At 47.7% G+C, this 71336-nt stretch overlaps 2 protein-coding genes across 2 annotated transcripts; both read left to right on the forward strand.

Annotated features, from left to right (window-relative positions):
• Positions 1 to 13314: 13314 nt before the first annotated feature.
• On the forward strand, positions 13315 to 38903 carry SCRT2 (scratch family transcriptional repressor 2). The gene is made up of 2 exons (XM_072996651.2): positions 13315 to 13579; positions 35600 to 38903. The coding sequence occupies exons 1-2, from the start codon at positions 13432 to 13434 to the stop codon at positions 36307 to 36309; spliced, it is 858 nt and encodes a 285-aa protein (XP_072852752.2). The 5' UTR covers positions 13315 to 13431; the 3' UTR covers positions 36310 to 38903.
• An 11467-nt stretch (positions 38904 to 50370) lies between these two features.
• On the forward strand, positions 50371 to 53497 carry SRXN1 (sulfiredoxin 1). The gene is made up of 2 exons (XM_020806720.3): positions 50371 to 50754; positions 52465 to 53497. Exons 1-2 carry the CDS (start codon positions 50506 to 50508, stop codon positions 52666 to 52668), a joined length of 453 nt encoding a protein of 150 aa, XP_020662379.3. The 5' UTR covers positions 50371 to 50505; the 3' UTR covers positions 52669 to 53497.
• The last annotated feature ends 17839 nt before the right edge of the window (positions 53498 to 71336 follow it).

The raw sequence follows: 71336 nt of genomic DNA on the forward strand, positions 1-71336 counted from the left end.
AAGCACCATGCAGCTTGTCCAAAGCCATACAGGTAGAAGGGCCCTTGACCCCATCAACTGCAGGTGTTCCAGGAGATCTTGGCTAGCCCTTCTCTCAGGGGACAGCCAAAGGATCCACATGTCCAGCCCCTGGTTGCACGGCCAGATGCTCCAACCCACTGAGTTCTAGCAGGTCTTATGAAACCTTTATTAGACTAGCCAAAATGGACACAGAGAGAGAAAGAGAGAGAAGGATGGAGAGAGAGAGAGAGAGAAATAAGGGCTAGTGGCTGAAAGGTGGAAATTGGTGGCTAAGGTCATCTAGGAAATGTCTACTCCAAGATAAAAAGGGAATAGCTTGGGAGATAGAACAGGAAGCCAGATTTTGCTTGAATGTCAGATTTTGCTTGAATATCAGGGGGGAAATTCCAAGTTTTAGAGCAGCATGACAAGGGAACCCATGACCTCAGGGGGATTTGGTGAGGGCTCCAACACTGGAGGCATGCAAGAAAAACTTACGACAACCACCCGGCAGATCTCCTTTGATTTGTATTTCTGCATCAGGTAGGGGGTTGGACTGGATGGCCTTTGAGGCCCCTTCTGACTTCACTCTTTTATGATTCTATGGACACAAGGAAGGAGAGAGGTCTAAATCTATCATGTAAAAAAAGATATTATGCCAATGTGCACATTTTGCATCATTTACACAGGGCAATCGGTCTTGCTTCCTGCAGCCCTGAATCTGGATAGCCGGAGCACAATTTCATTGGACTTGCAGCACAGGGTCCCATAAACACCACCTTGGCTCGGCTGGCCTTTTTCCTGCCGGGTCCAGTTGGCCCAGCTTGCACCCGAGAAGGAGGACACACCGGAGGACAGAAGGAGGCAGCTTTTTCGGCTGTTCTCCCAGCCGCTCTTGTGGTGATCACCACTTGCTCTCGGGAACAAAAACCTTCGCAGGAGAAGTCACAGCCAAGAACTTGATTGATCACAATAACAATCTAGTTAATTAAGATGGGAATCTGGGAAGGAGACCGAGGCTGTTGGAAAAATCTTTTGTGCATGGATGCATCCTCTTAGAAGCTCCGTTTCGGATTGCACTTGCCGACCATGGCCTGGGATTGGCTGTTCAAGTCTCCCCAGAGCATCTAAAAGTTACTTTTTCTGGATCACAACTCCCAGGTCCCCTGGTGAGGACGGCAGCAGAATTCTGGAAAGTGTAATCTATAGAGGTAACTTTTCCACATTCATTATCGTCTCGGCCCACAGTTCACCAAAGCCCTGTCCTGCCATAGGGGCAAAAAGGAAAATTTTAAAGCCCTTAAAATGGCATTGCTTTAAACACTGTTTGTGCTTTTGCATCTATTACAAGTATAGGCTTCCCATTCAGCAAAAGGCAGCTAACCACACTCCAGGAAAGGGAGATGGGAAAGCACCTTAAGAGCGTCAGAATAGCCCTGAAACTGGTTCAGAGCAGAGGGCTAACGAATCCAGCATTGTCACCAGAGTGGCCAGCTGGGTCCTCTCGGAAACTCCCATGAACGCTCTTGCTGGCATTTTACGGACTCCAGACTGTCACTTCTTTGATTGCATCAAGTCATCTCGTGTTCGCCACAAGCCCTCCTCTAATACAACACTTTGAATGAATCAGTTTGATTTTCATTGTCTCATTTTCATATGCACAAGTAGCAATTGGCAATATTATAGTCTGGACGATCTTCAAGTACATCCTTCTTGAGGGTCATTTCTAGTTGTTTTGTAGCTGCCTTTCTGAGTCCCAGAGTGCAACTACATTGATATGTGATGTAGGAAAGGCTACAGAATCAAAACACTTTGATTCACATGTTTCCATTGACCACATACAGTAATGTAAAAAACAATGCAAATCAACCCAGACTCTCCTCCTCTAATCCATAGATTTTCCTCTGTTTCTGGAGCTCCAACTTTTTTGACAGTGGAGCCATTCATAGTTGTGCTGGGGCACCCAGACACACACACACACACACACACACAGAGGGGGGGGAGGAAATTGCCATTCAGCCCTTGTTTACAGCTTATTAAGGCAGTTCTCCTGCAGCTGAGCATAGTAGAAGTACATTTACAAGCTACAAACAAGGCTGTTTGTCAATTTCCTCCTTTCCCCCTGTGTGACCAACTAATGTAAATTTATTCTGGGGCCACCAACTTCCCAGGTGTGAGTCCACAGTGAATCAAATCACATCACTGTGTAGCTGCACCTTCAGTCTTCATCTAATTTCTTGACTGCAGTCTCCATTTGGACTGATGATTGAACAGATGATTGAACACAGTCCTGAACCATTTCAGTTTCTTCATGGTCAACATTAAGGTTATACTGTATAAATCTTCGGCAGTCACGGTTTTTATTGAATCAGCGTTCAACTGTAATGCTGCGTTCGCACTTTCTTCTTTAACATTCCCTGGCAGTCATCTTAAGTCAGTGCTCTTCCCAATCAGCAACAGGGTGTTATCTGCATATTTTAATTTATTGATGTTTCTTCATGCATCTAAACCATCTGAATCTCATCTCCATGCTAATTTTACATGTGCCTAAAAATATCTATGCTTTGGGCTGGCAGAGTTGCTCCTTCACGCAGAAGCTGCCTGCAACTCTCACTTGGCAGGTTGGGGAAACAGAGTAGCACCTCTGTTTTGGTGCCGACAGTATCTTTGACCAACCTTTTTGAAGACAATTGGCTATGTAACCTCAGCGAAGCACTTCTTTTATGACCCCTTCTCTACGTCTCTTCTGCATTTTCTTTCCAGAACCTGAAAAAGGTCCGTTGGGCACTACAAATCCCATAACCTTCCAACCTAGCTGGAAGATTCTGGGGTTTTTAGTCCCCAAACGAGAACCTTTCCCAGCTCCGCTTACATCCTTCCAGGAATTGCTCTCTGTGTGGGAATCATATCATGCCTGGAGCAACTCTATATCTGCCCGGGCGCCAAGTGCCCCAGCTGCTTAATTGATACACAGATCGATGGCTTTGATCAGCCTCGGCCGGAGACCTTGCCCTGTGACCTTTCGGCACGGAGGGTCAAGCTGGGTGGGCTGCAGATCTTTCCAGCCCCCCTGCGGAAGAACAGAGATCACCAAACAGGGGTTGGCCTAATTGATAGGTACTCCAGAGGGCCTGAGTGGCGAGATGCAAGAGGGAAACCGGCAGGGCGCTGTTCCCCGAGCAGCGGGCCGCCAGAGGATTAGAGCATGATTAGAGAAAGAGAACTCAAACAGCCTCCATGTGGTTGGCAGCTGTGTACATGATCCCACCATGCCACGGAAATCCTCTAGGATGGATGTATTGCTCTTTCAATTCTTTGGTTGGTGTTTCAAAGAGACACACGGATCTGAGTGCATCCCATCATACAATCACAGGATTGTCGAGTTTGAAGACGCCCCCAGGGGCCATCTAGTCTGACCCCTGACAAGGCAGGAAATTCTTATCCAAAGCATCTCTTACAGAGGTCATCTAATCTCCATTTAAAAACCTTTAATGAAGCACAGACCACTACCAAGGTAATCTCGTGGACTACTCAATAATTCTTAACAGCAATGAGTTCTAGTTACCTCATTCCTTATCATTTTAATCCACTGAATCTGGGCCTACCCTCTGAAGCCTCCAAAAACAACGTTCCTTCATGTTCTACGTGAAAGCTGTTCAGGTATACCCATTTTACACACACCCAACCACAAATATTTAATGTTCCAGTACAACAGTACTGGTTCGTCCCACCCAGACTCAATACTCACACTCAAGACAGTCTGCAATAGGAACCTCTACCATTATAAGACATGTGTCGAAGGTTTGCTCACTTTCCATCATTCCCTTTCTTTCATTCACCACATTTCACTTACACTTCCATGCTGTATAGGTATTTTTATACACATGGCTGGAATCCACGTCATTGCCCAAGGTACATTTGTTGTTTTTCCATGCTGGCAAGTCACTTCTGAATCAGGGTGACCCTAATAAGGTTTTCAATGGATGTGATTGTCAAGAACCAGTTTTAACACTGTGCGAGTTTCTGTGGCCAAGTGGAGATTTGAACCCAGGTCTCCTGAGTCATCGTTGTACACCATGTCCACTACATTGCACTGACTGATACAATGTCCATTGGGGTGCAACTGAACAAGGAGGACGACCTGGTTTTCTCTGCAGCATTTTAAACCAGATCCTTGCTGGTTCCCCCCCCCCAATTGCTGTGGTCATCCACACCACGAAGACCAATTATCCCACTGCAGTAATTACACACCACACTTCCCAATCAGTTTGGAAAGACAGCCCCTTTCTATTCATAGTGCCCTCTCCCCCCCCCCACTTTTTTTCCTCAGTGACATAGCACTAATCTGATAGAGTTCTGAATTTGACAAGTGCAATAAAAAATATCAAAGTGCTTGGAAGAAGGGGGACAACAGGCATTCCATTGAAGGAATTATCCCACTGTAAAACTTTGCACCACTGAACATGCCACAGTCACCCCAGACATGCCCGCAAATGCCCCTTTCACGCACACCAGCAAATTGCAAAAGGAGATACCAGCTGAATTGACACAAAGGAAATCAACCCTGAGTGCTCACTGGAAGGACAGATCCTGAAGCGGAGGCTCCAATCCTTTGCCCATCTCATGAGAAGAGAAGACTCCCTGGAAAAGACCCTGATGTTGGGAAAGTTTGCGGACAAGAGTCGAAGGGGATGACAGAGGACGAGATGGTTGGACAGTGTCATCAAAGGGACCAACGTGACTTTGACCCAACTCCGGGAGGCAGTGGAAGACAGGAGGGCCTGGGGTGCACGAAGAGTCAGAGCTGACTTCACGACTAAACAACAACAAAAAACTTCCTCCTGCCAGCTGATCAAAAAGAAATGAAAGCCCTTGGAAAAAGTCTAGGTTTCCCTGTGCTTAGCTTTACATTGTGTAGTCAGTAGTAAATACTTCAGTGTTGTAGTTACAAGAAATCAAGTCAGGGGTGGAGTGGAGTTGAAGCCTTGGGATTTTTTGAATGACAGAGTTGATGGAATCACCTGCCCTCCCCCTCAGGCTCTACACAGTAGCTAAGGGGGAAAGGCAATTAAGAGCCATTACTATTGCAAAAGACCGGCGCCTTATTTGTTGCTATGAACCACTGCAGTTGCCCGTATTTCTGTCCCTCCTCCTTCCTTATCCTATCTCTCATTGTCTCTCTCCAAATTGCAGGGTGGTTTTTTAAAATGGCGTTTAACTAGTGTCACCCTAAGTCAGAAGCAACTGAACATCACATATCAACATCACCACCACAGAGTACAACATATGATACAATGACCGGTGTCACTGCAAGGTGCTTCTTGGCTATTCCATTCTATTCCTCTTCTTCTCTTGCTGTCCGCTACCCTTTGGCGCTGCCTCACTGACTCCATCTGTCTTTTGTCTCTCTCTGAAAGTAATCTAGTCTTTTTGGATTGGTTTGTTTTGATGAATGATTTGAAGCCACCTCTGCTGCGGTGATGCTCAGGATATGGCATAAATCTTCGTGGTTCCTGCTGGGTCACTTTTTAAACATTCAGAAAATCCAATTTGGGAGGATGCATCGTGTCTGGAAAGAGGAATTCCCAGTGGGAGGTTAACTCTGTGTTACTCTGTACAAGCGAAGAACAACAAGCTGCAACAAGAGACTCTCACCCAGCATTTGCTGAAAAGTGGTGCATCGGTGCCTGAAACAAGCAAACATTTTTGCCCGTTGTGTTTCTTCACTTCCCTTGTGCTTTCTCTTTTTGAGCAATGCATTCATGCTATTGTTGTGGTTGCTGCTACAAGAAATTTATCGATATGCCTTGTTTTAAAAGGGGTACAAGCACACTGGCCATAAAGTGGCCACAGCACCCAAAACCCTGACCCATCTGCAAAGTAAATAAATCAACAGCAATATCCACAGGTGCTGAAACAATAAGGATTGATGCAATGTGGGATTGGTACATCCAACCATGCAGGTGGGGGGAAAAACTGGTTTGCTGGCTAAATGAATCAATGTTACCTGTGTGTCGTATGAATGGGAATTTATAAAATGATCTAAATGACAGCAGAATTGATATAACCAGGGTTCTTTTGGCATGTGTGGTTGAGCCCATAGTCTCTGGCATCAAAAGCAACAGGTGCCGTGGCCCTTGAAACCTGAGAAGTTTCACTCACTTGCTGGAACACTTATATTGTGTGAAGCCCCCACAACACAACTACATCTATTGTCCACCCAACCCATAACAATTTTGTGCTCTCCAGTCCGAGAGAGCTGGTCAGTTCTTTCTCATGTGACCCCCCCTAGATATTTTTCTGCCTGATGTGGTGCAGAAAATGGTGCCATTGCTCCCTCCCTCGACAAATGGAGATGCATGGTTACTGATGATTTTATTATTTCTTCTCTTCCCCTCCCTTGTTTTTAATGACTTCATTGTTTCCTTGTTTTAATGACTTTAATTGCCATATTGTTATCTATCTTTCATGTGGGGGTCGTCGAGATGTGAACGTTTTAACTTGGAAACCACCTGGGGTAAGTGTGTGCACTAACAAAGTGGTCTATAAATCGAATAAATAAGTAAAAATAAAAAGCCAGCTGCACGATTGTGACCTGAGAAGCCAAGTATGTCCTCAGTTTCTCCCTGTCCTTCCTCTTGGTAAAAATGCAGTGGCAATTCATGGACCCCCTAACTCTTTCCTGATCTTTTCCCATTACTCCAAACTGCCCCCCCAAGCCGCCTTTTCCCACTCTGCCTTACAGGAGGGCCGGATCTCCTGACCCAGCCCATAAAAGCTTGGCTCTCTCTTCCCGGTGGAAACGGCCGGCTTGCTTCCTCCTTTCTCTCTCTTTTTCTCCCGACCGCCACCCTCTATTTAAAAAAAAAGCCCCACTCTGTGGGGGCGAGGGGATACAGCGGAGGGAGAATATTTCCATACAGCTGTCCAAAAAAGCCACCAATTTTAAGATCACCAGGGGTTGATGTGGGTCTCCCGCCCCCACCTGGCCCAGGGAGCCCCCCCAAAAAATAGCCTGCATTTTTCTCAATGCATCTCCCCTCTGTCTTTTCCTATGCACAAAGAGGGTGGGGTGGGGGTCTCTTTGTGTATATTGGGGAAGGAGGCTGCACAGAGGGGTTTAGCGGAGTCCGGAGTATTAAGCCCCACTGTAGCACTGATTGCCGGTTATTAGCATATATTATCTCACTCCCCTGCCTCTGAAAACAGACGAGAGCTTTATTCTCTCTCCCCCCCACCAATCTCCTTCAGTTCTCCCTCTCAACCCCCTGCCGCCCAGCCAGACACTCCAATCCTGGCCCCCACCTTGTCTTTTACACTTAATTACCCCACTTATTACACTCCAGCCCAGGAGAGAGAGAGAGAAAGAGAGAGAGAGAGAGAAATATCACAGGCCAGCGGGCAAGCGACGTTGGCACAACTAGGGCATGAGTGATCGCCAATTCGGTCGCTGTGAGCCTCCAAGGAAGTGGGGAGGGGGAGAAGAAACACACTCCATTTTAAATAAGGAAGGAGAGGAACAGGGAAGGAAATCACGCTTCTCTGATTCTCTCTCCAACCCACCTACCCACCTTCCCCAAAGACCTTGGGAAGCAAGAAAGGAGCTCTCCAAGCATCCAGCAAATGAGCAACAGAGCAAAGGGAAGGCTACTTCAGGCTTCTAACCAGGAGCATCTAAAGAAGAAGAAGAAGAAGCACAAAAAGGCAAAATCGTGGTGGCACCTTAAAGACTGACGTGTCTAATTTTAGCTTTTTTTAATGTAAGCTTTTGTGGACAAGTCCTGCCTTTTTTAAAAACCTTTTTCTTTCTCATTTCCTTCTACCTAGAACGCTTGCCCAGATTAACACGGCTACCCCTTCTACATCCAATGAAGAGGTGCCTTCTGTTGGACCTGGGATGTAAGGGGGGGCGGTCTCTGTTTGATCCAGCAGGAAGGGGGTAAACTTGAACTTGTGGGGGGGCGTGTGATGTCATGGCTCCTGGTTGGGGAGACAGATGGACTGTGTGACGTCAGAAAGCCCTTGGATTGTTCTCGCCAGCCATGTGCCGTAATGGGAGCCCCCGGAGGGGGTGGAGGTCACTGCTTGGAGACAGGATGCTCGGGAGAAGACGTCGGAGTGGACAAGAGGCCATATGGATCCAGGACTGGAAGGGTCCTTTGGGAGTGCAGCTTTGCAACCAGGAGGTCACTGTGGGAGCAAGAGGGGGGAAATGGGGAGAAAGGTTGCCCAAGCCACGAGGGCTACAAAGAAAGCACAATCTCTTCTCAAGGACGAAAGCATCGCCGTCCTTAGCCTGTGTTCACGCCATTGACCAATCTCACCCTTTGCAGGATAGGGATGGTGCGTCTGTGTCCAGGGCCTCCTTCGGACACAACAGTGAAATCAGTTGCAAGTTCTCTGTCTATTTTGTCCTGGTTGGAGAGAATTATTGTTTCACTTGAAAGAGGAAGATCCTTCTAATACAGGAACCAGCAGAATGTAAGGCCAGGTTATTCACCAGTGTAGGAGCATATAAACCATGGTAAAGGTAAAGCTTCCCCTTGACATTTAGTCCAGTCATGTCCAACTCTAGGGCACGGTGCTCATCCTCGTCTCCAAGCCATAGAGACTCCATTTGTCTGAAGGCCGTGTCTGTGGTCATGTGGCCAGCGCGACTAGACACAGAACACCATGACCTTCCCACCGAGGTGGTCCCTATTTATCTACTCGCATTGGCATGCTTTCGAACGGTTAGGTTGGCAGGAGCTGGGACAAGCAAAGAGAACTCAACCCGTCACATGGATTCGATCTTATGACTGCTAGTCTTCTGACCTTGCAGCACAGAGGCTTCTGCAGTTTAACCCGCAGTGCCACCCATGTCCCTGTATACAAACCATACAGCCTTTCTATTTCCTAGGAAGGGCAAATAATATTTACGGGGAAAGCCTCAAGAGAGTCCCAGCCAGCATAGCTATGTCTGGGAGCTATGATCCAGAAAAGTAAAATTCCTAAACTATGTATTGTATTGTATTTATATGCTACCTTTCTCTCCATAAGGGACCCAAGGTGGCTCAAAACAATTAAAATCATACAATAATAACAAAAATGCCATACAAAATTATATATAGTTTTGTATATAGTAATGTTGTGTCTGTGTTGCATTTCATCACAGTAGCCTACCTCTCACCCAGCATCTGTGGTTATCATTCCCAATATACGGCTGTAGGTTTTCCCTCGCATTCTGTAATCATTCACAGTGGTGCAAAAGCTTATAGAAACCACTTTGTGAGTACCATGAACTGCCTGGAAATCAAAGAAGGAGCTTCGAGTCAAATCAAGATTGTAGCTAGAAGCAGCAATGACTAAACTGAGGCTATTGTACTTTGGACATAATCATGAGAAGATAAGAACTCGCTGGGAAAGGCAGGAAAAGCCAGAAAAGTGGAAAGCAGCTGGGAAAGAGGAAGAGTAAATGTGAAAGGAAGATCTAACCTAGCTTATAAGACCAGAGCAAAGTGTTATTGACACATTTAGAGAGTTCAATCATTTGTAAGATTGCCGTAGGTGGGAAATGAGTTGCTGGCACATAACAAGTAAGATTCTTTTCAGTGTAAATGTTTTTGAGATGGAAACAGGTTCAAGGCTTTCTATAAGCAGGCTACTGCTTTGAATCTTCAGCTCCTGGAATGGGCTTGTCATCCTGGAGTTGACAGCATCACTCATTCTATTGTTTTGATAAAGAGCTCTTAGCAGTATGTATGGCTTTCTGTAACCTTTGAGCTGTTTGTTTCTAGACCACTTGAGCTCTGCCTTGCAAGACCTCTTCCTTCCTTCCTTCCTTCCTTCCTTCCTTCCTTCCTTCCTTCCTTCCTTCCTTCCTTCCTTCCTTCCTTTCATTATCAGTTCCTTCCTTCCTTCTTTCCTTCCTTCCTTCCTTCCTTCCTTTTCCTTCCTTCCTTCCTTCCTTCCTTCCTTCCTTCCTTCCTTCCTTTGTCCAATAAACCTCTTACCTATATTTGGGTTTTTTCCCCCCTTTTCCCCATCTCCAACCGTTTTTTCTCTTTTTCAGGACCTTACCAGAGGAACCAGGAACCTTACATTAATTTCTGTTTTTCTGTTTTACGATGCTATGACCCCTTGCTACCCCGGAGTTGACAGCCAAGTCATTTGAAATTTAAGAGCAGGACAGCTCATGAAGAAACCAAAGCTGTAACGCAATAGAAAGAAAACAGTGTTCACGTTTTGTTCTTTCTGGAAGTCATATAATTCATGCTTGGGTGATGTGTACGGCAGAATTCATTTTTATTGCCAGGCTGGCAAGCCTTTGCGGATTTGGGCCCAGGAAAACATGGAGAGCAGGCCAAAAGACTATGATACCCAGGCACGCCTTCCTTCAAATTCCAGGAGAACGTCTAGCACACTCTTTGTTCCATGATAGGGTGGGAAGACAGATCCTCATCACTGTGGGAAAGAGTTGGCATCAAGGAGAACAAGAGCAGAACCCTTATCAACCCCCACCCCCTTGTTGTCATTGTTTAGTCATTAAATCCTGTCCGACTCTTCGTGACCCCATGGATCAGAGCACACCAGGCCCTCCTGTCTTCCACTGCCTCCTGGAGTTGGGTCAAATTCGTGTTGGTTGCTTCGATGACCCTGTCCATCCATCTTGTCCTCCGTCATCCCCTTCTCCTCTTGCCTTCACACTTTCCCAACATCAGGGTCTTTTCCACGGAGTCTTCTCTTCTCATGAGGTGGCCAAAGGATTGGAGCCTCAGCTTCAGGATCTGTCCTTCCAGTGAGCACTCAGGGTTGATTCCCTTAGGGCTTTCCAAAAATGATAAGAGCTTCAAAGCCTGCCCACCTTCTTCTGGGGCAAAATAGACCCAAGTTAGCAGAAAGTCAAGGTCGACGTGACAGTCTGGCATAGTGAGTAGAGCTTTAGAGTAGGATTCAGTGGAGCTGGGTTCGGATTCCTGCTTGGAGATAGCAACGGTAAACCACATATTGAATATCTTGTGTATTTCGAAAACCCCATGAGGGTCATGTAAAGACCGATTTGCAAGAGAAAACTGGACAGATCTGCTTTGATTTGGATTCCAGCTTTGAGCAAGGGGTCAGACTGGATCGCCTTCCAGGCCCCTTCCTACTCCATGATTCTAGGGTTTGATGAGTCTATGACCACAAGCAAGGCTAAAACACATGACTGGTGGGAGGTGTTCTTAAGGGTGCGGGAGTAAGAGGCAGGAAGTGTGGCTCCCAACCCACTGCACAGTTCACCTGCATGTTAAAGCAAACGGGAACTATAACGTGGAACACTTGACTAATAAAGTACCTGTGGATTGTGTCCTTCACAAGGATGAATGTGTGGCAGTCTCTGAGCGTGGTGGTGATGTGATGGAGGAGACCCATTGGGAAAGTTCCCCTTGCAGGCAGTAAAATAACTTCAGCTTATCCTCTGTGTGTGTGTGTGTGTGTCTGTGTAATGAGAGGGTGTAGTGTTCACCCTGCTCTTGAATATTTATGTTGATATTTGCATGCACCAATAGGAGTTGGTGGGGGCGGAGTTAAGTGGGGGGAGAGAAAAGGAGGGGGAGAGAGAAAGTAGGGAGTGGAGAGGAGAAGAAAGAAGGTTTTGTTTAATTGAGAGTTCACGACATTGACTAGACTTTTATCACTTGTAACAATAAACAATTTTGACTTGGTTTTTAAATGATACCTCGCGGGGACCTCTGTCATTAATGGTGAACCAAGTTGATGTAATCAACTGGTGGCAGCTGAAGGACACGTAGCGTGTGCCTTTGCTTGGTGAAACAACCCAGGGCCACGTGGGAATCGTGACAGAGGGTCAGAAACCAAGCCTTGTTATATATATACCCTTGGCTGAACTCGGAGCTTTGCTCAACCAGAGAGGGGTCCCTTTCTGTACTTCAGCCAAACTCAACAACAACAACGACCAGAAGAACGAGTGATGAGTAATTATTGTTCTTCACAATACTGGGTCTTAAAACACCCTGGTTTCCACCAAGACAAAGAAATCTGGGCTAACGATGTGGCTGTATGTGTGTATATATGGGGAGCGGGGGAGGGGATCTTCCCCCCTCCCCATGCTCTCCCCCCCTCTCTTCTCTCGCAGACACGTGTCCCTATTGTTCTGCCTTCGGCTGGACACGAGGGAGCGGAGGTTGAAGGAAGAGTTAATCAACCCTCCGGCAGGGACAAGGGGGGGGGGACCGTCGGAGGAGCCGTTTTGCGCCGGGAGGGGGAGAGCGGGAGGGTAGCGATGGGAGGGGGAAAGGGAGGGACAGAGGAATTCCCTGCCCGGCCAGGAATTTCTTGACACCCCTCCCTCGGCGGCTGGGAATCGTGGGAAGAAAAGCAGGGACGAGAGGGAAGCCTAATGGTTAGATTAGCCAGGCTGTGAGCAATACGAGCAACGGGGTGGGGGTGGGGGGTCGCGGATGGATGGAAGAGAAGCCTTTCCCTTCTCTTGGCTTCCCGCAGCCTCCACTCCCTCCCCCCCTTTTTTTTCTTTCGGGGGTGCAAAAAGCGGGGAGGGATGGCGACAAAAGGGAGCCCTTTCTTGTTTCAGGCCAGACCGCCCACAAGGACCGCCGCTCTTTCCCCGGCGCTTGGGGAGGACAGGAGAGTCCCCCCGGGGGTGGGGGGGGGGAGACTGGCTGCCCCCCCGCCCAACACGCATGGGGGGCGCATACTGGGGCTAGGGGTGGGGTGAGGAGAAGGTGGGAGGGAGGGGGGCGCAGATCGCGGGCCCTCCTCCTGGGCTCCGGGCGTGCCTTGCAGCGCTAGCCAGATGGGCAATGGCGCGGCCGCCGTCCCCCCCTTTCTTCCTCTCCCCCCTCTCTTCTCCCCACCGCATCGGTTCCCCTTGTCTGCTTCCAGCCCCTCTCCGCCCTACAGCCCCCACCCACCCCTCCTCTCTTCCATCATCTCCCCCTACCACTCGCCCACCCCCCACCCCACCCCCTTCCAAGCCTAGGCACGTCCCCCGCCTTCACGCCTGCTCTTGGCTCACGTGCTGGCGCTCCTGGGGGACCTTTGATGGATTAAAGAGGCCGCACGGCTCCACCTGATCCCCCTCCCCTCCTCCCTCCCTCCCTCCTTCCCCCAAATCCACACCCTCCCACCAGCCTGCGTCCCATATAAGGGCGAGGAGGGGAGCGGGGAGGGGGGGCTGCTGAAGCGGGCTGCTGACCTCAGCGATTCCTCGGCATCCCCTCCTCCCCCCCCGCCCCCTCCCTCGCTCTGTCTCCGCCCCCTCCCTCCCCTCCCTCCCCTCTTCCCTCTCCCCCCCCCCAAACGGGAGCAGCGGCGGGCAGGGAGCTCTCCATAGTGCTGATCGCGCTCCGGAGGCGGCGGCCGCCTCCGCTCGGCTCCCCTTCCTCTCAGCCCGCGGCTCCTCCCGCTCCGCCCCCTCCGCGCCCGCGCACCATGCCGCGCTCCTTCCTGGTCAAGAAGATCAAGGCCGACGTGGGCCCCGCCGGGGGGGCCGAGACCCCCACTTACCACTCGCTGGAAACTTCCTACCAGCAACTGGCCGGACCGCTGGCAGCCGGCGAGGATGCCGGGGTGGAGAACGGTGAGCGGGGGTCCGGGAAGGAGCGGGGGGGGGGGCTCATCGGGAAGGATCCGTGGAGACGCCGGGAGTTGGGGGGGGGATCCTCGCAAGGTCTGGGGAGGGGTGACAGGCAGGGTGAAACCCATTTGCCCCCATCTCAGAAGTTTGACATTGGGGGGGGGGGTGCTGTTCCATCGTTTGTTAACCTGGGCTGGGCTGAGGTTAGGGCGAATGGAGCTTTCGCGTACCCTAGTCTTCCCCCCCCACACACACACACACACCATTCCCTTGAAGAACTGACTCTGGGTTCCCCATCGGTGAAGGCCAGCCCTTGCAATCTGGGCATCCTACGGAGGGAGAAAGGCAGGGGAGGAGAGGGGGTGTCTTTTCCACCGGGCGGTACCCAAGTCGTCCTTGGGGCGTGCAGGGGGCAAAGGCGTCCGGAGGGCGGCGCGGGATGACTCCCGAGGTCTAGTCGGCACACGTGTGAATCAGCTGAGAGGCGACACCCAGAAGCAGTCCGGCGGCGGGAGGGGTGGGAAGGCTTGGCTGGGTCGCCAGATTCTCCCCAGCGGACTGGGTCGTGAGGGCCGTGCCCTCGGCAGGCTCTTTCGCTTCATGGAAGGGCACCAGGCGGTGCGGGACCCGGGGAAGCGAGGGTCCAACTTCAAAACTTCCTGGCAGAAAAAGAAGGGAGTGGGTCCAACCGTGGAAGGAAGGAAGGAAGGAAGGAAGGAAGGAAGGAAGGAAGGAAGGAAGGAAGGAAGGAAGGAAGGAAGGAAGGAAGGAAGGAAGGAAGGAACTGATGGATGGATGGAGGGAAGAGAAAGAAAGAAAGAAAGAAAGAAAGAAAGAAAGAAAGAAAGAAAGAAAGAAAGAAAGAAAGAAAGAAAGAAAGAAAGAAAGAAAGAAAGAAAAACGGCAAGAACGGGGAAAGGGGTCGGATCCCTAACACAAGAGACTCCTATGAAAATGCCGAGGCAGTGCGATGCGCTCGATGGTCAGGGAAAGCGCCGCCGGCCCAGGGGGGGGGGGCTCGAGGTCCTCCGCGACCCTCCACCCCCAACTCGAGGGTCTTGCGCGCCAGAGAGCGCGGCGGGGACCCGCGGGAGTCAGCGGCCCGAGAAGGCGGCAAAGCCTCTTCTTCCGACCCCTTGCGGGCTAAGAAGTTTCAGGTGTTGTTGTTGTTTTTTTTTAAAAAAAAAAAACAACAACCGCGCAGCGTTAACGCACGGAGGGCTCCGCGGCCGGCTTCTGGGGCTCCCGCCGGCCCCTCCGTGCCTGCCCCACCGAAGGCGACGGACCCACATCGCCAGCCCCGGCCGGCCAGCAAGGAGATGCTTTTTTCCTCTCCCTTCCACCCCCTACATCGCCCCTACTCCCAAAAAACAAACAAACAAACCCTGGGGCTCAAAGCACCCCGTTGCTCCTCTCTTTCTGTCGGCTGCATACGTCTGAAAGCGCTGCCCAACGGGCGTTCCGTTGGCACGTGTTCTCTTCGCTCGCCGCTTTGTCCCGGGTGTTATGCTAGGAAAACGCTTGCAACACCGCTCTCGTTAAAGGGTTTTGTCATGAATTCCTATAAGGTAGGATGATGCGCCTGGGGAGGGGAGTCTTACACCCCCGGGTCTGCAGGAGCGTTTCATTCATTCGAGAGGGAAGGTGTGGTTGTCCGTAAAGGGGTCAGCCCTACCCCATAAAACCAGCTAGCCTGCTAGGGTTAGGTTACCTAAACCCGTTCATACGAAGGCCAGTTGCTGGATCAGAGCCTGAGGTCATCTCTGTCCATGTGGTTTCTCCCTGCAGTCCGCCTGGTACCTTTGGGGACTCACCACCAGCGCATTGGTATTCTGAGATACACTGCCACTGTGGATGGAGGTTCTGCTAAACCATGGCAGTTAAAAGCTGTCAGCAGGATCAGCCCGACCAGTTTGTCCTCCTTTATTGTCTCACTTTCTAAAGAAGTAGCTGGGTGACTTTCCCTACGGTCTTAAAGTGAAGAGAAGACAAAATATTGTAACTACACACACACACACACACACACACACACACACACACACACACACACACACACACACACACACACACACACACACACACACACACACACACACACACACACATGTCTAGTAAAATTTTATTGTTATTAACTCTGATGATTGTTATTTATTCTATTCTATTTGTTTTAATTCCTAAAGTTTTGTTTGTTTCTTTCCCTGCATAAGCTCAAGCCAAGGTACCTAATTGTTCTCTCCACTTCTGTTATTATTTTAAAAACCCTTTGAAGTAAGGTCAGGCCAGGAGCGTAACCAGCCCAATTGTGACCCCCTCGGGACTTCATGACAGGCTCATATTTGGAAGCCTGAGCACCACACTAGCATTTAACTGTTACACCCGGTTGAGGCTTGCATGCAGGTATTTGTATTTATGTATTTATTCATTAGCCCTTCCCAATGAGAAGGTGACTTATAATCCGGAGCAAAATATTTGAAATACTGTACTTAAAATATTAAATGCCAGATAACTCAGAAACAACTCGCAGCGAAGCCCATACAAAGCACAGACACATGGCTCCACATCATGCGCCATGCGCTAGAGATGTGCGCACAGACCTGCGTTTTCCAGCAATGACTACGGGACCAGTTGCTTTTTCTTCTTTAAAACTGAAAACCCAGCACCAAGGAAAGAAAATTCCTAGGATCAGAGGAATCACTTTTGAAAACTGAGCAAGTATCCCTCGTCGGCTTGATTTCTAAAAAATCTGTTGAGTCTAAAAGAGGTGGATTTGGGGGAAAGGGAGGTCTGGTGCTTTATTTGGGAAGGCCCACCAAGGAAGGGAAGAGGGAAGGATCTGAAAACTGGAGCTGCCAGATATTCATATATGCCCATAAACCAAGGAAACCTAAGAGGCTGAGAAGCTAAGGGAATTTTTCAAACCCCACCCCTACCCCCTCTGATTCCTGGAAATCTTGCTTGTTCTCCATCGGATAGATGAGATTTTGCACCACTGCTCATATCTGGCTGTGGAGCCAGAGGTTGGGAGTTCAATCCCCCACTGAGCCTCCTTGGCAGGTGCTGGGTTCAAGGATCCATAAGGTCCCTTCCAACTCTGCAATTCTAAGGTTATTGTACACCGATATTTTGTAACCCTCGAATAAGAAGAAAAGGAATCTGGATTCGAGATCCTAGTGACTTTGGACCAAGTGGCTATGGTTGAGTCAGCAGGGCAGATGAAGATGCTCATGGACCAAGCTGGGGAAGGAATCTCATTCTGATCTTCTTCTTCCACGGTTACTTGCTGTTTGTTTAGAGAAAGGAGAACTCCATCCTGACCACCAACAGACTTTGCACATGTGGATGCCAGCTGGAGAGACTTCCCTAAATAAATTAGAGATCTGAACAGCTCGCATATGTTGAAAACCATAATGGGGCAGCCATTATCCTCAAAAGACTTGATAACACACCATAGACTCGTAGAATAATGGAGTCAGAAGGGGTCTGTAAGGCCATCAGGTCAAACCTGCTCAAGGCAGGAATCCAAATCAAAGCAGATCTGACAGGTGGTGTATCCCTAGCAATAAAAGCAAAGCAAGCTGGCTGAAAAGGGGGGAAACCCAGGAGGAAAACCAGGAGTGGAGTTTTACGTGAGAGGTTTGCATGGAAACCCAGTTTGGGTATTTAAAACATCCCTTTTGAGATGCCCTTCTTTATCTCCAAGCCTGAAACTTGCTAAGAGGACTTCCTTTGAATAAACATTCGTGGGATTCTGCTTTGACTCTATGGCATGGCTCTATATTCCAGCAATATTTTAGGTGGTTCCGATTTGGGGGGGAGCAGGTAGCATTGCTCCTACAGGCCAGGAGTTGACTTTTCTCCCTTTTGAAGCATCTGAAGACCGGTTTCTTATTAACTTAGGAAGAAGCCGAAACTTTTATGACCATCTGCTCCCCTCCCCCAATACAGTGTAGGACACGGTTTCCAGGGAAAATATAGCAAATGGGGACGTAGGACATTGCTTTATATTGAGGCATATACCAGGATAGATAGACTTTGATCCATTTAGGCCAATACTTTCTGGTAGATCCCTAGTATTCCCCTTGCACTGAGCAAGCTTGACCCTCCAGAATAAGATGAGACTAAGATACAGTACTAGGGTAGTCCCACAAAGCATCTCTGATCGCCATCAGACCAGCATCTGAGAAGGTATTTCCTCTCCCATCTCCAAGGAAAAAAGCACAACCCAAGAATGATCAAAGGAAGGTTTAAGGTGGGCTTTCCCCCGCTTGATGTCTTCTGCATGGGTTGGCTGTAGCGGTTGCAGGAATCAATGGCCTTTATGTCTGGAGATGATGGAAGCTGTCAAACACTAAGATGAGGAATCCTGGCTTGAATGGCCTTCCGTGGCATGAGATGGGAATCTAGGTTGCACTTCCTGTACAGGAAAACAAGCAAAACGGAGGTGCTGGGATGCGTTTAATGCATTTTTATCTAAGAAGTGCCAAGTCCCCTGAGATCTAAGCTAAGTATGCCAAAGAGGCCAGGGCGGTGCAGCTGGCTGCTGTGTTAAGCCTGACTTCAGTTATGAAGGTCACTTGTTGACTTTGTCTGAGATGTTATTCTGTTTGGCCCAGAAGTTGGCATATTATTAGGCTTAGCAGAAATGGACATTCTTGGAGCCCACTTTAGCCCTCCACGGGGCTCTGCCTAGCCCAGGGGTGGGCAACTGCAGCCCTTGAGCTGTTTTAGGACCACAAATCCCATGATCCACAGTGTAGCCATTGGGAAGGTTGATGGATAATGCAGTCCAAAAGCATCTGGAGGACACAGTTGCCCATCTCTGCTACCGTGGCAATCTGATGAGAGGCGAGTCTTCTGCCGGGTTATGAGAAACCTACTCCTCATCAGAACACTGCAGCCACTTCTGAAGGTGGAGTTTTGTGGGAACTTAAACATGGAAAAGGAGATTGGCTGTAATGTATGAATGGGGCAAAGAGGTGTATGGTATGGAAACGCAAGCACTTTGCAAGTGCACGTATTAAGGAGTCATCGTGGTTCTCTGCTGAACCTGTACCACTGTCTCAGACTGGGCTGTGTAATCATTCAGGTATCCGACTGTGGAGCCGGACGTTGGGAGTTCGATTCCACAGAGCCAACCTGGGTAGCCTTGGGCAAGCTGCGCAGTCCCAGAAATGCCTCTAGAAGAAGGGAATGGCAAAGCACTTCTGAGTCTTCTGTGCCTAAATGAACCCTGAAAAGAGTGGTCATAAGTCAGAATTGATTTGACAGTACATCATGATGATGATGATGATGATGATGATGATGATGATGATGATGATGTGGAATGGCACATGGGGGTGGAGCTACGAATAGGGGGAGCATAAGGGAGCCTCCAAGTAGCAGGTGAAAGTTGTTGAGAAACGACTTGGGAGAGAAGTGGGGACCAGCCCTGATTAATATAAAGAAGGAATCTATCACAGGGACTGGGATGAACCCAGGTGAACCATAGAGGAAGGGGGAAATGCCAAGGATGATAGTCCCGCTGATCAATAGCTATTATTCCCTGGTTCCTTACTGGGATAATCACAAATGTTCAGAATTGACCAAAGCTTGGGAAGAAAATTACTTTGGGGGGGGGGGACTGCAGTTCCCAGAATCCAACAGGCCATGATGGCTGGTGGATTCTGGAAGCCAGAGTTCAGAGTTCTGTTGAAAGCGCTGGTCCCAATCCTGATCAGGGCCCTCGTGGTTGCTGCTTAAACCCCCAAACACATAAACACATCAAGACATGTCTGAGGTCAATATTTTTGTAGTTAGTAGGCATCCTTTAGTCTCGAGAGATGATGGTCACATATATGAAGGACTTGGAACAGCATCTAGCTGTTCTCTGGCTGAGAAGGCCAATTTGAGAATGACCATCCCTTCCACACTGAAGACAAATACAATCTGTCCCCTGTCCAGTTTGAAGCCCATTAGATACCCTGGACTGCAATTTCCATCATACTCAGATCATGTTTTAGACAAAGCCATGAAAGAAGGGTGTGTGTGCTCATACAGTGGTGCCTCGCTAGATGATGATAACCTGTTCCACTGAAATAGCTGTTTAGCGAAATCATCGTCTAGCGAAAAGCATTTCCCCATTGGAATGCATTGAAACCTGTTTAATGCGTTCCAATGGGGAAGAATCATCGTTGTCTAGCGAAGATCGGCCATAGGAAAGCCGCTTTGCGAACTGCTGATGGGCTGTTTAAATAGCTGTCTTGCGAAGCTTAGGTCCCGAAAACACCCGTTTTGCGAGCATGGAGGGAACTGTCAAAATCGTAGTCTAGCGAAAATTGGTTTGTGAAGCAGGGACCAAACATTGTCCAGCGTAATTCCCCCATAGGAATCACTGTTTTGCAAATTGCTATGGCGATCACAAAAAGTCAATGTCTAGCGAAAAAAACAGTTATATGGGGTAACTGTCTAGCGAGGCACTACTGTAGCTAGATGGATCTCCCACTTCTCAAGGCAATGCAATTGCAAATGCTAGCTGCTAAGATCAAATATTATGAAGATAAGGTGTTGCCTTCATATCCAGCTAGCAAGTTCCCAGAAGGTCACATCATGCAGAAGCCTTTTGCAAACAGGGCCAGCCCTAGCAGGAGGCATCTGACACCGGTGGGATTTTTTAAATGGAAAAAGTTGCAGCTCCTTAGCCCTTCCTCTCTGCCGGAAGGCAACAGGGCCATGGGAGTGTCTTGTGGCTGGACGTGAGCCCCCAAACTACCCTGTGGCCCATAGCTGAGATGACGGATTCTACCCAGACATGACCAGTGATGAGGTGGGGTTCAGTGGCCAGTCTAGTTGTCTTCTGCACATGGTGATGGAAGGGTGGGTCTTGTCTGCTCCTGGCCCATCTTGCAAACAACACCTCTCCCCCCTCCAAGGAGTGTGAGCAGAAGAAAACATAAAACAGGGCAAGGAAGTTTTGCCCTTTTTTGTTTTCCCTTCCCCTTGGGATTCAGAGGTCAGGAAGGATTTTGTGACTCACAGTCTGAAAGAAGATGGGATTCTTTCCAAGCTCTTGAATGATGAGCAGGCAGGTCAGCGCAATTTTGAAGCAGACAGATCCCAGCTCCATGCACTGAAAGACTGGGGAAGGAATCCACTGTGTCTCTGTGTGTATGCGTGTCTTTTTCTAAAGGGCTTTTACTGTATTAAGAAGCAATCAGTGTCAAGTGATGTTGAGTAGATACTCCAGGAGTAGTGGAGAGCCAGGAACATGAATGAATGCGCGGTTGCTTTAGAATTCCCTCCCTCCCTCTCCACTTCGCCTCTTCCCTCTTAATACAGAAGTACCTGCCTGGGGGCTTTGAGACTCTTTCTGCACAGCGAGAAAAGCTGAGCGAAGCATAAAACCCTGGGCTGGTTGATTGGTTGGTGTGCCGTGCGCGTCCTTTGTTGAACGCAAGCAGGGGTGCCCTTGAGAAGGTAACTGTTTCTGCAGATACCAGTAAATAGAGATTCGAATCACCTGGGCTGAGTGCAGGCAGAGCTAATCTTTTTTAACCGCGGGGAAGGTAAGCCGGCCGCCTCTGGAGGCGAATTCTGCAAGCTACAGAGAACCGCAGAGTGGAGGGTGACAGCTAAGCTGAAATGCAAATCAGGTTTCTGCCAACGTTTTTTGTGCTAAGCAAACCCTTTCAGCAACAGGGGGGCTTCAAGACTGAAGAACATCCACAGTAGGGATATGCAGTGCCTCAACTCAACTCAACCCATAGCCCGATAAGGGAACATAGAGAGGGGCCTGCCTGGGCCTGTGACCTTTGATGGTTATTTCTGTATTTCTAGACCTCCATGGCCCCTTCATGGATTGCTGCCTTGGTGTGGCGAATGGGACTGAGTCATTCAGAGAAGCTATGGGCTATGCTGTGCAGGGACACCCAAGATAGACAAGTACTAGCGGAGAGTTCTGACTAAACGCGCCATCCACCTGGAGCAGGAACTGGCAAGCCACTCCAGTATCTTTTCCAAGAAAACCCCATGGACAGAAACAAAAGGCTAAAAGATATGAAGCTGGAAGATGGGCCCCTCTGGTCGGAAGGTGTTCAACATGCGACTGAGGAAGAATGGAGGACAAGGACAAGTAGCTCCAGAGCTAATGCAGTATTTGAGCCAAAGCTGAAAGGACACTGAGATGTGGATGTGCCTAGAAGTGAAAGGAAAGTCCGATGCTGCAAAGAAGAATACTGCACAGGAGCCTGGAACATAAGATCTATGAACCTTGGTAAGCTGGATGTGGTCAAACAGGAGATGGCAAGAATTATTATTGACATCCTGGGCGTAAATGAACTAAAATGGATAGGAATGGGTGAATTCAATTCAGATGATTATCATATCTACTATTGTGGACAAGAATCCCATAGAAGAAATGGCATAGCCCTCATAGTCAACAAAAGAGTGGGAAACAATCTCAAAAATGATAGAATGATTTCAATACGAATCCAACGCAGACGTTTCAACATCACAGTAATCCAAGTTTATGCACCAACCACCAATGCTGAAGAGGCTGAAACTGACCAATTCTATGGAGACTTACAACAGTTCTAGAACTGACACCAAAGAAAGATGTTCTTGTCATTATAAGGGACTAGAATGCTAAAGTAGGGAGTCAAGAGATAAAAGGAACAACAGGAAAGTTTGGCCTTGGAGTTCAAAACAAAGCAGGGCAAAAGCTAATAGAGTTTTGTCAAGAGAACAAGCTGGTCATCACAAAAACACTTTTCCAACAACACAAGAGGCGACTCTACACATGGAAATCACCAGATGGGCAATAACAAAATCAGATTGATTATATTCTCTGCAGTCAAAGATGGAGAAGCTCTATATAGTCAGCAAAAACAAGACCTGGAGCTGACTGCGGTTCTGATCATCAGCTTCTCATAGCAAAATTCAAGCTTAGACTGAAGAGAGTAGGAAAAACCACTGGGCCACTCAGGTATAATCTAAACCAAATCCCTTATGAATACACAGTGGAAGTGAAGAATATATTTAAGGAATTTGATTTCGTGAACAAAGTGCCTGAAGAACTATGGAAGGAGACTCGTAACATTGTACAGGAGGCAGCAACAAACAGCAGAAAAAAGGAAATGCAAGAAAGCAAAGTGGCCAGAGGATGTAGACTGGAAAAGATCAGTCTACATCCCAATCCCAAAGAAGGACAGTGCCAAAGAATGCTCCAACTACCATACAATTGCACTCATTTCACACGCTAGCAAGGTTATGCTCAAAATCCTACAAGGTATGCTTCAGCAGTATGTGGACGGAGAACTCCCAGAAGTACAAGCTGGATTTCGAAGGGGCAGAGGAACTCGAGACCAAATTGCAAACATGCACTGGATTATGGAGAAAGCCAGAAAGTTCCAGAAAAGCATCTACTTCTGCTTCATTGACTATGCAAAAGCCTTTGACTGTGTGGACCACAGCAAACTATGGCAAGTTCTTAAAGAAATGGGAGTGCCTGACCACCTTATCCATCTCCTGAGAAACCTATATGTGGGACAGGAGGCAACAGTTAGAACTAGATATGGAACAACTGATTGGTTCAAAATTAGGAAAGGAGTACAACAAGGCTGTATATTGTCCTCCTGCTTATTCAACTTATATGCAGAATACATCATGCGAAAGGCTGGACTGGAGGAATCCGAAACCGGAATCAAGACTGCCGGAAGAAATATCAACAGCCTCCGATATGCAGATGATACCACTCTGATAGCAGAAAGTGAGGAGGAATTGAAGAACCTCTTAATGAGGGTGAGAGGCAAGTGCAAAAAGGCTACACAGTACCATCAGTTTCAGGGTCTTGATAAACAGGAAAGTTGTGCTTCTGATCACAGACATCCTTTTAGCAATTGCATGAAGGCCACCAGGCAGAGAGATTTGCATCATCACACAGAAGAAGGAGGTGCAGAGGAGAAAGACAGAACCTAAGAGACAAGGTCTGACCTAACCAAGCAAAGCCTATTAAAGAGGACTGAAAGCATCCATCCGTAGACTGACATCCACTCTCTCCCTCTAGCAAATTGCTTAGTAAACTAACTAAACCAGATAGCAGAGAAAATAACACAAATCCAGACTAACAATTAGGATGCAAGGTTTCTGCTTTATTTATTTATTTATTTATTTATTTATTTATTTATTTATTTATTTATTTATTTATTTATTTATTTATTTATTTATTTATTTATTTATTTATTTATTTATTTACAATATTTTTAGCCGCACCATTACCAGTGGCTTCTGGGCGGCATACAACATTAAAACTTCAAAACATTTTAAAAGACAATATAAAATATCATATATTAAAATAATTCTTAAAACATTAAAATTAATAAGTCCTGCTGCTCATGTGGCCAGCTAGGGAATACTGTTTAATTAAAATGCTGGCTAAACAGAAAGGTCTTTGCCTGGCGTCGAAAAGCCAAGAGTGTTGGAGCCAGGCGGATCTCTATAGGGAGGGCGGTCCAAAGTTGGGGGGCAACAGCCGAGAAGGCCCTATTTCGACATGCCATCCCCCTCACCTCTTTCAGGGATGGCACCTTCAGAAGGGCCTCCTGGCCTGATCTTAGAGGACGGACAGGCTCATATGAAAGAAGGTGGTCCTTTAGGTAACCAGGTCCTAAGCTTTGCAACAGACCCTTGTGCAAAATAGCCAGTGGGGTTTAGATGCAAGGGAATGTGTCTCGCATGGTGGCCTCAGATTGAGCCCTCCCTAGTGCCTCAGTAATTAGAGGGTCACAAGAAGATCTTAGGCTCTGTTGAAAGCTTCAGCTGTCACTTCTTTTGTCCTTCAGTTTCCATTTCCTCACTTCATACTGCTGGGTGTCTTTGGTTAAAACTGGTAAAAGCCCACTAACGTTGTATGGGACACAAAGGGAGCAGTAGGGGTGTTGCCCCACTCTGTGGACAACCAGCAGCTCTTTGCTCTGCCCTTCGGTTCCCCCCAGATTTGCACAGTTTGATCTACTTGTGAAACCTGGATGAAGACAGTGGCCTCGTTGGCTTCTGTATGGCTTCTCTCTCGTCCACACATTGTACAGCCACGGGGAACAGAAGGCATGATTGCTCCTTAAACAACCAGATTTGTGCCCCCTGTGTTTTTATACTGGACTGCAACAGAACCTATGTGGTGCACTATGGCAAAGATCAGCATTTTCCTCCAAGTTGCCCGAGGAACAAAGCTGCTTTCCTCCTGCCCAGCACTTTAAAAAGCAATTCATTTTCTTTGTCTTCAATTACATTCCCATGTATTCATATCTGATTAACTAAGTTGGCACTGTGACACTCTTGTATTCACTGGAAGATCTCTGATTGGCTATGACCACATAAGTCCTGATTGGCTATGACCACATAAGTCCTGATTGGCTATGACCACGTAAGTCCTGATTGGCTATGACCACATAAGTCCTGATTGGCTATGACTACATAAGTCCTGATTGGCTATGACCACATAAGTCCTGATTGGCTACGACCACATAAGTCCTGATTGGCTATGACCACATAAGTCCTGATTGGCTATGACCACATAAGTCCTGATTGGCTATGACCACGTAGCCATTCCCCCCCCCACATATTGCATGTATTTTCGGTAAGGAGGAAACAGGGTTGTGGTTGATGGCAATAGCTCCTACTAAGAACACACTTGCCTATGAAGAGTTTGGCAAAGTTACATTTTGGACCATAACTCCCAGAAAGCAGTGGCTTATGCTACTTTTTAAAACTTCTACTATTGAAGAGTAGGATAGTCAGTGATATAGTATTTGACAGAGTGATGGAGTCACATAACAACGTTGGTGGCAGCCAATCAGGGAAACTTGTGAACTTCCCAGGGGCTTCTAGCTGACCGCTGTAAAAAAGAGAATAGTGGAGGAACTATAGTAGCCAAGATGAATCTGCCACAGGGTGTGGCACTATGAGTTTCGTGCTCTTGAGCCAGCTGGCTGGCCAGCCCATTAGCCCATTAACAGAGCTCAGAAAACTTAATTTTGGGGGACTACGGTTCTGTGACTCATAGCCCTGTTATAAAGCAGCTTCTTGGGGCTCTTTCCCTTGTAGATGAGCTGGTTGCGCCCATCTCCTGCAAACCTTGGGGTTCGCCCAAGCTGGCTGGTGCCTCCTTTGTTGTCTATGAATGGTACAGCTTTCAGCTTTCCTTGTTCAGTGAATAGGTTTGCTAGGAGAGCACCGAGGTGGGCCATTGGCCAAGCAGGGCCCGTGGACCAGTTGCTTTGCTTCTTCTACAACTCTCAGAAGTCCCCAAGGCTGAGTTCTGAGAGTCCCTGCTCAAAGAGGTAACTTTTCCAGGCTGTTCTTGAAAGCAGCTTGTGTGCCCATTTGAGCCCAGATTGGGCATCCCTTTGGAAAGGTGGCACTTCACTACAGGAAAGCATGAGTGGAAGATGCCGTGTCTGTCATTCTTTGTTATTGTTTAGTCATTTAGTCGTGTCCGACTCTTCGTGACCCCACGGACCAGAGCACGCCAGGCCCTCCAGTATTCCACTGCCTCTCAGAGTTGGGTCAAATTCATGCTTACTCTCCTGTTTTTATCACGACCACCCAAAAGGCAGAGGGACTGAGGTTTGGATTGACTTCCACCAGAGATCCTGGAAAGTGGCCGTCACTCCGGGTGGCCAGGCCAGCGGCTCAGTGCCAGAAGCCCTTGCAAAGCTGCTCCTGACATCCTTAAAAAGTCACCTCTGAATATGTGCAAAGTGTGCTTCCCGCATCAATGTCAAGGTGGCCATCTCCCACGATCCTCTGAGAACTTGAATTCTATTTATTTGTATTTATTTATTTATTAGATTTTATATACCACCAATCTAGAACATGTCTACCCTGGGCAGTTCACGACCATTTCACAAGTTCACCACTGCTCCACATAACAAAGCGCATTCTTGTGCAACACTCCTTTCACGGAACAGAGCAGATTGTACCTGAAAGGACACACACACACACACACACACACACACACACACACACACACACACACACACACACACACACACACACACACACACACACACACACACACACACAGAGAATTGTTTTCATGAGGCACACAGTTTGCAAAATGGGAGGCGAACTGCTGGAAGAAACGAGGGGAGGGGCGGCAGCGAGGCTTCGCTGCGCTTCTCCTCTGGGCAATAACCCTGCTGTGCATTCCAGAGAAAGCATGAAAAATGCTGAGGAGCGCATTTTCTTTCCACCAAGCGTGCATGTGACTGCGCTTGCTAAACAAGGGAGGCAAAGAAGAAGAAGAGGGAGGGGAAGATCAGCAGAGTGGAAAAAATGAAGATAGTTAAGGCATGTGGGGGGTGGGAGGTGAATCTCTCAGAAGCCCCCCTGAATTTTATATGTGCTGTTAAAAAAAAAGGATTGATGGACAGCATGTGTCCATGACCTTGATAGAAATACAAAGGGAGAGATGAGGAGGGTGGTTTTCCTCAGTCAGCCCTTGCTCTCCCCCACACCTTTAAAAAAAATCCATATTCTAGCAGAGAGACGGGGGGGGGGGCTGAGGGAAGAGAAGGCTGTCATCCTGTAGCTGTCTCTGGTGCTGAGCATTCGAAAGGAAGTGTGAGGGTTTTTTTTAAATCCATTGCAAACTCATCCTCTACACGGAGAGGGGTCTGGTCTCCTTTTACTGCAAAGAAAAGTGTGGCAGCATTGATTTTTGACCATTGTGCCCCCCCACAAACAACTCCCCCCCATGTTGGACAGACAGACACACATGGGGGGTGGAGGGAGAACTAAATCCTTACACTGGTGTAAATTGAGCTGCAAATCAGCTTCCTGTGCAAATTTCACCTCTGAGGTGTCATTGAGTCCACTCACTTCTCTTTCAGGGTTTCTCTCTCTCTCTCTCTCTCTCTCTCTCTCACACACACACACACACGTCACCCCTTATCATCCCTGTATCTCAAAATGGCATCATTTTGTCAAGTCCTCCACAATATTCTCTCTAAAGGTCTGGTTGCTTTTCTTGATCTGAGAAGCAGTCCCTGGAGGGGAAAGAAGGGGGAAGAGGCAAGCCCTTCCCCTGCCAAAATTGCGCCTCCCAATCAATTATTTTCTCCCTGCAGGGGAAAAGATAAAAGGACTCTGTATCTTCTCCCTTTTGGAGGAATAAGCAGCAGGGTGGAGGTTGTGATTAAGATGGAAAATTGCCAGCGCAGAAATGGTTAATGTGCCCCCTCTCCCTCATCCTTTTAAAAAACTCATCGCAGAAGGTCCTAGGGACTGCTTTTCCTTCCCACTTACAAGACATGTATAGGAATAGTTTGTAATGAGCTGACGGACCCCACACCATCACCGGGGCATTCCAAAGAAATGGGTTGCTTTTTTAGTCCTGCATCTGTCCTGTATCCCTGGGGGAAGGAAAACAAGGAAGGAAGGAAGGAAGGAAGGAAGGAAGGAAGGAAGGAAGGAAGGAAGGAAGGAAGGAAGGAAGGAAGGAAGGAAGGAAGGAAGGAAGGAAGGAAGGAAGGAAGGAAGGAAGAGATAAAGAGAGAGGAAGAGAGAGAGGGAGGGAGGGAGGGAGGAAGGAAGGAAGGAAGGAAGGAAGGAAGGAAGGAAGGAAGGAAGGAAGGAAGGAAGGAAGGAAGGAAGGAAGGAAGGAAGGAAGGAAGGAAGGAGTTGATGATGGATGGATGGTAGGAAGGAAGGAAGGATATAGAACATGTATTTATTTACAGACAGTTAAAACAAACTACACAGAAATAAATACAGTGGTGCCCCGCAAGACAAATATAATTCATTCTGCGAGAATCGCTGTCTTGCGAAAAAAATAATTTTGTGAGGTTCCCTATGGGAATGAAATTTATTCGTCTTGCGAGGTATCAGTCTTTTAAAAAAAAGTCTTGCGAAGCATGGCTATAGAAGAAACCATCTTGCGAGGCACCATAGCAATCGCAAAAACCAATCGTCTTGCAGGTTTTTCCTCCCACGAGGCAATCGTCTTGCGAGGTGCCACTGTATACCATAAATATTAAAAATGGTCTATAAATATATCTGCAAGATTCTCAGTCATCCAGGTGAGGCTATCTGGAAGCTGAGTCATGACAACTGTACTTCTTTCCTATTAGGTTAAAACGTTTTGCTACTCATCCAAGTAGCTCCTTCAGTCGGAAGAGAGTTGGTAGGAGACCCCTGATGTATCCTCCACATTGGTTTCACTTCCCCTGGTTTGGATAGGCTCATTAGATGGACAGACAACTGGGTTGTGGTGGATAAGCCTACTTCAGTCCTTCTCTACCTATTGTCATGGGTCATGAAGACTGGATTCAGCCCCGGAGTATGAGATTCTACCCTGCCACAATGAGAGAGAGAGAGAGAGATACAACATCATTTTATATCTCATTCACCCAGTTCCAGTGGTTGGAATGGAAAGGTCCAGCTTTGATTTGCTGATGAAAGGCAAATAATGAAGGCATCAGCTGCATTTCTGGGGGGAGGGGAGAGCCCTGGGTCCCATGACACACAAGCCCCGTCCACACCCTGCCTTGCTAAGACCCTCCAAATACAAGAGTCATTCCGTTTCCTCCAAGCATGGCCAACCATGGTTCCATTTCCTCAAAAGAGGGAAAATGCCTTGTCTTTGTTTGTCATCTGTCCCGACCTATCTTTGTGATTAAGATACTTTTCCTGCATGTAATCCAAACACATGCCTCTCTTATCTAACCTGAATCTCAAGGTCAGGAACAGAAAAAACAATCGTCCCAATTTAGCTGTTTTTAAAAAACACAACAACAAGCTCCTGTTTATTGCAGGATTGGCTCTCCCAAATGGTTGCAACAGCTGAATGCCATCTGTGGTCGAACGGGGAGATATTCCTCTCCTTGCCTTCCATAAGACACAGATGTTGAGACAAATGGTTAGTTCTGGAACACGCCCCAGAATGGCAAATTCCAATTTCCTAACGTTGTTTGAAGCCAAACATGCCTCCGAAGCCATCTGATGATCTGTAGACCGTGCCTCCCTGCTCGCTTCCCTTGGTCAACAAGCCTTTAAGGATGCAGGCATCAAAAGCGTGTTGATTTAGATAAAACGGCTCTAACAGTTCAACCAAGAGCGAGGGCAGAAGCAGGATACTGGGAGTCCTCTGAGCCCTGTTAAAGCATGGATCAGTCCCTCTCACCCCATCACGTGTAACTACAGCTGATCGTACCTTGGCACTCTGGAGAGGTTGGGTCACAACTGACGGCTTCCAGTGTGAACTCAATGACAATGTGGCAGACGACAGGTGGAAAGAGAAAGAGTCGTTAAAACTAATTGGATGAAAAATTTAAAATGAAAACGGGAAGCAGAACCTGGGCGCTGCAATGCACCCTGCTAATATTTTGCTAAAAAATCTCTTCTTCCCCTCTGCCCCCTCTGCCCTGGTGATTTGGCCGATAATATTATATCCAATGCAATCTTTGAATTGTATTTATAACTGGTGCAAACTGTAAGACAAGGACACAAGGTCGCCCGGCGAAATTGGTTGGTGGCAGCCGGTCCACAAACCCGGCACAAAGTCTGTCACAAACTCAGCATAGTTGATGTGGTGGTGGGGGAACCACAGGTGCTCCCCAAAAATACCATAACTGGTGACGGAAAGACAAGCTGCTGGCAGATTGGGGCTGATGGAAATTAGGCTTCAGGTCCTCTTTGGTGAGAACGGACCTCCCCTGCCACCAGGTCTGTACACACTCAAGAGGGAAATAATTTGAGATTTTGAAGGTAGGAGACAGTGGACGTGTGACATATTTAATCATCCAGGCCTGTATTTAGTTTTTTTTTTTAGATTAGGCATCCTTCAGTCTCAAGAGACTCTGGTAACATGCTCTGTATGGAGGACTTGGAACAGCGTCTCGTGTGGCTGAGGAGGCCAATTCGAGAGTGACAATCCCTTCCACACTGAGGACAAATACAAGCTGTACCCCGTCTAGCTCCCTGATTTGGCTGCTTTCAGGACTGCCTCTTGGCCTCGGCCTGCTGGACAAGGGTCTCTTCAAATTGGGAGAGGCCGTGATGCAACGCCTGCCTACAGGCTGAACACTCAGATGTCAAGGTTTCCTATCTGTTGAGGTCCATTCCCAAGGCCTTCAGATCCCGCTTGCAGATCTCCTTGTATCACAGCTGTGGTCTCCCTCTTGGGCGATTTCTCTGCACTAATTCTCCATACAGGAGATCTTTTGGAATCCGACCGTCAGCCATTCTCGTGACATCCCCGAGCCAGCGTAGACGTTGCTGCCAACAACTCATGAATCGTTTCAGCAAGGCCTGCCAAGACTTTGGACTAACAATCTAGATGGGCGGCATATAAATGCAATAAATAAATAAATAAATCAGCCTGAAGAAAACACAAGTCATGGGCCAGGGTGTGGACTCACCTCCTTCTATTACCATCTTAGTTCTTTAAACTCTGTGTACCCAACCATATTAGCCACCTACGTTTCTGACTTCCTCATCCTATTCCTGGTTGGTTCTCAGGCTGATCACTGCCCCCAGCATGTTTCTGCTGGTTCTGTTTTGTCTGCTGTAGTTGCTTGCTTGAGAAAAAAAACCTTTTCCTATTCTGCTTGAAGTTTGTGCCAGAGAAGCACGTTCGTCTTGTGAACTGTTATCAACGGTTCAAAATAAGTCTTCTCAAAGCGTGAAGTGGAAAACTCCACACCACATAGTGCATCAAAGTCTGTGAATATTCACCCTCAATTGGAAAGGTGAAAAGAGTGAGTGGCAAAAATCCATCGGTGAAAGAGTGTCGATTAGGAAGATTCGTGATTCACAAATGCAAAGGAACAAAGTACTCGTTTCTAACATGCCTTTCTGTGTTGCAGTTTTCTTTTGCATCACGGCGCCCCCTTCTGCATTGTGTTCAAAACTACAAGGAAGGAAAGCCATCCCTTCTTAACATCTCTGTTCTTGAATTGTTAAGAGTGCAGAGGCACCATTGCCAACGGTTTTAGGATTGGCTACACATGTCAGGTCTGATGCCTAAACCTCTCCCTAACAGCCCTGGAGAACTTTATAGACAAAATCAGAAGCCTGTGTTTGTCACAGCTGGCATTTATCCCTTTTAGAGTTAATTCCAGAATGAAATCAGACAACCATTTCCAGTCATATTAAAATTCATCTGGGCATCCAGGTATAAGGCTTTTGATTGTTGAGATAATTCCAGGCAACACCAGCTTGTCTAATTCTACAAGCTTTATTTATCGACATTGCTTCTTTGTTCCATAAGCACAAAAGTTACTTCAAAGTTGTTGAAAGCATCTAGAATTCTTGCAACTATGGGAGAATTGTAGGCATAATTACTTGAACATATATGGAAACTAGACTTAAATTGCAGGAAAAAATCAGAATTCGGTCCAAAATGCAGAAGAATGAAAATAGAATAAAAGAAAAAAAGAATGTTGTAACTACATTCTAAAAAATGCAGCAGCGTATAGTCTAAACAGACACATTGAAAGGAGAGAATACATCTCTAAAAGTCAATTTGAATCTATGGAGGAAAGTCTATGTTGTTCCCCTCTGAGTTGCTACTACTGCTACATGATGCCTGATGTTTTTTGATATCTTTTTTTGTTTGTTTGTTTCCAGTGTCTATGTGGCATGAATTGGGGTAATACGGTTGAATTTACTTACCTCCAAAATGAGCCTAGCTGCCATGTTTTGGGCTTGCAGCAGTTTCCATACGGTCTTCAAGAGCAGCCCCACAAAGAGAGCACTGTAGTAATCTACGTATTCTTGTGATTACCAAGGAAATGGGGTTTCCCTTCCACTTCAGTCCCTCTCATTTCCCCAGAGGAGGTGTGATGCCTAATTCAACCATATTACAAACTTTACATTTGTAAAGTTTTAGGAAGGTGTACCATTTTTCCAGTTAAGGCTTTGGGAAATGGTAAATGCCGAGCCTGAGAAATTCTAGAAAAACTGTACTCTTCAATGCAAGTATACGGTGATATCTTTGGTCATCTCAGAGTAAGAACAGGCTCCCACCCCTCCACCCCAATTTCGGTCTATTTTATGATGATGGATGCACGGGTGGCTAAGTAGCCCAATATGAGAACAGAAGATACAGGAATTGTTGGAGCAGGTTAGACACATCAGGACATTTCAGCCTTTGCTTTCTTATTTCTCTCCTCCTTTGTGCATCCTTGATGGTTTTTATTTCAAATTGTTCCGCTCTGAGCGTGACAGCCTTTTGCCACGCGGTTCAGTTGGGAGAGCTTCTCACACGGTCAAGATGAAATCCCTTTAAAGTCACCTTCACTGTGTCCTTGGGCTATTTCTTTTGCCATCAAGCACCCGCAGCCAGCTCTCCACCGGAGACAGAAGAACAACTGGCATCGATATTTCAAACCAGCATTTCTCTCTTCCCACCCACCAAGGTGGCTATTTTTGATGGTGTGGTTCTTTGCGACCGCTTTAAGCATCTTCAGACCCACACTTTTTCAAAGCTGTCTCAGCTTCGTTCTGTGGCTCTTCCCCCACAACTCCCATCTTCACATCGCCCTAAGTGGTCTCATTAGTTGTACGACAGCAGCCTAGGTTGTACTAATAAACATGCATTTATATTCATTTATTAAAAAACTCAGACTTGCCCTGGATCAACAGATGTTTGGATGGGTTACAACCGATAATTTATATATACTATAAATTATTCATTGTACCCCATCCAAATATCTGTTGCTAGAAGTATAAATTTGAAATATTAAATTAATTAATAAATGTACCTATTTTTCCATGTATAAGACTCCCCTATGTATAAGATCCCCCCCCCACACTTTTCTAATCCAAAATTAAGACATCTAAGTGGGGCTTAGCAAGTGTACGGGGAAAGGGATAAAAACGCTGCAAAATCGCTTTGATCCCTGCTTTCCACTCCACTTCTTTTTGTTTTCTCCTCAGCTTACTTCCATGTATAAGACGACCCTCAATTTTTAGTCTAAAGATTTTATACAAAAGTACAGTGGTGCCTTGCATAGCGAGGTTAATCCATTCCGGATTAACCTTCGCTATAGCGAAACATCGCTAAACGGAATTTAAAAAGCCATAGAAATGCATTGAACTTCGTTCAATGCGTTCCTATGGCTTTAAAACTCACCGTTAAGCGATGTTCCTCCATAGCGCCGCCATTTTCGGTAAGCGAGGGCAGGGCGTGAAAATGTGGCGCGGACCTTCCGGCGGCCATTTTGGAACCGCCGATCAGCTGTTCTCCCCCGCTTCGTTATGCGATATTCGCTAAGCAAATCGCTTAGCGAATATCGCAAAGCGAAAAAACGCCATAGGGGCCATCGCTGAGCGAATGCTTCAGCGATGGCCCAGAGCCCCTCGTTAAGCGATTTCATCGCTCAGCGAGGCGCTCGTTAAGCGAGGCACCACTGTATAGTCTTATACATGGAAAAATACGGTACTAGGGGACTCCCTGGCTGCTGGCCTACGGTGTCCCTCAGGGTTCTGGTTGTCCCCTGTGCTTTTTAACACCAATATGAAATCTCTGGGATTGTCCAGAGTCTGGGGTTCAGTGTCACCAGTATGCAGATAACAATCAACTCTGTCTTCCCCCACCATCTAAATCCAAGGAAGCTGTTTCGGCTCTAGACCAGTGTCTGTTGTCTGTCATGGACTGGATGAGGGCGAATCAACTGAGACAGAGGTGCTCCTGGTTGGTCAAAAAGGCAGTACAGGGAATAAGGATGCAGCCTGTGCTGGATGGGGTGACGCTCCCTCTGAAAACCCAGGAGGGCCACCCAGGGATGAGTTCATCTCTGAACCTAACTGCCCAGGTCCTCCAAGAAGCCAGGACTGCCTTGGCACAGTTAAAACTAGTGCCCCAGCTGTGCCAGTTTCTTGAGAGGTCTGATCAGGCCGCGATGACACATGCCTCAGGTCTGTCCTAGCTGGACTACTGTAACGTGCTCAACATGGGGCTGCCTATCAAAAGTGTCCAGAAATGTCAATAGGTCCAAAACACAGCAGCCAGATTGTTAACGGGGCCTGGTTATAGGGAGCACATAACCACCACCACCACCACCCCATTACAGCAGCTCCATGGGCAACTGATCAGTTTCCAAACACAATTCAAAGTGCTGGCTTTAATCTATGAAGCCTTAAATGGCTTGGATCCAAGCTATCTAAAAGACTGCCTCTCCCCTTATGAGAGCATCAGGAGAGGCCTTTCTCTCGGTCCCACCACCTTCAAAGGCATGCTTGGTGGGGACCCGAGAGAGGGCCTTCTCTGTCTCTGCTCCCAGACTGTGGAACTCCCTCCCACTGGAGGCCAGCCTGGCCCCATCTTTGCTGTCCTTCCGCCAACAGGCCAAGGTCTTGCTCTTCAGGCAGGCTTTCCCTGAGTGATTGACTATCTAGGATATAATAAACAGGATGGTTTATATTTTGTTGCTTCTAAATTTGTTTTCCTGTAATGCTTTTACCTAGCCTTTTAATACAATGTGATTAATTCTTCTTTAATATTTGAATAACCCACGTTTTTAGCTTTTAATATTGTGTTCTTTATTACCTAAGCTGCTTTACGTCGGAAGAAAGGCAGGGTAGAAACCATTTAAAATAAATGATTAAAGAATAAAGTTGACCTCCTAGGTCAGTGGTGGCGAACCTTTTTGGGTTCGTGTGCCCAAACTGAAAAAAAAAAAGAATAATAATAATAAAATAAAAAACAGTAGGCGACATGGCGGCAGCGGAACTGGAAGTGGCGATGGAAGGGAGGATTCCCGGGGATGGAGGTGCCTCGAGACCCCACCCGCAGCCGCCAGCACCAGCTGCTCTGGATCTGCCCAACGAAGCGCCAGTACCGTGGCTACAGCCGCCTTCTCAGGTTTGGCTGCGGGGGGGGGAGTAGCGATCTGGCGACTTAAGGCTCATGTGTCGGCCGAAAGGACTCTGTGTGCCATAGGTTTGCCATCACTGTCCTAGGTAGTTCCAGAATGAGGCGCAGCGGGAATGTCCCCAAATGACTCAGTGAGTTAATTGCACCCTTTGTTGTGTCTCCTGCTGCAGGGTACCTCCCGGCCTGCCTCACGTCCTCCGGCTACGCAAGCGAGAAGAAGAAGCCAGGGCTCCATGTGGCCCCCTCCGGCGCCCTCCATGTCCCGCTCCAGGAGGACTTCAGCGACCCGGAGAGTCCTCGCTCCAGCCTCTCCTCTCACTACTTCCACGGCGAAGCGGCCGTCACCGAGAGCTACTCCATGGACGCCTTCTTCATCACGGACGGGCGCTCGCGGCGACGCAGCGAGGACCAGCGGCGGGGTGGCCACCGCCACTCCTGCAACGAGTGCGGCAAGAGCTACGCCACCTCGTCCAACCTCAGCCGGCACAAGCAGACGCACCGCAGCCTGGACAGCAAGATGGCCAGGAAGTGCCCGACCTGCAGCAAGGCGTACGTCTCCATGCCCGCCCTGGCCATGCACATCCTGACCCACAACCTCCAGCACAAGTGCGGTGTCTGCGGCAAGGCCTTCAGCCGCCCCTGGCTCTTGCAAGGACACATGCGCTCCCACACGGGCGAGAAGCCCTTCGGCTGCTCCCACTGTGGGAAGGCCTTCGCCGACCGCTCCAACCTCCGGGCCCACATGCAGACCCACTCCGCATTCAAGCACTACAAATGCAGGCAGTGCGAGAAGACGTTCGCCCTCAAGTCGTACCTCAACAAGCACTGTGAGTCGGCCTGCTTCAAGGGGGCCGAGCACAGCTGCGAAAGGGAGAACTGAGGCACCGTCTTTGCTGGGCCAAGGGAAGGCAGAGAAGAGGCGCACTTACAGCCTTCAGGGAACTAAGGTGAAGAAGGGGGACTTTTAAAAAAGGCAAGAAGCCCAACCTCCAAGGAGCAAATGGGGTTTTCGCAACAAACGGCAAGTCTCGGCATTGCTAGATGAACGTTCTGGGACCAAACCCAAATGTCACCGCTTCAGTGGAAGTTCCTCTTTCTTAGAACACACTGGGTGCTTCCGAAAGACACCAACCCGTTGATCTCAAGGTCCAGCTACCTTCTAACTTGCCTTTCCCCTCTCCCCTGCTTCTTCTTCCGAATTCCCAACTGAAGCAATAACTCCAATTTTGCTAGCAAGAAGCTATCCTTGGGTCAGACGCAACAGTTCGCATAGCACGGATCTAGAAAAGGTGCTCCTTCAAGCAGTGAAAGATGTCTGTTTGTCACAGCATGCACTACTCTTAACCTCTGTGTTTTGCATTCAGCTCTGCTTTGGCCTGGAAACACTCTGGACGTCCTATTGCTGAGGCATCCATTTCTGTGGAAATCCCACTACTGCAGGGAAAACGTGTTAATTGCAGGGAATATATGGGAAACGCGTACTTCCCACAACATCTGACCCAAGAAATCTTTTGCTTGTTTTCATAAGCAAGAGGGCTTTTCACTTTTTTCAGGAGTATTGAGAGAGATGAAGAAAGAAAGAAAAGATGGCATTCTCTCACTCTCTCTGTCTCTTCCCTCCCCAAAAACATATGGAGTTCTGGGTATATTTATTTATTATTTAATTTATTACAGTATTTATTTTGTGCTGCTCCTTCTCTCCTTTTTTGGGGGGAAGAATGACATTTTCAGTCTTGCCCTTTAGGAAATTAAGATTTTTGGGGGGCACGGAACAAATCCGTAAACCTGGAGGGGGAGTTTTGGGGTCTAGGGAGGGCGAAGAGAACCTGAGGCAGCCGACCCAAACCAGGTATGGGATGGTCTGGGGGAGGGCATGCGTCTGGGCTGCGCGGGATTTGCAAGCGAGGAAGAGATTAATATATTGTATGTTGTGTAGGAAATACGAAACATTGCTAAACTGAAGGACCTTTGATGCACAGCCGGAAAATGGGGTGGCTCGGTGGGTCTATGGGGTGAGACCCGCCGTTTCAGGGTTTGACATAGGTGGGTTTGTCAGAAGAAGGGCTATAATATTAACCTGTGTAAACAGAGATGGGCAAACATGGTTAGCCATCACTAGGACATGCGGCAGCTGCTTTTTCTGACTACGTTTCCCAGAATCCTCTTGCTAGCCTTGTGCCCACCAGGGTGGCTGGGGGAATCTGGGAGTTGTAGTTCCTCAAAGTGATGCTCCCCGGGGCCGGGTTTGCCCTGCTCTACCTAAACCCACAGTTTTCCTATACTTCTGTGTTTGGTTTTTGTGTGTGTGTGAACTTGCAGGGGTGTCTGTGTTAAGACACCGCCTTGTCCTCTGCTTTCAAGGGCTGCCGTTGAAATCTCCAGGAGGGTTTCCTTGAAATTTCAGCAAATCTGAAAGCCTCTTTGGGCTTAGCCGTTTCCTGCACACTTTCACCGGCCAGGTGCAGGATCACACCATTATTCACATCCCTCCCCTGGGGGGAAAAACAGAGGCGGGGGGAGAAGGGGAGACAGAAGCTGCCCATCTGTTTCTATTTGATGGAAGACCTCCCCCCACATACACACACACACCCTTTAATATCCGAGTGAACAAGGAGAGCAGCTGCCAGCATGAATTTAGAAATATCTATTTAAATGTTCTAATTTATCCTATTTATGCTATTTATTGTTTATCGAGTCATAAGGGTGGGATGGGTGAGTGGAAAACGGTCTTTCCTTTGCATGCATCTTAGTCAAGAGAGGTGGGCAGTGGGAGCAGGGGGCGGAAGGGCGTTGGAACGGCGGTCAGGGACAGATTGTATTTGCATGCGGGTTATTTTTCTTCAGTTGGCATCCGTTTGGGAACAGGGACCCCTGGCCCCCATTTTGTGTACGTTCGAGAGCGGCTGGGCTAGAACAGAGGATACGGCTTTATACCGAATCATGGGTTGGGATGGAAATTCCCAGGACCTTCCAACCAGTAGGCAACACCCCCCCCCAAAAAAATCTCTGCAACCGGCAGGGTCAATGGCTGGGGCGTTTGTGGGAGTTGCAGGCTGCCTGGGAAATTCTAGAGTTGTAACCCAAACGCGCAACCTGCCATAGCTCTGCTTGGAATCAGACTTTGGCACAGCAAACCCAGAGGTCTCTGGTCCGGAAGGCAACCTCTCTCTCTCTCTCTCTCTCTCTCTCATTCTCCCCCCCCCCCCCCGCAAGGCCTTAAGCGGTTGTCTCTCCATTGGGAATGGCACTTGGGAAACCCCACCTGGGACTCCCATCAGCTGTCAGGCCAGTACAGCCCTTGCATGTTATGGTCACCATACTGTAGGCGGGACAGGTGAGGCTGTGGAGGAAGGCCTCTAGGCAAAGAACTCAAGGTACAGGCAAGACGGAACCTGGGCATTTTCTAAGTAGACTTGCCAGACCAACAACGCCCAGTACCCAGAGTTAGGGAGAATCCTTGCGATGCTGGCAAAATTTGGGCAAGGAGACCTGGATCCTCTTATTTATTTATTATTTTATTTATTTATCTAATTTATATGCCGCCCACTCTACCCAAAGGTCTCTGGGCGGCTTACAACAACCAAAATTCAACACAATAAAATATAAAATGATTAAAATACGATTAAAATACAAATTAAAATTTAAATTGCCATCATTAAGATCCACAGTTAATGTTATTTCAATTAAAAGCCTTCTGGAACAGGAAGGTTTTGACCTGGCACCGAAATACCATCAGTGTCAGCGCCAGGCGAATTTCAGTTGGGAGGGCGTTCCATAGTCTGGGGGCAGCTGCCGAGAAGGCCCTTTGTCTACAAGCCATCCCTCTTACCTCCTTGAGGGACGGCTCTTTCAAAAGGGCCCCCTGGCTAGATCTTAATAGCCGGGTAGGCTCATATGGAAGTAGGCGGTCCTTCAAGTATCCAGGGCCCAAGCTGTTTAGGGCTTTATATGTCAAAACAAGCACTTTGAATTGGGCCCGGACAGCAACTGGTAACCAGTGTAAATTGTACAGAATCGGCTTGATGTGCTCTCTGGCGGCCCCACCACTCACCAGCCGCGCAGCTCGATTCTGGACCAGTTGCAGTCGCCGGACTGTCTTCAAAGGCAGCCCCACGTAGAGCGCATTGCAATAATCAATACGAGATGTTACCAGTGCGTGTGTAACTGTCATGAGACTCCGCTCGTCCAGGTAGGGCCGTAGCTGGTATAATTTCCGCAGCTGAAGGAAGGCGCCCCTGGCCACTGAGTCCACCTGGGCTTCCAGAGTTAGACTGGGGTCCAGGAGCACCCCCAGGCTGTGGACCCTGTCCCTTAGGGGGAGTGTAACCCCATTCAGGACAGGGAAATGGCCCTCCAAACTGTCCGGCAAAGCACCCACTAACAGCACTGCCGTCTTGTCTGGATTGAGTTTCAATTTATTAACCCTCATCCAGTCCTTTATCAGGTCCAGACACGAGTTCAGCACAGAAACCGCCTCACCTGGATTGGTGGAAAATGAGAGGCAGAGCTGAGTATCGTCAGCATATTGCTGACTCCTCAGCCCAAACCTCCTGATGACCTCTCCCAGCGGTTTCATGTAGATGTTGAACAGCATGGGGGACAGTATTGAGCCCTGAGGAACCCCATGACATAAATGCCATGGGGCAGAGCAATTGTCCCCCAGCACCACCCTCTGGACACGGTCAGCCAGGAAGGAGCGGAACTACCATAAAGCGGTGCCCCCAACTCCCAACCCAGCCAGCCTATCCAGAAGGACACCATGGTCGATGGTGTTGAAAGCCGCTGAGAGGTCCAGGAGTATCAACAGGGTCACACTCCCCCTGTCTCTCTCCCGGCAAAGGTCATCATACAGGGCGACCAAGGCAGTCTCTGTACCAAAACCCGGCCTGAAACCCAATTGAAATGGATCCAGAAAATCCGTTTCATCCAGCAGCGCCTGGAGTTGCCCGGCCACAACCCGCTCCAACACCTTGCCCAAATAAGGGAGGTTTGCCACTGGTCGGTAGTTAACCACCAGCCTTGGGTCCAGGTTAGGCTTGGATTGTGGAGAAGAAGATCAGGGGAAGAGGGGCCTCTGGGATACTGTACAAGTAAAGTCCAGAGTCATGTGGTTTCACCTGTGGGTTGCAAAGTCTGGGGGACACCACCATTGTTGTAGTGGCCAGGCAGGCACCAACATGGACCCAGCAGCCACCGTCTTTGCTGCCACCCCTCCTGCTGGGGCTTGCATGCCGTTCGACCGTAACATATAGCACAAATATGGGGAGCTTTCTCAAGCCCTCCCCTGCTGGTGGTCAGCACAATGCACTTCTGGACACCTTGCGGAGCCCTGGTGCCAGCTGGAAACGGGTGGAAAGGGCCACCCCATGCCACCTCACCCCCAAGAAGCAAACTTTGTGCTCCTCCAGAAAGGCTTGTCCTGAGATCTGTATTTCTGCCTGGAGACCCGGCGGCCAGGGGCCCAAGATCTGGCTACCAACTCGGTTCCTGAGGTTTCGCTCTGCTGGAGGGTGGGCAATCTCCCGAACTTTTGGGATTGTGCATGGCCCTTCCTTGGAGGGCCACCACTGTGGCCACAGCCCTTGCCCCTTCAAATATTTTTATTAGAGCAGCTGGGAAGGAGCGCCTAAAACATGGCAACGTTGCTTTCCACCACCCCGACAAAGCACAGAGGGATTTTAGAGCCCATGTTTAAAATAAACTTTTCGCAGCAAAGAGGAGGGCAATATTTGGAGGGCTGGTGGTACATTTTGGGTCTTCTGCAGCCCATGGGCCGTGCCTTGCCCAGCCCTGTCACAAAACCAAGAGTACGACAAAACAAATGGAGGCCATAGGAACCTACCTCTCTCAAGTCACCTTCAGTTCTTTTCAAAAACTGGTCACCCATCTCTAGCCGGGGGCACATCAGGGCAGGATTTGAAGAGAGACCTCAGGGCCCCTCTCAGCAAAATGGGGTCCCAAACAGAGCAGGACTGGCTTGCCACCTTTCGAACTGATATTCTTGACCATCTAAAGAACTTTCCAATCCACCTCGCATTACACCATGAAGTTCAGGCTCCAAAAATATGTCAGTGGAGCATGGTCTCCCGCACCAGATCCCAGTGAAGAGCAGAGAAGGGACAGGTCCTCCTATAAAGGCATTTCTAGATACCGTATTTTTTGTGTATAAAACACCCCCATGTATAAGACACCCCCCACATTTTAAATCCAAAATTAAGAAATCAAAGTGGGGCTTAGCAAGCGTAGGGGGAAAGGGATCAAAGCCCTGCAGAATCACTTTGATCCCTGCTTTCCCCTCCACTTGTTTTTGTTCTCTCCGCAGCTTACTTCCCTGTATAAGATGACCCTCAATTTTTAGTCTAAAGGTTTTAGACAAAAGTATAGTCTTATACACGGAAAAATAGGGTAACTGCTGCAGATATGAATGATAGATTTGGGGGGGGGGGGAAGATGGAACTCAACAGCCTAGGTGAATAAACAAAAGCCATGTTGGAAAAGGAATCTTTAGGGATGTTCCGCATTGTTTCCCCTCTTTAAAGTGGGTCTTTGAACTGTGCAAATCTGGACGAATCCAATCAAGGCAAACGTCGTCCTATCTTGTCTTCCTCAACGGCGAACAGCTCCGCTCCTTCATGCCTGCTTTTCCAGGCCATGGGGGAGCCATTGGACATTTCTATGCAACTCTCTAGATGGACACTGTATTTCCTGCCTCCTCGAGTGCTTTTTTTTTTTTTTTGCACTCATTTAAATGCTTCAGCAACACCGACAGCAGCGAAGGCTTGGCGTTCAGATCACAACATCACCACGTCTTCTGGGTACCCGCGTGAGCCTCGAGGAAAGGACGGACCGAAATCACGATGTCATCTTCTCAGAGACATCACCTGTCCTGTGTCTCCGCTGAATTTCTACCTCGGACCCAATGTCCAGTCTTGGAGGAACCCTACCGGCAATAGACTTAGGCATCACCACGGCTGCCCCCAAACTGTGGCACTGTTAGATGCCCCCACCAAATGTGACAGCTGTTAAATCTCCACAGCTTCCAGAACGGACCCATGTAGAGCAATGATCCCATTCTGCCTTCACAACATAACTCTTTTGTCCTGGTCACACTTCAGATCTAAAGAACAAGAGCGGGTTTAGCCTTGGTTAGATTTCAACTGGGCGGCTTGGGTTATTAAATCCGGCCTTTAATAGAATTCAGATTCGTGATTTATCGCTTAGAACCGCTAAAGGGGACCAGGCGGCTCCTCTGAGTAAAACTAAATTGTGGAAGGTGTAAAACTGGCATGTACCTCCGATTTTAATTCTCGGGTCAGAGAGTGAGAAGGTGTGGCTCAGCTATCTAACGTTTGAGAAAGATTGTTCTGAAGGGTCGTTGTTACTGCCCTGGAAAGGAGACTTTGGAGAAAATGACCTCTTTTTAACAAAACCGATCATTCACTCAACACCTTCATTCACTATGTTAACCGTCGGCACATTCTCCCCCCCTCTGATTTTAATTTGGCGGTGGGTTTTTTTAAGACAAAAATTTTCCAGCAATTGCCCCTGAGCGTTGTCTGGTTTCTCACTCTGTGCCAAACTGACACCAAACTGTACTGTCTGCCTTTTTTCGTTATCTGGCTGTAGAGCCAGAGGTTGGGAGTTCAATTCCCCGCTGTGGCTGCTTGGCAGGGGCCGGACCCGATGAGCCATAGGGCGCCTTCCAGTTCTGCAGCTCTAAGATGATAATGATGATGATGATGATCTCTTCCATTCACACGTGTGCCCTGCTGTTGTTATTCAATGGCGTTGTGTTGCTTCCTAGGGTCTCAAGGTATATGAAATATTCAAGAAACGGTTTACCATGGCCATCACCATCCCAGCAAATGTCCATGTCTGGAAAGGGATTTGAACCCAGGTCTCCTAAGTCCTGTTCTGACACTCTCCCCACTTGATCCCGCTGGCTCTCTTCCCCTCTTCCCTTCCCCTTCTGTTTTCCTGCGCTGATGTTATCCCTCTCTACCTGTTATCTGTCAAGCAGTTGACCTCTGGCTTTCTCCCCTCCCCATCTTCCCTTTGTCAACCTCTTGCTTTCCTGCCCGAGCCTCTCTTAACCATTTCTTGACGTCCCCAATTCCTATCTCTTCTGTGCCAACATCTTTCTGCATCCTGAATCACCCATTCTTTTGGAGCAAGGGACTGATCCTTTGGCTTCAAGGGAGAAGAGCCAGCCTGGGTAGCCTTGGGCAAGCTGCACAATCCCAAGGCGGCCCCAGAAGAAGGCAGTGGGAAACCACTTCTGCATATCCTCTACCTGGAAAATTGTGAAAAAGGAAATTGACTTTATGGAGCATGATGATGATGATGATGATGATGATGATGATGATGATGATGATGATGATGATGATGATGATGATGATGATGATGATGATTCACCATACCATTATTATTTTTTCTCCACCTATTCCATGGTGGCCAGTTTGCACCTCATCTTATTCCCAAGTCTTTTATTTTTATTTCTGCAACCATAGATCCTACAGTTTTCCTGTTCCTGCTTTTACATTTCCCCTCTTGTCTCCTCCTCTCTTTTCTTTTTGTTTCCTCCTCTTGTCTGGGTTCACTGGCAGCAGCACACGAGCCTTTAACCCGACCAGTAGCTCTCACACACTGTGAGGTCGTCGGAATGTCCATTGAAGGACAACGCATGGTGCCATCCCTGGTCTGGTAGCTCCTTTTTCCCCCACAAAAAACTGTCCATGGTCCACGAACATTTTTTGTAGTTCCCCTATAGAAGAGCAGGCACAGTAGAACCCCCTTATCTTTGGGATCTGTATCCACTGATTCATTTATCCACGGTCTGAAAATATTAAAAGAAAAATCCCACAAAATACGTATTTTTAACAATGGAGTTGCCAGAGCTGGCCACTAGAGGGAGCCAGAAACCAAGCTATGTATAGCGTTTGCAAAAGAAATAGATTACCAAAACTGGCCATGAGAGGGAGCCATATACCATCCCATGTATAGCATTTGCTCTTAAAATATCGTTCCGCATTTTTCAGCATCCGCATTTTACAGCATCCATTCTGTAACAGAATGTATTGAATATTAATGACCTGAAGTCAAGCTATTGCTATCAGTGCCAGGGAAATTTCACACCTGATTTAACAACCACAGCTATGCACACACATACACGAAATGCTACATACAGGCTGTTTGTCTAATAAGCATACCCCTGTTGTTACTGTTATATTACAAAAAGAAAACTTTCACTATCAATGTTCTCGTCTAATAATGGCAATGACAGGCAGAACTTCTGTCTTCAAAGGAGGGCACTTGGTTACTCTTTGCACTGGGAATGGCCAAGAAAATATTGTTCCTCAGCAGTGTTGATACTGTAAATAAGAAATATGACAGCAATAACTTTTTCTGCATGACAGAGCTTTTTCTCTCCTACCAGATTTTGGACTGGACCAATAACCGGGGGAGATGTAAGTCTTCCCAAGATGAAACTACCTGCAGTATTGTAAAACAATTCAGGGATAATAAAGGGCCTTCTCTTTTCTGCTACAAAAATGTGTCATTTGTGTTTGGATGGGAGCAAAAGGCAAGCAAAATCCCACTGGGAAATGTGTGTGTTTCAGAGGGCGAGCAAAAATGACAGATTACTGAGAACAGGGAAGCCAGAAATCATCACAGGGAAGGCAAAAGTTCGACTTATAACCAGAAGACCCTAGTCAGGGCCCTATAGGGGATCCCGGAAGCTGAAGTCCAAAGAAATGATTTCTCAAGCTCTCAAGGCAGGAAACAGAGCAGCTATCCCCAGACCATGACACCTCCCTTGCTGAAAAAAGTAGATGTAGGACGGCAAAATTTTGAAACGAAGAAAGAATCCTTCCTTTGAAAGCAAGTGATTCTCTCTCTTCTAAGCACCGTGCTTGGCGATGATGCAGTATACATAACTCTTTCCAACGCAAGTTATTGGTATGGTTTGATCCAGAGCTAAAAGTAAAGACGATTGTTTTTTAATCACGTACACTGAAATCACTAAAGAAAAACAGCTGTTTGTAATAAGTGAGTGGTTTGGTTGGCTCATTTGGGAAATAAGAATTTGACTTTATTACTCTGGGATTAGGATGGTCTGGTTGACATTCTTTCCAATTGATGTCATGACATAAAAATCAATGTATATCAGTCTGGAGTTTTCCGCCTCCAAATCTATAGTTTTCCCCTCTGCTACTGGGGCTTCTACTTCTTTGGAATCAAACGCCTATGCATTGGTTCAGATGGTGTGATTGCATGAGCTGATGTGGAGGGGCTTGTAGCCATTGTATTGAAAGCTATTCTGATTGGCTCCATCAGCAGTGAGGGGCAGGGTCAGTCAGGAAAGTGGCTGCCTTTTGAATCCTCTCCTTCCCACATGTGGTGCCTAGGTCTACTTTAGAGATGGCCACAAATCTGCATCATTGAATTGTGCTGTAATGTCATACCGGCATCACAGGTACTGAATGGTCCCATTCTCTCTCTCCAGCTGGATTCCCCTACTCACCAGTGAAAATGCACTCTACTCCTTCTCCTCTTTGGTCATTCACCGATCGTGGCAGGAGCACAGACTTCCTTTCTCTGCCTCCTCCAGCAGCTGCCCACTCAGAGGTAGCGCTGCAGCAATCCTTGCCCAGCCTCTTCATCTGAGTGGGCGGCTGCTGGAGGAGATGAAGGAGAGAAGTGGGCACTCCTGTCAGGACTAGACAATGGCTTGAAGAGGGTGAATCCAACTGGGGTGTGTGTGTGCCAGTATGACGATTCAGCACAATGCAACAATCCAGATCCGTAGCCATCTCAAGTCTTCAGAAAAACATTCCCAGATCCTTCTGGAAAAATTACACTGTCATGCAGAAATCATTTATACAGAGAACCAAAATGGAATCCATCTTTACATTGTTCACTACTACATATCCCATCTTTAGTACATGATTTAAACCACATAAACCATCTCATGACAGCTTTCACCTTTCCATCCTGCTCTGTTTTTTTTCTTGTTATTTTCTTTTTCTTTTAAAACTTTGCTAATCTAGAGCTGGGGCAGCTGGGTGGACAATGCTGGAAAACAAAGTGAGAGATAGGGGAGGAAATTTTAAGGCCACTCTGCTCCAACTGTGCTCTGCCCCAGTCAGAGCAAAGCTATCTTAAAAAACTGGAAAAAAAGCTGATGTTAAAACTTCTTCCTGTCTCTTTGCTAATTTCTTACTCCCACCCTTTAAAAAAAATTGTTCACCTAGCTGGCCTAGCGCTAAAACAGCAACTCTTTAAAAGAAATAAATAGATTGGGAAGGGAAGAGAGAAACAAGCAGTCCTAGGCACCAGATGGGGGGGAGGAGAGAATTTGAACACTGAACAAGCTGCAAACAAGACTGATTTCCTCTTCTCTGTGTGTGTGTGTGTTAGCACCTGTGTGGTTGGCTGAAGCAAAGTAACGCACAGAAACCCAACATCAAAGCAGATCCATTCATATTTTTCCTGCCATGTAGTCGCCCTCTAAGACGTCAGACTCCTTCCTCAAATAATTAAGGAAACGGTTTAGCTTATTTCTGAGTTGACTAAAATTACAATTTGGTCCATCTTTTGTCAACCTCCTTGCCCTGAACTCTTCTTGATGGAATTTACTAAGCCTCACACCCTCGCTTTCCCCCTCAGTCCCTAGCTACCAATGATCTGTGGTGAACTACCTTTGAAAACAAGCATGCCAGCCAGTGACGGATGCAACATTCAAAAAAAAAAAGGAATTTCAGTGTTCTTTGATACGCCTCCCATTTCTCTCAGAGATTAGCCTCGTCCTTCCATTAGCATCCCGTTAGCAGGACGATATTGTGAGCTTTGCTTAAGCATTTGACATTTCGGGATGGACGGTCTCGAAGCTTTAAGAGGACGATCCTCTGCAGGTTAGCACTAATCCCAGGTGAGGAAAGGGAGAAGAATGTTAACCAGGTGAGGCTATAAAAGAAGCTGGCTGTGTTTGCATAACCGTGATCTTGTTCTTCGCAAAAGCGGGATGTTAAAAGCATGACATTTGCCCACCTAATGCTTTCAAAATTAAAGGAGGAAAAGTGCACGGAGACAGAAACAGGCGGAAGGGATTTAAAAACGTCAGACTTCGCAGATCCATGGTAGGAGGGAATTCTATGTAGACAAGGGAGAAAAATGCCTTTTAAAATGGGGGACTAGAGGGGGAAAGATGTCAGTGCTCTGAACTGGTGGCAATAACCAGAAAAGAACAATCAGATCAAATTAATAGAATACACTCGAAAAGATGCATTTAGTGACAAATTAAGAAGGCATATACACCAAAACAGAACCGCACATGGATATAAACGGGGCAGAAAAGAAACAGAGAGATGTGTCAACAGAGAAATAAAATATGTGATATACATAACATCAGACTGGGGGAAATGTGAAATAAATTGCAGATGCATAAACAACAAGGCGTCCACGTAAGGCTGAAGAGATGACAACAGAAATTAAAGATAGCAGCCGTTCACACCAGAATAGTTGAGTAAACGAAACAGACCAAAGGCTAAGGGGGAAAAAAAGCATTGTATCTTCCGAGTTTTTGGAAGGCAAAAACACAGCGAGATTTCGTCCCACTCCTCCTAGAAAGTACAAGGACACTTCCTGAAGAAAAAGTTTATTTCTAAAAAAAGGGGGAGGGAGGTATGTTGAGGGGGGCACAGCCGGACCAGTAGAGGATGGCTTTTTGATCCCTGGAGGGCCACTGCTGGGGCCATGGCTTGCGCACCCCTGGTTTAAGGGAACGGAACCCCATCTACCCTGAATCTGACACAGGTACATGTGTGACACCCACAAAAAGTCACCCAGAGCACCTGGCCAGAAGGAGTAGCCACCCATGTACACCTTCCTCACCCGAAGCCATAATAATATCGCCAAACGGGCAAAGCCGGCCCTGTCGCTAGGTAGTTGGAAGCAGCCGCTTGAAGCAATAGATCCCAGGTAATAAAGAAAAGCTTAAGTAAATGAATATTAGTGGTCTAATAAAGCTATCACCTCTCCCTGCATTTTTAAATGGAATTTTCTTTGTTAGGAGAGTATCGTCAATCTGTCTCGTCACCAGTTCATTGTGTGGGTGTGTTTTGTGCCATCAAGTCAGAACCAACTTACAGCACCCCCAGTAGGGCTTTCAGCGTGAGATATTTAAGGGGTGGTTTTATCAGTTCCACTTTCCCAATCAGTTTCTGTGGATGAGTGGGGATTCGAACCCTGTTCTCCAGAGTCCTGGGCCGTCACTCTATCCACGACACCACACTCCCTATTAAAAATGCCAGTACAGTATTAAATGTGAATATAAATTTTCCTCAAGCCCACTGCTTTTTCTTCTTGTGCAGAATCCCTAAAATGCATGCTCCTTGGGGCACAGACCTATCTTCTTCTCTTATTTCTTAGAGGTAACTGTTGCAAATGGGCATTTCCTCCCTCAAGAACCTTATCCTTTCAGGCACGCAAACCTTTTAGTGCTACCTGCCTGAGCCACCAGACATGCAAATGCCGCCATGCCCTCTCAGAACTGACAAACCCTAAGCAAGCTAATTCGCTAACACCATACGGAGACAAGCCTGCCTAAGAGCAAACGAAAGTTTTCCCTCTTAAGGGTGCACCGTGGCATGTTCCAGAATTGGCATCTCATCTAGGCTGAGGCCTTAATTAGCACCCAGAACAAGGTCACATAAATGAGACAAAAGTTTGCAGCAATTATCATGTGGGTTTGCCACTGATCCTATTTTTTTAGATCAGGAAAAGGCCATGCAAGTCATGGAAACAATGCAAATGCAAGAGCAAGTGATACCTTCAAGAACATGAAACAAATAGCGAGCTTTCAAGGATTAATCATCTCCTCCAAGGCTGTGTGTCAAGTTCTTGTGGGCAGTTCCAAACTTAGGTGCTGGTATTCATGTCCCAGATTCACCCGGCGGATGGTGAAGTTTTTAGAGATTTGCCATACATTCCAAATAGCTAGCTGAAAATTGCTTGCCACCACCATGCATGCTAAGGGCCGTGCTGGCGCTGCGGGCTAAACCACAGAAGCCTCTGGGCTGCAAGGTCGGAAGACCAGCAGTCGTAAGATTGAATCCACGCTACGGAGTCAGCTCCCGTCGCTTGTCCCAGCTCCTGCCATCCTAGCAGTTCAAAAGCATGCAAAATGCAAAAATGCAGGTAGATAAATAGGGACCACCTCGGTGGGAAGGTCACGGCGTTCCGTGTCTAGTCACACTTGCCACATGACTATGGAAACTGTCTTCGGACAAACGCCGGCTCTACAGCTTGGAGATGGGGATGAGCACCGCGCCCTGGAATCGGACACGACTGGACTCAATGCCAAGGGGAACCTTTACCTTTACCTAACCATGCATGCTGGAGCAGCTTCCATCTCAGCAGCTGCCCCCAGCCTCCACGCCATCATCCGTGTGAACCTGGGACATTAAAAACAGCACCAAAGCTTGGAACGACTCATAAGAACTAGATGCACAGCCCTGAAGATGATTGATCATCTAAAGCTTGCTACAGTATTTGTTTGTCTTGCTTTATATTCTTGAATAGACTTGCTCCTGCGTTTGTATTTTTTTTTTAAAAAAGACTACAATTCCCAGCATCCCCAGATGCATTCCTCTCCCTTTGTCCTCCGTTTCCTGGGGGGTAAACCGAGCGTGGCTCCGGGGCTCAAGAACCAGAGAGGGAGGAAATCTCCCTTCCGGGTGGGGTTTTCTTGCTGCCTCGTCGTGACTCAGCGAAAAGAGGAGGAAGCGACGATGCCGGGGAAAAGCCTGCGCGCAGGTGAGTCAGCAAAAGCTCGGGCTCTACCATTCGGACTGCGGGAGGGGGATGAGAACGGACCATTCCGGGAACTTCCCTTTTGCAAGCCCATCTTTGGGGACCGGAGTTTAGCCGCGTGGAAGTTTGCACGGCGTGGAAGGAGTGTGTGTGAAGAGGCGAGGGTTATTGGGGCGGGGGGGGGAGAGAAGAGAACGGACCCCTGGGCCCCCCTCTTTGCACCCGTGGTGCGATCCGGTGCAAGGGTTGCTCCGCTGGCGGGATGCGGCGCTCCGGAGTTGCACGGGGGCGGATCGGGGCGCTGCTGCTGCTGCTTCTACCTCGCGGCGGTCCCGGGAGGCAGGCGAGCGCCTGCGGGGCAGAGACCGCGGCCATGGAAGGCGAGGCCGGCCGGAGCATCCACTCGGGCGGCATCCCCACGACCCACCAGGTGCCCCTGCGCGTGATCCTCCGACCCCTCCCGCCCGTGCTGGACGAGAGCAAAGTGGAGAGCTTGATGCGCACCATCCAGGTAGGGCCCGCCGGGGGGTGCGCAGGGGGTTCAGACGATGGGCGTTGTAGTCCTCAAATCGTTTATGACCACATAATACATCAGCGTTTCTTAAAAAAAAAAAAGGCGTAAAGATGCGTGCAAACCGCTGTGGCTGCCTGATTTGACTTATTAGTCGCCCCCCCCCCGTGCTTTCCTTTCGTGGAAGTAAAGCCCATTTGGCGCACTTCCTTCCTACTTCTTTCTTCACAACGTCCCGACTAGGTAGGTAGGCACAGACCGCGCTGAGGTCTCCCAGTAAGTAAATAGGGCACGGGGTGGTGGTGTAAGAACTTGGATCGCCCGAGGCGTAGGCTGTTGTGTCAACCTATGTGGAACCAACGAACGAACGAACTTACTAATTAACTAAATAAATAAGAAAACAGAAGTATTTTGATCCCTTTGAAACTAACAGATTCATTGCAGTGTGCTTTTTAAAAAAAAATTACAAATTCGTGCAATTCTTGTCTCCCCGAGGCACAAGCGGGGGATTGAACTCCCGGCCTCTGGCTCCAAAACCTTGAGGCTTTATGTGGCTTACTAATCAAGATGGAGAAAAGGAGAGGCTAGGACAGCTAGGCCAAGTCATAGGAATGGTCCAAGGAATTGTTTTCAACCCTGAGATGTAGGAGAACCAGGTTTGCTCTGCCGGTGAATGGTGGTTATGGGGACCCAAACTTGTAAGGGTAGCGTGAAACTTTATAGCAAGCCTGGGCGGACTCCAAGCACGTGGAGTCTTCCACACGTTTTGTCAGGATCCCAGTTGGAGCCTTTGGTAAAAGACGTGCCTTTAGATTTAAAGCCACGATCCCCGTTTCCTGTTCGGGTTGTGTAGGGTTACCGGTTTCCCAGACTGCTCAGTCTTCCCCTCTTTGCCCCTGTCTGTCGTGTGATTGCTGACGCAAAAGGCAGCCCAGGAAATGGCATAACCCCTTGTGGGATTTGTGCTGCCAGAGGGGGAAACCTCACCAATATTCTAGCCACCTTTTCACATCCACAGGCAGAAGATAGTAAAAGGAAAAATCCAGAAAAACTATTTTCACATGCATTACCAGAGCTGGACACTAGAAGGAGTCAGAGACCATACTATGAATACTTAATTGGGAAGAATGCATATACAGTGGTGGCCCGCATAGCGATGTTAATGCGTTCCAGGATGTGTTCCTATGGGGCTAAAACTCACCGGTAAGAGAAGATTCCCCCATCCGGCCGCCATTTTCGCTGCCCAGTAAGCGAGGGCAGGGCACGAAAACGGAGCGGGCGGCCATTTTATTCTTCTGGCTGCCATTTTGGAACCACCGATCAGCTGTTTTTAGAACATCACATTGCGAAGATCGGTAAGCGAAATGCTTACCGATCATCGCAATGTGATTTTCGCTCATTGGAATCATCGCAATGCGATCGCATTAGTGATCGCAAAAAACCCGTCGCTATGCGGATTTGTCGTTACACGGTGCGCTCGTTAAGCGAGGCACCACTGTACATAGCAAGGTCTCTGGTGCCCTCTCGTGTCCATTTGTGGGAATATATGTGAAAATAATTTTTCCTGGTTTTTTTCCCCACAGCTGTCATGACCCAAATTTGGGAACGACAGATGTAGATCTATTCAGGCTTAGGTAACGTGGGGAAAAAGTACTATGGACAACTTTGATTTATCCTCCACCACATTTATTTCCCCCCTCTCATTCATAGGAGGAGCCTGACCGGGTGCCCCCCATTGATGTCCTCTGGATCAAAGGCCGTGAAGGGGGCGATTACTTCTACTCCTTCGGTGGATGCCACCGTTACGCCGCCTACAAGCGCTTGAACAAAGAGACCATCCCAGCCAAAATCATCCGGTCTACCATCAATGACTTGCGCACATACCTGGGCTCCTCCCTGCCTGACCTGCGTTAGAAGGGATGCTTTCAAGACCCATAATGACTGGTTATTGAAGTGCCGTCTTGGACCAGAAACCTTGTCTGCTCTTCTCCTCTGAACCTTCTGTGAGGATGATGACTCACCAGCTGAGTTCTTCTCCACCCTGTCTCTGCAGTGGTTCTGCATACCTGCCCCCTTCGTGGGCTCCTTGGGACAAGAAAGCAACGGGCCTAGGAAATGGAAGATGGCAAGCACCTGGACGTACCCTCTTGGTTTGCCAAGGGGTAGGTGGGTGCGGGGTAAAAGAACTAACACGGAGAGGGAAAAGGTGTAATGCTGAACAAAAAAAGGCCACTCTATTTCTCTGTCCAGTTGGGTTGTGGACTTGTCAGAGTGTCTCTCCCCAAGAACTTCCGCCTACTTTGCCTGGTCCTCCCTTGGTCTTGTTGTGGGTGGGCCAGACTGAGATAGGCGAGAAAGAGTTTCCACTTAGCATTCAGGCCTTTTCGGGGGTGGCCCCAGTGCTCTGGAACAGCTTCCCTTTGGAGATCCAGCAGAGATTCCTCCCTCCAGATCTTTAAGAAGTAACTCACACCCCAAAACTTTTTAAAGAAGCCTTCAAGGACATCCATTCCCTCAGGTAGCCATGGGCCCCCCCGTATTTCACCTTTGCCACTGAGGATTGTCACTACCATTTGCTATTTTTCCTTTGTTGTCTGTTTATTTACCTGTAATTTTAGCAGTTTGCTTGCTTGTTTTTTTCATGATGGCTTGATTTTTATGCTTGAGGGAGGAGGTGTATTTTATGCCCAGAATACTGGATTTTCACAAGTGCGGTTATATAAAAATGCAGTCAGTCGGTCAATCAGGAGAGTTTTAAATTTTGCTTCACCATTCAGCTGTTGATCAAGAGCATCCAGGGCTACCTGGCCCATCTAAATGGATTTACTCCACAATAGTCCATGCTTCCGTATTTAAAACAGGATACTTCTCTTTTCTGAGATGCAGTCATCCATCTACAATCACCATATATGGGTGTGAAAGCTGGCCAGTGAAGAAAAAAAAGAAGTACTGGACAACACCAGCAATCATTAAGTTAGACTGCACAGGGAAGCCATTGAAATCCACAAACATCAGCAGAGCTTCAACAAGAAAGAAGAAAGTTTAAAACTCAAAAAAGCTTGGCTCCCAGCACTGAAAAATACAGTGTGCAAAAGGTCAAGAACTCTACCCAGCCACAAGGCCCAGTGATCACTGTACACAGAAGACTAGCTAACGATACCCATCAATCCCAGGGACAATCATCTCCCCCCCTTATCACAACAATCAACCTACAACAAATTAGATAGATAGATAGATGAGAGAGAGAGAGAGAGAGAGAGAGAGAGAGAGAGATGGAAACATCTTTTTAGAGAACATTTTTCAAGGACACAAAATCCAGATTACAAAAGGCAGGAGAGCAGACACAAAGTAAAAATAACATGTGTTGTCTCTCCAGTGTACCAGAAGCTTGCAGACTGGGATTGATATGCAGCTCCTTGATTTGTTGTAGGTGTATTGTTGTGATAAGGGGGAGGAGATGATCTTTCATTTTATATATATATAAATGTTTACCTTGAAGAGACAGTTGTGGCAGAAAAGCAATAAAATTTGAGGGGGGGACTCAAATATTTTTAAAACAAATTGCACTGTGTTTGTTGTTTTCAAAGGTAATTGGCTGCTTCAGGGGAGTGTTCAACAGAGAAGCAAAGGAGAAGAAACGTCATAATTAATTAATTTAGTTCCTATCAAAAGAAATGGTGTGAACCAAGGCAGGCTCCCTTCCATCTATGTGGAAAATTCTTTCTCACTGCTTTTTTGCCATTCCCCCTGCTTTCCTCCAGTGCGAACTCACCGTGCAGTAAACCAGGAATGGGGAAACTGGCTGTTTATTGGTTTGCAGTCGCAGCAATCCTGGATAATATGTGCATGTTAATGAATCATGGGAGATGTAGTCCAGAAACATCAGAGGGTCTAACACTTTCTCCATCACCTAGTAAGAGTACCAGCAACTGATAAACATAATTGCTATCTACTAGTGAAATAATTGCCACCTTAAAGGTAAAGGTAAAGGTTCCCCTTGACAATTTTTTTGTCCAGCTGTGTTCGACTCTAGGGGGCAGTGCTCATCCCCGTTTCCAAGCCATAGAGCCAGCGTTTTGTCCGAAGACAATCTTCCGTGGTCACATGGCCAGTGCGACTTAGACACGGAACGCTGTTACCTTCCCACCGAGGTGGTCCCTATTAATCTACTTGCATTTTGCATGTTTTCGAACCGCTAGGTTGGCGGGAGCTGGGACAAGCAACGGGAGCTCCCTCCGTCGCGTGGATTCGATCTTACGACTGCTTGGTCTTCTGACCCTGCAGCACAGGCTTCTGCGGTTTAGCCCGCAGCGCCACCACGTCCCTAATTACCATCTTAGGTTCCCACAAAATCCCATAATGCTGCCTCAGCATTATTGCGGGAAATTCAAAATGTCTAGCAGCTTCCCACTCACTATCTCGAAGCTGAGTCATGGCAACTGGACTTCTTCCTTATTAGACTGAAACGTTGCACGACTCATCCAAGTAGCTTCTCTCATCTGAGGAGAGTTGGTAGGAGACCCCTGATTGATTTTGCTTCCATCTGGTCTGAATAGGCTCATTAGATGGACCCAGAAAGATCATCCGCTCCCAGAAAGATAGGGACCACATCCACCAGAATGCTAAGGACTAAGTTAGCAACTCATGACAATGGGTGGAGAAGGACTGCAGAAGTGGGATTATCCCTCACCCCCTGTCCTTTGTCCTTCTAAGGAGCCTATTCAGACCAGAGGGAAGTGAAACCAACGTAGAGGATCTACCAGGGCTCTCCTACCAACTCTCCTCAGACCGAAGGAGCGACTTGGAGGAGTGGTGAAACGTTTCCATCTAATAGGAAAGAAGTCCGGTGGCCATGACTCAATTTCCAGATAACCTCACTTGGATGAATGAGAATCTGCGCAGATCTGTTGCTTCCCACTCACTGTTACTGCCATTGAGCTTGCAAGAATGCCAGGTTTTGTTGTTAGATCTGACTTGGACCCTGTCGTTTCTGTACTCTCTTGGCCTATTCATCCAAATGAGGTTCTTGAGTTCCTTTTGGACTACAACACCCAGCCTCCCCCGGCCACCACAGCCATGCTGGTGAGGGGAGGGCGAAAGCTGCAGATTGAAAAGTAACTCTGAAGCTCTGACTTCTGATCATCTGAAGGAGTTTCTTGTGTTCTGAGTCAGGGATGGGTAGGTAGCCTCAACCGGTTGGGAGCCTGCAACATATTTAAAATAAAGAGTTCCTTACAACATTTTGCTGGGCAGAAGAAGCCATTTGGGGCAAGGTGAATTTGATTTCAATGAAATTGATTTGAATTTAAAATCAGATTTTTCTACCATTTCAATCTAAAAAAAATACAGATTTTTTTAAAAAATTGAAATTGTGCTTTAAATTAATTTGATTTTTTTTAAAAAAATCATTGATTTCCCCCCCCCCCTTGATTTTTTGGGGATGGCCGTGGAGTCTGAGGAGTCCAGGTTTACACAAACCGGGGAGGCGCAAGGGGTTGGTGTTGATGTGTGCTCCCCCAGGACAGCCCTTCAAACTAATGTGTCTTGAGTTCCCAGTGTCGTTTTGAACCATGCAGACAGCTGGACTTTTCCGGGGGGGGGGGAGGCGCTATGGGTTTGAAAGCCCTGGGAATATTTAATACTCTCTGTTCTGAACATGATGCGAGTTAATGAGAGCAAATGGGGAGCAGGGCCTTTTTAAGAACCACCTGCGGATGGTTTGTTACACAGAGCCACCAGCAGGGGGCATCCTCACCCTACCAAGGCACAGGAAGGAAAGTGGTGAGGCGGGGGCAGAATATATATCAGCCCTGGGCGGAGGCTTTTTAATATCCCTTTAAGAGTTTGCATGAAAAACAAAAGCCCATTTGTCCATTTGCACCAACCAAATGCTGCAGGATTTTATAAAGCAAAACAAACAATAACCCTGACAGTTTAAGGAACTGGGGGCTATTTTCTGCACCTGTGAGAATCCCATTGATTTGAAGGCGAACTTTCAGGTTCGCAGGCGATATAGGGCTAAATGTGCCCTTATGCAATTGGGGAGTCGGGAGGGGTCTCGAAGGCCATCCAGCCCAACCCCCCTGCTCAAGGCAAGAATCCAAATCAAAGCAGATTGGACAGATGTTGTATTTATGGACCCCAGGGCAAAATCCAAAACAAAATATCCTTTACTTATTGTAATATATCTCATCTGTTTTATAGCACCTTAAGAAGATCATTTCAGAAGAAGCTAAAAATAATTTGAATACTATTGCACTTTAAAACACACAGTTTGAGGAGAAGAAAACCCTGTATCTCAAAGATTCAGATCATTCATGCTGTGATCTCTTAAGTGCTCAAGAGAACTTTTCACAGCTATGGATAAGCAACACAACCTTTTTGGGGGTCTTCCTGTTTTCTTGCATTTGTGCATTTAACGTTACATAAATATACAGATTTCCACCCAATTTGGTGCAACTTAAAACAGTCTAGAAACGTCGCTTTGGGAATCTTTCGAGGGCCCTGTCGTAAGAAGTCGCTGTGTTAGTCTATCACAACGTGTTAGCAAAATGAAAGAGAAGAGGGTGGGATGGGAGTACAGACTGGAATCCTTTTGAGAAATGTTACGCCACACAATTTGAGTGACATCATCATCCACGACCATTTGCACTCTGTGTGCCTGATGATGATGATCGGATGAACCGTGGAAGCTCACACGGAAATAGATGTGTTCATTGCTAAAGTCCTGCCATGTTTTGCCTTTTGTAATCTTCCTCCTCCACACTTCCCTTTTTACATTTGCCAAATTATTTGGCCCGGGCTCAAAAATGGACTAAGTCCAGACGTCTAGTCATGTCAAGAAGCCACAACTTTTGGAGGCAACAGATGAGAAACCACCAAGGAAAAAAAAAAGGAGCTGGATATGCAAAGTTGTCGCTGATGGTGAACAGCCACAGCATAATATTTGTGGAGCTGATGTTCAAAAATGTCAATGTTTTCAGCCATTTGACTAGAAGTTTTTGTTTTTTTTGTATGATGTCTCATTTTTGGCTAATTGTCAACACTTCATGAGGCACTTCTTTGCTCTTCTGAACACCCAGATCTAAAAAACCCTCCTGATCTAGAGAGAGTGTGCCTTTCACACCGGTGCATAAGTTGCAGTACTAAAAGATCTTAGATGCTACTCCTTAGAAGTTCCTGCTCAATCGACCACTGCTGAATTCCAGTGTAGAATCATAGAACAGTGAAGTTGGAAGGGGCCTGCAAGGCCATCAAGTCCAACCCCCAACCCCCTGCTCAAGGCAGGAATCCAAATCAAAGCAGATCTGAGAGGTGGTGGTCTAAATTTCTTTTCAATGCCTCCAGCCTTGGAGCACTCACCACATCCCAAGGTAATTGGTTCCATTGCCATACTGCTCTTACAGTTAGGAAGTTTTTCCTGACGTTCAACCTAAATCGGGCTTCCTGTTGTTTTGAGCCCATTGTTGCATGTCCTGTACTCTGGGGTGATCGAGAACAGATCTTGCCCCTCCTCTGGAGGACAGCCTTTCAAATATTTGAAAAGTGGTATCATATCACCCCTCAGCCTTCATTTCTCAAGGCTAAACATGCCCAGTTCTTTCAGCCTTTCCTCATAAGGCTTGGTTTCCAGACCCCTGATTATCCTTGTCGCCCTCCTCTGAACTTGTTCCAATTTGTCAGCACCTTTCTTGAAATGTGGTGTCCAGAACAGGACACAATACTCAAGGTGAGGCCTAACCAGTGCTGAATAGAGAGGGACCAGCACTTCGTGGGATTTGGAAACTATACTTATGTTAATGCAGCCTAAAATAGCATTGGCTTTTTTTGCAGCCACATCACACTGTTGGCTCATACTCGGCTTGTGCTCTACGACAATTCCAAGATCTTGCACCAACATTACAGAAGAATGTTAAAATCTCGGTCGTTTTCAAGACAGAGCCCTTGTTCTAATATGATGATTACTCAGTTCAGCATTGAGTTTACTGATCTCGCCCCCATCTCCACTTATACTCCATAAGGCTTGTTTTAATTTCTCCAGGACTTTTTCCTCTCTGATTTTTCACTCATTTTCAAACTCCCGAAAAGCAAGGTTTGTTTGTTTGTTTTCCCTTGTGGTTTTGATTTCCACCTCACTTTGTTCTGCTGATGGGGATTCAGCTATCAGGGAGCTTCTCGGTCAGAAGCTTTCGAAGAGCAGCAAACAAGACAGGTAGAGAAGGTAATTGACTAAAAATTTCTGCAAGGCTTTCTAAAGAATAATGATTTGGGAGATATTGACTTCTTAAACAGAAATAGATTTGTAAAGAAGTTCCTACACACAAAAGGCTCCTACAGAAGCCTTCAATTAATGCTCAACCACTATTCAAAAACAAAACTGAGCACAGAAGCTTGTTTATTCAATATTTCTCAGATGGCAATTTTTCAAAATAATTTTATTGCATATTTTATAAATACTTGAGTCCTAACCTCCTTTCATATCAGGTTGTGAGATTTGTGTTCTTTTGCTTCCTTAAAATGTGCACACAATTGTGCACACAATTTTGCCAGCTATGGGCATTTAGTTACTTCCACATTTTACCTGGTGTGTGCATTTTCCCTATTGTAGAAAAGCACCTTTCTCCATGTTCTTTCAACTGTGCACATTTTGTTGTCTGAAACACCCCATAGGCTTGGGGGAGGGCGCTAATTCTTGAGACAGTGTGATTTTTTTTTCTCACAAGGAGACAAAACGCAAGAGCATCGGATCTGGATCTGACGAAATTATTTCCTTTCTCTGCTTTACAAGCCATGAGTGACTCTCTAAGGAGCAACCTCTCTGTTACAAATGCTGTATGAATAGAGAAGTGAATTCCTTAAGAGCTGAAAATGCCAAGAAATGATTGTTACAGGAGGAGTTTTGCATGCCTCACATAGTTTGCAGATCAGCTTTGTGCAATTCAACTAAATAGTGACTGGTCCAAATAATCATCAACTAAATAGTGACCGGTCATCAGGAGGTAAGCAGAGACATTGTTTGGGAATATGGTAGCACTAAATTTTCTGTCCCGAAACCAGCAAAACCAGGGAGCTGGACTGGGGACAGAATGTGTTTGTCTCCAGTGTGGAAGGGATGGTCCCTCTCGAATTGGCCTTCTCAGCCACACCAGACACTGTTCCAAGACATTCAGAGCACATTGCCATAGTCTCTCGAGACTGAAGGATGCTTACTATGAAGTTTTCTGGACACATCTCAAGCTCTCTAGCCTAAATCAATGGAGAACAAAAACAGTGTACCTTGGTGAATGGATGAACACCGTAGAGTGTCTCCTACCAGGAGAAGACTCTGACTGGACCGTCTGGAATTCCCTTAGTAGACTTTGAAGCAAAGTAGGAAGCTTAAAGAATCATCAAGTAAAATTAGGGTGCCTGGATACAGGACAATTTTTTTGTGATGGAGAAATTCAATCCATGCAGCACTTTATGTCCCACCACGTGTACACAAGAAGATCTAGCCAATGGCTAACACTATTGAAATAGCCAGTTTCTGATCAAAAATAGTCTAGGTCTCTTAACATTTTGATTTGGTTATAATTTTTACCTATCTTTCACGTTCATCCATCGTTTTGAAATTGCGTGACACTCTGATAGGAATAAAGAAAGCAGTAATTGCTGAAGCATGAAGATCCACTGGAACGGCTTTTCTGGGACTTGAACAGACAGATGTTCAGTTCTAAAATGGTGACCTGTGGCGGGGCCCTCAGCATTGCATTGGAAGGGTGGTTGTTCCCTGCTTAAAAAACAGTCCGTTGCACAAATCCGATTGCTTAGTGTAACACTTTTCAAATATTTGAAAAGCTGTCGTACAGAGGAGGGGGCAGGATCTGTTCTTGATCATCCCAGAGTGCAGGACGTGCAACAATGGGCTCAAGTTAAAGGAAGGCAGATTTTGGATAAATATCAGGAAAAACTTCTTAACTGTTAGAGCAGTACGCCAGTGGAGCCAATGACCTCAATTGGTGGTGAGCGCTCCAACACTGGAGGCATTCAACAAAAATTTGGATAAATGTCTGGCAGATCTGCTTTGATTGTATCCCTGCTTTGAGCAGGGGGTTGGGCTTGATGGCCTTGTAGGCCCCTTCCAACTTCACTTTTCTATGATCTTTATTGATTCTATGAAATGGGCTTACTCTAACTGACTTGGGATGTAATCACATGGGGAAGTAAATTTGGACCCCTTGCAAAGCACTCTCCTGCTACGACCTACAATGTACCGGGAGTAGCATTCCAGCCTGGCCCCGATCCGTGCCTAAATTTGACCTTTTTAGTCCAGCAAGTGGGGCTCTTGCTTTGTGGGCCAGGCTGGAGCACTTCCCCAACATCCAGAAGGGTCACTTTAAGGGAGGATCGCTCCCAGCAAAGCGACCCTTTCTAGTGCAATTGGGCACATCCCTTTCCCGCTGTCTGATCATACTACTGCTTTGGCACAGTAAGTCACCGTTAGAGTTATTTTAGGCCTCCTTCAGTCTCGAGAGACGATGGTCATGTGCTCTGTATGGAGGACTTGGAACAGCGTCTAGTGTGGCTGAGAAGGCCAATTCGAGAGTGACAATCTCTTCCACACTGAAGACAAATCCAATCTGTCCCCTGTCCAGCTCCCTGATTTTGTTGCTTTCGGGACTGCCTCTTTGCCTCGGCCTACTGGACAAGGGTCTCTTCAAATTGGGAGAGGCCGTGATGTACCGCCTGCCTCCAGGCTGAACGCTCAGAGGTCAAGGTTTCCCATCTGTTGAGGTCCATTCCTAAGGCCTTCAGATCCCGCTTGCAGATATCCTTGTATCGCAGTTGTGGTCTCCCTCTGGGGTGATTTCCATGCACTAATTCTCCATACAGGAGATCCTTTGGAATCCGACCATCAGCCATTCTCGCGATGTGCCCAAGCCAACGTAGACGTTGCTGTTAGAGTAGGGCCCTTTGAATCAATGGAACTTAATGAGGAGCTGAGTCACAAAATTCCCAATGATCCTTTGGACCTACTCTCGTGCAATTTGCAAGGGTGGGGACTTGAGGTGCGGGACTCACTGTCGATTTGGACTTAAGTCGCACCAATGACTCTACTCGGATTCCCCCCCCCCTCAAATGACTGAGATTCGGCTTGCAACTCAGAAACCACCCACCCCTCCTTTTTTTTCTTGGTGGGGGGGAAGCATGTTTTTCATAGGGACTCGGACTTGAGACTTGGCACCAAAGACGCGGAGCCAAAGAGTTGCCAACCTCCCTGGCAATTTGCGGTGAGACGATTCGGGCCACGTGTCTGGCGAGAGGCTCCTTCTCTTGCTAAAGCCACAGGAGAGGAGCCAGGCCTGTGTGTGGCCCCCGCAGGCTTGTAAGGACCGCAGGCTGTTCTGAGCTAACCGGGAAAGCAGTCGCCAGAGCGGAAGAGAGAAGGAGGGGAGACACGTCGGCTCCTTCCCTTGGCCAGCCCAGGCCGCTGGCCTGACCGTGTGGAGCATCAAAGCCTCCTCTGGACCCAGAGGAAACCGTTGTGGGCACTTGCGGAGGGAAAGACCCTAGGCAGGAGCTCCCTGAAGGATGATAAATCTGTCTCAAGAACTCTGGCGTGCTAAAAAGCTTCCTCTCTCAGAGAGGAGGGGAGGGGAAGGGTCTGCGGAACGGAACCGCTTGCACAAAAGGAGGCACGCAGCTGATGCCCTCACAAGTGGCCACCCCCTGAAAAAAACAGGCAACTGCTGATGTCACCGAGGTGGAAAACAAAGCTGCTTCCACGGCCTTGGTCAGCCCCGAACCTTTGTGATCTTTTGCCAGGGCTGTGGCATCTCCACCGCCCAGAAGAGAATAGGTTTCCTGGGGATTTGGGGGGGGGGGGGCAGAACTCTCTGAATCCTGAAGCTAACACGGCCAACGAGAAGTCCTAGGACAGCGATGGTGAACCTTTTTGAGCCCGAGTGCCCAAACGGCAACACAAAATCAACTTATTTATTTCAAAGTGCCAACACTGCAATTAAAACCTGAATACTGAGGTGTTCGTTTAGAAAAAAAACAACTGCTCCTGCACTGCAAGGGTTAAATGCTTGTGGGGTTTTTTTCCCCCTATGGGTGGTGTTCACAAAGAAATACCTACCGGTCCGCCAATCCCCCATTGGGCTAGACCGGTCATAGTCGCCATTGCGCCCCTTCTGCTGGACCACTGCGTCAGCAGAGGGGAGTGCCAGAATCTGTGATCGGAGGACGGGTAAGTATTTCTCGATGGTGGCTTATGGCTCGGGTGCCCACAGGGAGGGTTCTGTGTGCCAGCTGTGGCACGCGTGCCAGAGGTTCGTCATTGTTGCCCTAGGAGCTGCAGTCCAAAACTTGGAGAGCGGGTTGCAAAGTTCATCGGTTGCAGCCAAACCGGAACAAATCCCGAAAAGTCTTGTGATACCGTAAAACTTGACCAGTTCTTTCTGGCCTCAGGTTTTGGGTGCTGCAGCCTTCTCGAACAGTCCGTCAGGCCTGATCCCGTGGCTTCTGGCAAAGCGGGTTGCCACGCACAAAAAGGTAAAGGTAAAGGTTCCCCTTGACATTTTTAGTCCAGTTGTGTCCAACTCTAGGGCGCGGCGCTCATCCCCGTCTCCAAGCCGCAGAGCCAGCGTTTGTCCGTAGACAGTTTCTGTGGTCACGTGGCCAGCGTGACTAGACACAGAACACCATTACCTTCCCACCTATTCATCTCCTTGCATTTTTACATGCTTTCGAACTGCTAGGTTGGCGAGGAGCTGGGGAAAGCGACGGGAGTTCCCTCCATCACGTGGATTCGATCTTACCACTGCTGGTCTTCTGACCTTGCAGCACAGAGGCTTCTGCGGTTTAGCCTGCAGCGCCACCACATCCTGAGGCCAAATCAAACAGCTCAGGCTTTCAGCACCCTAACCTTCTTGCTTGCTTCTTTTAATCCAGAAAAGTCATTTGTGCAAACCCTGACAGGCAATGGTTTTCTTAGAAATGCTTCAGGGGTGTATGTTTACAGGCTGACGTCCGTCTCCGCGTCCTCCTCCTTGTCAAACTCTCTCTCCAGCAGAAGAAAGATAACCACAGAGCTTGGTGTCAGGGGCAGCACTAGACCACCAAACAACCTTGAGCCTCTTCCGGGCTATCTCAGAAGGAAAAACAGGGTGAGAGCAAGCCTGTCTATGGTGTTATCATATCTAGTATTCTGCTTACTACGGCAGCCTAGCAATTCCAGCTCTGGAAAGTCCATTCACAAGCCACAGGAGCAACCACTATCATCTGCAGGTCATCCCCTGAAAGCTGGTATCCAGAGAGACAGCTTCTTTGGACATAAAAGGTCTCCGAAACTCTATAGTAGACCACGTACGTACATTGCATGCAGGTGGCCTCACATGGAGGCTCCAGCATCTCCAAAGAAGAGGGGGGAAAGGCCCCATCAGAAGAGTGAGAGAGGCATTGGGGTCTAATGGTTAGATCCGGGGAGATCAGGTCCCTATGAGCCACAAAACTAATTCGCTGGGCGGCCTTTGGCTGGCTTCCCCGTCTACCTCCTAGGGATGTTGTGAGGACTGAGAGCCAAGGAGGAGAGCGGCACACGGTGCCTTGAGCCCTTTTTGTTGGATGAAAATTATAGCCAAACATTAAACTCAAAAAATAAAGAAACCTGGGGTGCGACTGCAGATGGATGCAACGAATCAGAGCTTGGAGACCTCCCGCAGCCAGCATGGCCGCAAATGCATTCTGGGAGTTGTAGTCCCCCCCCATAAAAAGGGACATGGTGGCGCTGTGGGCTAAACCGCAGAAGCCTATGCTGCAGGGTCAGAAGACCAAGCAGTCATAATATCGAATCCACGCGACGGAGTGAGTGCCCGTTGCTTGTCCCAGCTCCCGCCAACCTAGCGGTTCGAAAGCATGCAAATGCGACTAGATAAATAGGGACCACTTCGGTGGGAAGGTAACAGCATTCCGTGTCTAAGTCGCACTGGCCATGTGACCACGGAAGATTGTCTTCGGACAAAAACGCTGGCTCTATGGCTTGGAAACGGGGATGAGCACCGCCCCCTAGAGTCGAACACGACTGGACAAAAATTGTCAAGGGGAACCTTTACCTTTACCTAGTCCCAAAAAAAGTGACTTGCCCAAGCTCCAGCCCTACAACTACTCTCTCTCTTAGGGCCACCCATCGCTCCCCCGCCGTCACCATCAGCACCACCACTTCTCGTGGCGCCAAACCCTCTGTAAGTGAACCATCGCTCCTTTCTTTCGGTTACGGCATGATGATCCAATCAGGAAACCTGGCCGGATGTCCGCCAGAGGAGAGGACCAGTGACGGGGGTCATTTATCTCTTGTTTGCTCTCTCCTCCCCCCCCCACACACACACAGCCTGCCCATCTGTCCACCTGTCCGCCTTCTCGTGGCCTGACCTGAAAGGGTTCCTCTGGGTAAGGCAGGCTGACAAACTACCTCCAATCCATTGGTTCCGGCCGAGGAACAAAGAGGCCTTGTGGGGACCCCCCCTCCCCTCCGTCCCCTCCCTCCCTTCTTCATCTTGTATGGCTCACCGGCGTCCTCAGCTCCGGAACTTGGAGAGACTTCCTTAAAAGACAGGCATGTAATGCTTTCCAGGTTTCTCCATCTCCTCCTCCTCCTCTTTCTGCAACTACTGGCCAACTGTTCTTTGGCCCCAGCAGAGGAAATGGGAAAGCTTAGGATAGTGTGGCTTTTTTTTGGGGGGGGCTCCAGCTTCTGGAAAGGTGGTGGAGCCATGAGCTTTGAGGGCAGGAGGTGAAGGATGGGCGGCTTCTTTCTTTTCCCCAAAAGAAACGCAAGGGGCGGGTTCTGGGGAATGGAGGGTGGCGCCAAGATGCTAGGGGTCAGAGGTGTGTATATACGCTGTGGTCCACCCTTTGCCCCCTCACCTAGCCTTCTGCCCTCGGAACATGCTGTTCTGTCAGGTCCAGATGCCAGTTTGGTCAGTCTCGGTTGATGGCATGGGAAGGGGCCATCGTGCCTCGAACCAGCCTTCTGAGGCAGCAAGAATCTCTGCATTCGCTACCAAGGAACTGCAACGTCCATGGTTCCCCAGCCAATGCGTGCCCGCTGAGGATGGTGGGAGCTGAAAAGCCACTAAAATATTGCAGACAAGCTCAACAATGTGAAATGTTGGAATATACTGTATGGTGTTGAAACAGGAATCCTGGAATCATGGCGTTAGAAGGTTCCTCTAAGGCGGGAGTCCCCAACCTCTGGTCCGCGGCCCGTTGCCAGTCTGCGGCCATGGCAGGACCAGGCCGCGGAGATATATCAAACCCCCCCCCACATGCATTCCCCGCCACCCACACACATGGATGTCCCACCCCACGTGAGCGCACCCCGCCCCTCTGCACATGCGTACAAGCATGCCCCGCCCCTCCATGACCATGCTCCGCCCACCCAACCGGTCCACGGTTCCAGAAAGGTTGGGGACCACTGCTCTAAGGCCATCGAGTCCAACCCCCTTGCTCAAGGCAGGAATTCCTCTGTGGCAGGGGGTTGTCCAATTTTCTCTTGAATGCCTCAGGCGTCAAAGTGCTCACCAACCTCCCAAAGTCATGGGTTCGATTGTCGTACTGCTCTAACAGTTAGGAAGCTTTTCCTGATCTTCAACCTTAATCTGGCTTCTTGTAGCTTGAGCCCATGGTTGCGTGTCCTGCACTCTGGAACGATCGAGAATCGATCCTGCCCCTCCTCCCTTACGTTTCAGGCATTTGAAAAGTGCTCTCCTATCTCCCCTCCGTCTTCTTTTCTCAAGGCTTAACATGCCCAGTCCTTCCCGTCTTTCCTCCTTATAGGGTTTGCTTCCCAGCCCCCTGATCGTCATCCTTCTTGACCTCTGCTGAACCTCTTCCAATATGATGCTTGTTGTGGGTTTTTCAGGCTCTTTGGCCATGTTCTGAAGGTTGTTCTTCCTGACGTTTCACCAGTCTCTGTGGCCGGCCATCTTCAGAGGACAGAGACTGGCGAAACGATCAGGAAGAACAACCTTCAGAACAAAGAGCCAAAGAGCCCGAAAAACCCACAACAACCATTAGATCCCGGCCGTGAAAGCCTCCTCTGAACCTCTTCCAATATGTCTGCATCCTTCTTCACATGCAGCGTCCAGAACACAGAAGGGGAGGCCCTGAGCCAGGATCGAGGTGCCATCCTACACAGCCATCCAGCGTCGGAAGGGGTTCGGTCCTCCTTCCAAAGCTTTCTCAGACAGGATCTGGTTTCCAGTCAAAAAGCGGATGCCGAGCCAAGGTGGTATTTCATCCTCCGCAGGTGTGCTTTTAACAGCAACTGCAACCGTCTCGGAGAGAAGGACCCTGGCCCCGCCACCTGCACGTCCCTAGAGGCGAGAAAAGCAGACGCTTCCCGGCATTTGATATTTCCCTCGCATCCTCGTCTGCGTGGGCTAGAAACGAGACATGTTAATCACCAGGTCTGCACTTTCTCTCTCTCTCTCCCTGCGTCCACATCTCTGTGTGCATGCACGCAGGGGGAGATACAGGTCTAATGAGCCCCACACTTCCCAGTATCATTTTTCCAGTATCCTTTTTAGATGAGCCAGCTTGCCGCAGGGCACACGCTTGGATTTAAATATCTCAGCAGCTGTCAGTCCCTGGCAAGAACATTTCACAGGTTTCATGAACCTCTTGCAAATGGCTTACAGATAGATCTGGTGCTGAACGGGATGGCTGTGGAGTTACCTGACCTAATATAATTCTGCTTTGCACAGGTTCGAAAAAAAAATTTCCTTTCTAACTACAACTTCCAGAATGCCTTTGCCAAGATGACTACCAATTGTGGTGGTCATCATCATCATCATCATGATGATTTCCCATGCTTGCTGCTCCAGTAAGTATCCATTTCAATGCTCCTAGCCAGTCTTAATTTTTAAAAACAAACCTCTCTTATAAGAAGCTGTGAAGCTCAGATATTCTGTGTCTCCAGACCTTGACTTTTATCTTTTCTATGCAAACTAGGGAAAAAAAGGCATGTGGTTCTTCTACATAGTCTGAAAACAAGAGCAAGCAACAGTTTTATGAGACTGCTTAAAGATCCCAGACCAGCAAACCTTTGAGTCATGCATGACTCTTCCACGGTCTAGCATTACAGAGGCAGAACTTACTTTAAATAAGAGCTCCTGGCCTTAACATCTGGCCATGGTGATCTGGGGGATTTTTCTCTTTCTTCTGCACACCCACCCAGCCTTTCAACGCCCAGCCTGCTGAAGAGTCCTGTGGGACTCAGAAGCTTGCCTGTTCGTGAGATTTGAGTGGTGTAAGAAAGACACTGTGTACCTTTGTTTTCAGGTTGTCTACAGGCACCAGAGCTCTCAAGCAGAAAAAGTCTAAGTCTTCACATATTGTCCTATATTTTCTGCCTTTGAAAGGAGAGCGGATAAATTCCATGGGAAGGAGAGGACCTTAAGGTCTGCAGCCTAAGGTGCGCTCTGTGGATGCTCAGAGGCAAAGAATCACTGAACAAAAAGTGCTGGGCGTGGAGGGGGAGGAGATGTCTGCCTTCAGCCTGCTCAGCGGAGGGGCTTCCCCCAGGTCTGCTTCCCGGACATCCTTGTCTTGTCCAGCTTTCTGCAGGATCCTCGGCAAGGTTTTAGTATAAAAGTATCCCATAGGATACTTACTTTTTTATTTGTTTTATTTATAAGACACTTTTTCCTCAATAAGGGGACACAAGGTGGCTCACAATATTAAAAAGAATATAATTAAGAACATAAATAAGTTAAACATTTTTAAAAAACAACAATTAAACTCTATGTTAATTAAAATTGTAGTAAGCATCCTTCAGTTTCGAGAGACGATGGTCATGTGCTCTAAATAGAGGTCTTGGAACAGCGTCTGGTGTGGCTGAGAAGGCCAAATCGAGAGTAACACAATCCCTTCCAAACTGAAGACAACTATAATCTGTCCCCTGTCCACCTCCCTGGTTTTGTTGGTTTCAGGACGGCCTCTTTGCCTCGGCCTGCTGGACAAGGGTCTCTTCAAATTGGGGGAGGCCATGATGCACCGCCTGCCTCCAGGCTGAACGGTCAGATGTCAGGGTTTCCCATCTGTTGAGGTCCTTTCCTAAGACCTTCAGATCCCGCTTGCAGATCTCCTTGCATCACAGCTGTGGTCTCCCTCTGGGGTGCTTTCCCTGCACTCATTCTCTATACAGGAGATATTTTTGGAATCCAACCATCAGCCATTCTCACAACATGCCCGAGCCAACGTAGACAATACAATTAAAATACAGTTGGATAATTTAAAGCAAGTCAACATTAAAAACTATCTTAACTTTAAAAAGGCATTGAGGGACTTAATCATGATTGTTAAAAGCCTTAAGCTCTAACTTTGTGCTCTCTTTTCAAAGCCATCTTCTGCCACTGCTGTTTGCCTCTCATCCCATTTGGTGTATTTTTTTCCCCGCCCCCTCTTCTGTTTCTGTTCTCTGGCTATTTCCATACTCTTTTTAATTTTTTTTAACCCAATGCTTCCTCCACAGATTTCAAGGCTAAATATCTTGTAGATCAGGTAGGTCAGGCAATAGAACAGTGACCGGCTCCAGCTTCTTGGCTCTGTGGAGATTCGAATCTGGCTCCCACCCAACCCCCATCGTAGCCCAGCCCTTGAACCACTTCTCTGTGTTAACTCTCTGCATAATCTCAGTGTAATGTCGAGTTTGTAACCCTGTAGGAGAAGCGTGTAGAGTAGACCTTTGGCCTGGGACACCCTCTGACTGATAGAAATACAGTGGGGTCTCTACTTAAGAACTTAATCCGTATTGGAAGGTGGTTCTCAAGTTGAAAAGTTCTTATGTTGAATCTGCATTTCCCATAGGAATGCATTGAAAACCATTTAATCCGTATCTGCTCTTTTCCGTCCATAGAAACTACAGTGGAACCTCTACTTAAGAACTTAATCGGTTTTGGAATGGTGTTCTTTAGTTGAAACGTTCTTAAGTTGAAGCAAAATTTCCCATAGGAATGGACTGAAAACCAGTTAATCCGTTCTGGCTGTTTTTTTGTTATGTAGAGGTGCGTTCGTACATTGAAGCATTAGTTCCCATAGGAACTAATGCAAAGCTGGTTAATACGTACTCTATCACTAGGGGGAGAATGTTTTTAAACCTAAGATGACCTAAGGTTAAAAAAAAGAGCAGGAAAGGTTTTTTTTCCTGTTCTTATCTTGGATTTCTGTTCTCAAGTAGAAGCAAAATTTAGCAAATGGAGCTGTTCTTAAGTTGGATTGTTCTTAAGTAGGGACGTTCTTAAGTAGAGACCCCACTGTATTAGATGATGCTTCTTATTGTTATTATTTTTTTAAAAGGGTGTGTCTTTTGAAATCTTTCTCCCAGAGATGACAGACAGAACTATTTCAATCCTCTTTAAAATAATTTTAGCATTAAGGTAACCTACATTCAGGATCCTATGAGGTGTCTATGTTTTGCAAAGCAAAGAAATTTGCATAATTGAATTAGATGCATCTTGCATTCTGCTTTCCTTGTTAATGGAAAAGTGGATCTGGCACAGATGGGAGACCGCTTCCTTCCCACCCATCTTCCCTTTCTTTGACAGCCCCCTACCCACCCACCCCCGAACAAACAAAAGTTCTGTTCTGACAAGTTCTGTGATGGGTTCTGTGGTTCTGGAGTCAGGAAGTAAATGGAGCCTTCTCTCTAACAAACCCCACATTCCTAGGGACTAGAAACTAGAAACGATTTTCTGAAAAGAAAAGCTGAAATCATACCGCTGTGGACTTCTGCAGAATACACTCGTGAAATGACACAACGTACCCCGACCACCTCGTGAGTCTGACCACTGAAAGCCACCCCATCTTTTTCTGGAAAGGATGACCTGGCCAACCTCCACCCTAAAAGCTATAGGGCCCTTCAGGACTTAGGTCCTGCTCCCAATGCAGTATTAAGATCTGAAACGGCTCCTCCAAGACCCTGGGGAGAGAAATCCAAAGGGTAACGCGAGCCTCGTAAAGGAGGCCACCAGGTTTGAGGACGGGGAGCAAGGTGTCCACCACGCTCCCAGGGGAAGGGCGGTCCTCCTCCTTTCACAGGGTTCAAGGAGGTCAGGACAGAAAAAGACCTGGTGGCCACATGTGGACCAAGCTTCAACGCGGCCACTTCTGGAATCCATTTGTCTCGCCTGATGGAGGTGGGATGGTGCCCCTGGGAGACTCCGAAAGCACCGCTCGGCTGTCCTTTCCATCTGCTCCTTGTTTATTTACTTACACTTAAGGATCACCTCCTGGATAAAAGGTCTCCATGTGGGACCAGCAAAAAGTGCAACGGCGGGAGGAGGGGTTTCACTCAAAGTGGGGTGTTTACATTGCCAAGCCCACTCTCCAGTTTTCCGAGCTACTGTTTGGGCCTCTGATCCTGTATACAAGCCCAGCGTTTGGTGTGATGGGGGTGGCAAAGGGTGCTGGGGGGGGCGGGGGGAAGACCAAATCTGGGAGACACAGAAGAGGAAGGATGGGAGATGCTCCATGGAATCAAAAGGCAGGACCCTTCGAAAGGTTTTGAAATGAGCGCGTGTGTGGCTTTTTTTCCTCTG

The sequence above is a fragment of the Pogona vitticeps genome, chromosome 4 (assembly GCF_051106095.1).
Source record: "Pogona vitticeps strain Pit_001003342236 chromosome 4, PviZW2.1, whole genome shotgun sequence".
In the NCBI taxonomy this organism is placed as follows: domain Eukaryota; kingdom Metazoa; phylum Chordata; class Lepidosauria; order Squamata; family Agamidae; genus Pogona; species Pogona vitticeps.

Excerpts from the sequence above, each read along its gene's own strand:
- SCRT2 (XM_072996651.2), top strand. The coding sequence starts at position 13,432 with ATGCCGCGCTCCTTCCTGGTCAAGAAGATCAAGGCCGACGTGGGCCCC. Across the intron at positions 13,580-35,599 it reads GGATGCCGGGGTGGAGAACG|GGTACCTCCCGGCCTGCCTC; the intron begins GTGAGCGGGGGT and ends CTCCTGCTGCAG.
- SRXN1 (XM_020806720.3), top strand. The coding sequence starts at position 50,506 with ATGCGGCGCTCCGGAGTTGCACGGGGGCGGATCGGGGCGCTGCTGCTG. Across the intron at positions 50,755-52,464 it reads GCTTGATGCGCACCATCCAG|GAGGAGCCTGACCGGGTGCC; the intron begins GTAGGGCCCGCC and ends TCTCATTCATAG.